This window comes from Elephantulus edwardii, unplaced genomic scaffold (assembly GCF_000299155.1).
Source record: "Elephantulus edwardii isolate Elephantulus edwardi_28Jun2011 unplaced genomic scaffold, EleEdw1.0 scaffold00026, whole genome shotgun sequence".
NCBI lineage: Eukaryota > Metazoa > Chordata > Mammalia > Macroscelidea > Macroscelididae > Elephantulus > Elephantulus edwardii.
The window spans coordinates 19,987,012-20,040,110 of record NW_006399776.1 but is presented as its reverse complement, the minus strand read 5'-3'; the positions used below and the strand labels follow the sequence as shown (position 1 = coordinate 20,040,110).

At 44.0% G+C, this 53,099-nt stretch overlaps 5 protein-coding genes and 1 pseudogene across 13 annotated transcripts; 3 read left to right on the top strand and 3 right to left on the bottom strand.

Annotated features, from left to right (window-relative positions):
• Window positions 1-1,421: 1,421 nt before the first annotated feature.
• RNASE13 (ribonuclease, RNase A family, 13 (non-active)) lies at window positions 1,422-1,883 on the top strand. Its single transcript, XM_006883286.1, has one exon. The coding sequence runs from the start codon at window positions 1,422-1,424 to the stop codon at window positions 1,881-1,883; it is 462 nt and encodes a 153-aa protein (XP_006883348.1).
• A 2,251-nt stretch (window positions 1,884-4,134) lies between these two features.
• On the bottom strand, window positions 4,135-5,733 carry TPPP2 (tubulin polymerization-promoting protein family member 2). Its single transcript, XM_006883285.1, is given in 3 exon segments — window positions 4,135-4,335; window positions 5,118-5,271; window positions 5,561-5,733. Coding segments are annotated over 3 exon segments (528 nt in total).
• A 10,384-nt stretch (window positions 5,734-16,117) lies between these two features.
• LOC102876274 (protein NDRG2-like) lies at window positions 16,118-25,453 on the top strand. 9 transcript variants are annotated; one of them, XM_006883103.1, is made up of 17 exons: window positions 16,118-16,203; window positions 18,325-18,328; window positions 18,451-18,531; window positions 18,858-18,899; window positions 19,252-19,357; window positions 19,564-19,684; window positions 19,859-19,921; window positions 21,185-21,245; window positions 21,463-21,549; window positions 21,777-21,833; window positions 21,992-22,095; window positions 22,570-22,614; window positions 23,359-23,377; window positions 23,662-23,709; window positions 23,962-23,997; window positions 24,131-24,182; window positions 24,447-25,453. In XM_006883103.1, exons 3-17 carry the CDS (start codon window positions 18,457-18,459, stop codon window positions 24,611-24,613), a joined length of 1,083 nt encoding a protein of 360 aa, XP_006883165.1. In that variant the 5' UTR covers window positions 16,118-16,203; window positions 18,325-18,328; window positions 18,451-18,456; the 3' UTR covers window positions 24,614-25,453. The 9 variants fall into 9 exon arrangements, with proteins under 9 accessions (XP_006883165.1, XP_006883163.1, XP_006883166.1 ...); XM_006883101.1 differs by having other exon boundaries at window positions 23,359-23,410; XM_006883104.1 differs by lacking the exon at window positions 18,858-18,899 and having other exon boundaries at window positions 23,359-23,410.
• A 7,299-nt stretch (window positions 25,454-32,752) lies between these two features.
• On the bottom strand, window positions 32,753-34,612 carry SLC39A2 (solute carrier family 39 (zinc transporter), member 2). The gene is made up of 4 exons (XM_006883100.1): window positions 34,498-34,612; window positions 34,206-34,336; window positions 33,808-33,858; window positions 32,753-33,385 (listed from the first exon to the last, which is right to left on the bottom strand). The coding sequence occupies exons 1-4, from the start codon at window positions 34,610-34,612 to the stop codon at window positions 32,753-32,755; spliced, it is 930 nt and encodes a 309-aa protein (XP_006883162.1).
• Window positions 34,613-35,561: 949 nt separating this feature from the next.
• LOC102872508 lies at window positions 35,562-36,434 on the top strand (annotated as a pseudogene).
• Window positions 36,435-36,954: 520 nt separating this feature from the next.
• Window positions 36,955-44,774, bottom strand: METTL17 (methyltransferase like 17). Its single transcript, XM_006883284.1, has 14 exons — window positions 44,694-44,774; window positions 44,413-44,566; window positions 44,193-44,327; window positions 41,952-42,033; window positions 41,626-41,707; window positions 41,236-41,309; window positions 40,783-40,877; window positions 40,244-40,314; window positions 39,955-40,062; window positions 38,907-38,975; window positions 38,175-38,225; window positions 37,489-37,581; window positions 37,135-37,319; window positions 36,955-37,060 (listed from the first exon to the last, which is right to left on the bottom strand). Exons 1-14 carry the CDS (start codon window positions 44,772-44,774, stop codon window positions 36,955-36,957), a joined length of 1,386 nt encoding a protein of 461 aa, XP_006883346.1.
• Between the last annotated feature and the right edge of the window lie 8,325 nt (window positions 44,775-53,099).

The window sequence follows — 53,099 nt, the reverse complement described above, 5'->3', positions numbered from 1 at the left end:
CTTTCCCATCACAATACGTTTTTTGATTTCCTAGCTACTGGTGCCAAGAGTGTTGACCGTGGAGCCGAGCAAACTGAAGCTGTGAACAATCTCAGTCTCTTCACCATCCATCCTGATGCTACCGATTGGTCCAGTAGTGAGAATTTTTGTCTTCTGGACATTGAGCCTCAATCAGTGGAAACTGGTGTGAGATTGATTTGGTTTTATTTTCTTTAGAAGAGGAAGCCTATCAGTTATCAGGACAATATTCTGTAGGGAGACAAGGTTGAGAGGCTTGTGGAAATAAGGGACAAGCCTCAGGGAGCTAGCTCTTTGGTTCTCTTAAAAAGGCAGCTGTGGATGAAGAAGAGTCTGACCAACCAACACCAAAATTCTTCCAAATTAAGTTCTGGTGGTCTGGATTCCCTCAAGTCTGGACTACGTTATCGCCTCCAATCTGTCAAGTATGAGACTACAAGGTCAACAAGTATACATTTCCAGGAATGCTCTTACAGGCCCTAAGGTTACATTGAGTGGGTTGAGTGGAGCCTTCCTTCTCCAGGGACTTCACGTGGAGATTTCTTTGATTCTCCACCCAGCAATCTGGTGGGAGGCCTTGATGTACATGACCTCCTGTGTGCCCATGAGTGGGATGAGAGAGTGATAGACCTTCTGTTCTCTGGGGAATCAGGAATAAACACTTTGTTCCTCAGACACATGGCAGTGTTTTTTCTCTCTCACCTTTCAGGGGGAGCAAGGCCTATGGACCAGAAAAGAAAACATCAAAGAAAGCCCAAGAACCTAGAAGTTTCTGGCAAAGAGTCTGGAACGAAGTGTTCTGAGAGCACCACCCATCCAACCCCCTCGACCCAGGGGCTCCTCCAGCTCAGGAGATGCTCATCACCCTAACTGTTCTCTATCCAGAAATCTTTTCATCATCTCCTCACCACGTCTGGGCTGTCTGTGACTGCTGGTAAAAAAAATCCTGCCTTCCTAGCGCCACTTAAAGTTGGCCTTTAAGCTCCTGTCCCTCCTCCCAAGTGGTCAGAGAACTGTAAGTTTGCCCCATTCCTCCTGTTTTATACTTTTTACTAGGAAGAATGGCCAAGGTGTGAGGGATAATTAGGAAGTGTCATCTGAGATCGGTGGGATCTGATATTGTGCAAGTGTCTCAACTCACGGACTGGTTAAGTATGACCTGAATTGGATCTAGGGAGGTAGGAGGGGAATGGCTGTAGGTATCTGACCATGTGGGTGGCTGTTGCCAAGTATCTCCTCTCTTGGAGCAATGATGATATGGAGTGGATGAACATCTCCCACTGGATGTATCTTCCAGCTTATAAGAGAGAGGGGAAGATATAAAGAAGGCTGGGGATTCTGGGGTCTCCAGGAAGGAAAAGAAGGCTCTCTTTCTAACCACTTTAACTCTGCCAGCAGGAAGAATGTCACCAGTTGTGATGTGGCTACTTTCCTTCCAGTTCCTTCTGGGACCAACCCTGATTTTGAATAACAACCTACAGACTGCCATCAAGAACTTTAAACACTTATTCATTGACTTCCCCCGCCTTGAATATGCAAGCAGTTTCAAGGGCTACTGTAATGGTATTATGAGCTATGTGCGGGGCAGAATGCAAAGATGGGATTGTCCAAATGTCCACTACTTGGTACATGTCTCCTACAAATCCATCCAGAAGTATTGCAAGCATAGTGACAACTTTTGTGAGAACTATAACCAATACTGTACAATAACAAATGACTCCTTCCCCCTCACGATCTGTCAGCTGATGACAAACTACTCACCCATCAGCTGCTACTACAGTACCAACCTAACTAACCAAAAACTCTACCTGCTCTGTTCTCGCAGGTATAATGCTGAACCAATAGATATCATTGGCCTTGTCTAAGAAAGAGAGCCCTTAATTCTAATCTCCTTTCTCATCTCTGTCATCACAAGCTAGTCTTTTTTCATTCCTGAAACACAGAGCCCTGGCTTAAGCCTTCCTTTCTAACTTCCAAGGATTTTCTTCCAAGAGAGCAGTTATGTCATATTTCCATAGTTGTCTCCAACATCTCATATACACCTTCTACTCTTTCTCCCAAGGACAGTTTTACCTACTCAGGAAGCTGACTGTGTTCAGTTGGCAGTTACTGTTCATCCACTGGGCCAGATCCTGAATCCTGGATGGAGTCCCAGAACCTCAGCTCATATCACAGCTGCAAGTACCTAGCTTCTGTATTTCATCTCTGCACACCCACTACCATTCAATTTGCGGTCTTCCTCTATTTACCTAAAAATTTTCTCCAATAACCCACATGGTAGGAATCTCCATGACAAATTGCAGCCTTTCCCCCCAGAACTCCCCTCAGTTCCCACTCTGCTGCTTTCTATGATGTCATCGTTTCTCCTTTTCTATGACCTGCCCTGGCCTCCCTCCTTCTACCACAAAGTTTAGCAGTGTTTTTCCTCAATATTTCCAATCTCCTTTAGTAGCTTTATCTTCCTTTTTCCAATATTTTTTCTTTCTACCCTCCTAACCTTGGCTCACTGGAATTTTAAGTGATCTTCTCTAGCCTTTTCCCCAAAAGAAGATTCCTACTTTTCTTTTCTTCCAACAGCTCCTCCTGACATCCTCTAAACTTGTGGTTATGCTACTGATGGCACCAGGGGAAAGTGAGTCTAGTAAAATGCTAAAACTATGTCTGAGTTATTTAATATAGAACTATTGGAGGGAATGAGATGACCTCTGCATTAGTTTTGCAACCCCAGTAAACTTATGAGCATTTAAAAATAAAAAAAGTTTTAAAAACTACACACTAACTCAGTTCTGATTGACTTTTTTCTCAAGTAATTGATTTCTGCTCTTGGAAGCCTCGGGGTCACCCATTTCTCGCCCGATTCTTGGGCTAGCAGTTAGTAGGATCTTCTCCCCGTGTGGACCATGAAGGATGTGAGATTTAACTCAGGTCTGAGTTGTGTGTTGAAAGCAGATGCTCCACCATTACCCCTCCACCCCTAGCCCAAGCATAAGCTCCTAACAGGAGCTGAACTGAGTAGACTCTCATTGACTTCTGTGTATTCCTCTTCAAGAAGACCTGAATTGAAACAGGTTAGGAAAACAGATGCACAGGCAAAGGTCCTGTAGGTGGTGGCATGGCAAGATTTTAGCTCTCTTACTTAGTGCATGTTATCAGACAAAACCGACTGCTAGAAAAGGACATTATGGTTAGAAAATGAGATGGCAGCAAAAGGTAGGGAAGTCCTCAATGAAATGGAGCAATACACTAGCTAACACAATGGATTCATACATGCAACAATTATGAAGATGGCATAGAGGGGACAACATTTTATTCTGTTATCTTTAAGGTCTGACTATGAATCAGAGCTAACTGAAGGACCCCTAACAGCATGTCAACTCAGGAATTACTATTTTCTTTTGGGAGGCAGGCTCTGGTGGTGTCGTCTATTGGGAGTTGTACTGCTAACACAAGAGCCGCACCTCTCTGAGGGTTTGAATCCACCAGCTGCTCTGAGGGAGAAAGTTAGGCAATCTTCCCCTCGATTTCCAGCCTCAGAAACTCAATGGAGGCTAGCTATGAGTTGGCTCCAATTGTACCACGATGAGATGATGAGGTTTGGGAGGTAGAAGGAGCCTGGAGGTATAGGATGTAACATATTGAACTGCTAACAGAAGAGTTTACAACCTGAATCTACCAGTGGCTCCAAGGGAAAAATATAGACACTCACAGCCTCATAAATTGAATGGAGGGTTGCTATATATAAGGATCAACTTGACAGAGAGCAGTTATTTGTTTGTATGGGAGGTAAAGGAGGTGGATACCAGCAATGTATCCACAAGCAACAAATTCATGTAAATACATGCAACAAATAGTTTTATCTCTTCTTTTGGTTCATCCCTTATCACTAAATATATCCTCCCCATGTCCATTGTTGAAAGCAATTGTAATTTGTGACTGGGAGATATGAGCAGGGAGGTGGCAGGGAACATTGAGGCTTCTTGTTTCTCCCTCTTTCTATTCTGGTTGGTGTATCTGTTCCTCACCCTAATGGAATACAGGGCTCATTGGCTGCTGCACACACAGATGTTTATTGTTTCCCAGGCTGGTGTTGAAGATGTAGGGTCAGGGGCTGGCAAGCTAATCTGAGGCTCCCTTCTACTTCTCCTTATCATAGGTGCCAGCGCCCTTGTAGCCACTCACGTAGCCTGAGTTGTCAGTCACGTCTTCCCTTCCAGCAAGGCCCTTGCCTTTGCCGCTCTCATCAAAGCGTTCCTTGTGGGAGCCGGTGTACTTGCTGGTGTCTGTCAGCCGTTCCACTCCACCCACCTTTGTTGCTTTCTGCAAGTAATAGGTTTGGTTTGTTCCCTCTTCCCTCCATTCCACTGTCATAACCCTTTTCTAAAGACAGGTTTAGATAGTAGATGCTTCTAGTGCTTTGAGCTTGGCTCCTGCCAAAGTGCTGCTTTCTAAATTCCCAGATACAACTGGAGTGAGAGCCATGCATTCATAAAGGAGGAGGAGGTGGGGTATATGGGAACGTGAAGAGTATGTGGGAGGAGGGAGAGTGGAATTTTGTTTCCAGAAGAGTTTATTCAGACCTGACTGAGGGCTTCAACCTCAGACCCAATATGTAAACTTCCTCCTACTGGAAAGACCCTATTTGAAACCGAGAGAGTAAAGACCTTTTAGTACAGAGGGAACAGAGAACAGAGGGTGAAAGACAGGAGGTCAAAGATTAGATCTTGTTCAAAGAACAGAAGAGGAAGTGGAGATTGGACATCAAGTGTTCTGCATTCTGTGACCTCACAAAGCCACCAAACCCTAGTTGTCTGGACTCAGATACTAGAGTCTTGCCAAAGAGTCTAAATTCTTTAGACTGGCTATAGATTTTGAGCAAGTCAATTCTCCTCTCTGATTCTCTATTTACTAACCCCGAAATACCTAGATTACCTCAAAAGTCTGTTTCTACATCAACAGGGCTGAAGGAGTTTCCTGCCCTGTCTTCCTAGAGTTACACTGCTGGCAAGGATTAGTGACATTTAAAGGTGTTAGGGAAGATTAGAGCTGCAGAGGACCAGAGAAGTAGGATCAAGAGTTAGGGAAGAGGAATGTTTACTCACAGTAGTACCAGTGGTGGCTGGATCCTTGCCCTCCATGAGTTTATAAATGTCCTCCAGGGCTTCATCTGGGCTCTTCCCCTTGAACCGTTTTGGGCCCAACTCCTTCATTGCCTCTTGAAACTGTGCAAATGTGATGGTTCTGGCATTCTTGGCCCTGGGAGGTCAGACAGAAATCCAGGAACACTAGCACATGAACTCACCCACCTTTGAAGGGCCAATCCTTCTATTAGTTTTAGAATTGACCTCTTCAGTTCTTACACTGGGTATCTTGAGGACAGGGAATAGCAGAATGCGAGGTACCCAGTGAGTGCTCGGTAGGCTCACTGTAAATGTTCAGAACGTGAACTTTAGCAAATTCTACTACTTTGTTCATTCTTTTCTGTTTCTTTCCCCCTCCCACTTCCTTGCTCCCCTTTTATGCTTATGCTTCATTATTCCCTTACTTGACTTTGCTGAATACAATGTCCACATCTGTAGAAGTCACCATCTTGCCATCCATGATGCCACAATCTTTGCATAGCTTGCTGAAGTTCTTATTGTTTATTTCAGTACCACTACTAGCTGTGTCTCCAAAGGCAGCAAAACGCTGGAATGTCTTCCCGGCTTCTGATGCCATGATCAATTGGAGGCAGAGGAGGACAGTAAGGAGGCAAACTGGGGGGTGATAGAGGAGGGAAAGAGAGGACTGAGGAGTAATGAAGGTGAGGGGTAAGAGAAAATCAGAATTAGAAAAAAAACACACCAAAACCACCAAACCAAAACCAACCCAGAAACACACACAAAAAAACCAAAAAACACACACACAAAAAACCCCCACTCCATCCTTTCTGATCTCCCCACCCTATTCTCCTTCCCTCTATATCCTGCCTACACCAGCTACAGGATCAGTTTCCCCTTCCAGCACAAGGGATATTAATGTAGATCTTAAAACATAAATTCTCCACCATTTTGCCTCTAACTCACTTATTTTGTATACCTAGGGGGACTCTGATGGTTGCTGATCCTTCTCAGCCTTTGTATAGGTGTGTGCAAAGATATATGGGAGCCTGATGACTGGGGAGACTGGCAAGGAGAAGACAGAAAGGGGACAGGCAAGCTTCTATGACGTTGGTAGTGTCTATGTGATATCACTTCCTGTCACAGTTACAGCTCTCATCTTTGGGGGAGGGGCTTTTGATTTCCTTACCTTACCTGCTACATTAAACAAGTTGTAAACCTTAGAAACTCTCCTGATGGTCAAACTTACTTCATATATCCATGCCAGATTATCAGTGCTCTGGGAATTTGTCAAATTATTTTATGATCTGGTCCATAATAAAACCTGAGGAGAGTCTAGGGAAGGGATTAATGAAAACAGATTGCTATGGAATGTAATAATACCTTCGTTCCTAGGCTCCAGGACAACACAAAGAAGGAAGAACAGTTGCAAACAGACATTAGTGACTGGAATGTGGAATGTAATAATAATCAATGTAGGAAATTGGACATTGTTAAGGGAGAAATATTGTTCTGTAATGTAGAGTCAGAACCGACCGATAGCTGACACTCTAGTGGGTTTTCAGAGGCAGTTAATTGCACAGGAAGAGATTGCGGAACAGCTGGCGGTCTCGAACTCATGTCTTTGAGATTGCAATGCAGCTTATTGCCACTAGGCCATCAGAGCTCCCTCTGGAGAAATGGAATGTGTGAATATTGACAGACTAGGCATTGGCAAGATGAGATGGATTGCATGGTACCTTTTGAATCAGACAATCATATGATATACTATGCTGGAGATGGAAAGGTGAGGAAAACCTGTGTTGCATTCAAAATACCACTTCCAGATCTATCTTGAAATACAGTGTTGTGAGAGACAGGATAATATAGTATCAGGAGAAGATATAAGGAGTACACAGAGTCACTGTATCAGAAGGAATTGGCTTGACAGAAGAATTTAATGAAATAACACATAAGCAAGAACCTATGGTGATGAAGGAGGAAGTTCAAATTGCTCTGAAGGAATTGGCAAAAAAGAAGGCTCCAGGAGTTGATGACATTCCAGTTGACATATTTCAACAGACACTGCCCTGGATGTACTCACTAAGTTGTGCCAAGAAATCTGGAGGACAGCCAGCTGGCCGATTGACTGGAAGAGATCGATATTTGTTCCCATTCCAAAGAGTGTGGGAATTATCGAACAATATCATCAATATCACATGCAAGCAAGATTCTGCTGAAAATTATCCAAAAATGTTTAGAGCAATATGTCAACAGAGAACTGCCAGATGTGCAGGCTGGATTTAGAAGAGGTCATGGTACTAGGGATAGTATAGCTAATGTCAGATGGATTTTGGCAGAAAGCAAAGAATACCAGAAGAATGTCTATCTTTGCTTCATTGACTATGCGAAGGCTTTTGACTGTGTGGATCACCTCTCAAGTGCAATGACATCAGGCTGGAGACTAAGATGCGCCTGATCCAGGCTATAGTCTTTGCAATTACGTGCTATGCATTGGAGAGTTGGACAGTGAATAGGGATGATAGAAAGAGAATTGATGCCTTTGAGCTGTGGTGCTGGAGAAGAGTGTCGAATATACCATGGACTGCTAGGAGAACAAGCAGGTTTGTCCTGGAGAGGGTGAAGCCAGAATGTTCCCTGGAGTCAAGGATTCTGAAGCTTCATTGAACATACTTTGGGCATGTTGCAAGGAGAGACAGGTCCTTGGAGAGTGAAATCATGTTTGGGAGAGTGGGGGGACAGCGTAGGAGAGGAAGACCCTCAATTAGATGGATCGACTCTGTGAGTGGAGTGGTGGGAATGAGTACATTTGAGATGCCTAGGTTGGCACAGAATAGAATGGCGTTTAGAGTTCTTGTACATAGGGTCGCTATGAGTTGCAAGTGACTCGATAGCACATAACAACAACAACAACAACAACATCAACATACAGGAAAACCTGTGCATGTGACTATCAATCAAATTTATGCACCAACAACCAGAACCAAAGAAAAGGATAGATGATTTTTACCAACCTTCGCAGTCGGAAATTGATTGAACATATAACAAAAATGCATTAATAATAATGGTGACTAAATGCAAAAGTTGGGAACAAAAAAGGACTGATAGTAGGAAAACAAGGACCTGGTGATAGAAATTAGGCTGGAGATAGAATTTTGTGTAATCAGTGATTTATTCATTGCAAATACATTTTATAAGAAACACAAACAGTGACTATACCCATGGGCCTCACCTGATGGTCTGCACAGGAATCATATTGATTACATTTGTGGAAAAATTTGTTGGAAAAGCTCAATATCAGCTGTGAAAACTAGGCCAGTTGCTGATTGTGGAACAAACCATCACTCATATGCAGATTCAAACTGAAACTAAAGAAAATTAAAGCAAATCCACAAAACCCGAAATTTGACCTTGAGTCTATCCCACCTGAATTTAAGACCTTGAACACTAATGAACAAAACCTATATGAGCTGAGGGATTATATCAAGTATACCATCTATAAAGAATGCAAAAGGTCATTACAAAGACAGAGGAGGAAGAAAAGAGCAAGATGCATGTCAGAAAAGATTCTGAATATTGCACTAGAGTGCCAAGAAGCCAAAACAATGGAAGGAAATCAGAAAGTTAAGGAGCTGAACAGAAGATTTCAAAGGGTAGCTCTGGAAGACAAAGCAAAGTAGTATAATGAAATGTACAATGAGATGGAGTTGGAAAATCAAACAATCGAACTTGCTCAGCATTTCTTAAGTGGAAGGAACTGAAGAACAAATTAAAGCTAAGAGTTACAATACTTAAGAATGCTTTATATAGAACATGAAATGATCCAGGAAGCACCAGAAAAAGATGGGAAGAGTACACAGAGTCATTCTACCAAAAAGAATTGGCTGACATAGAAGAATTTAATGAAGTGGAGCTCTGGTGGCCTAGTGGGAAGAAGCTGTACTACAATCCCAGAGGCACACGGTTCGAATCCACCAGATGCTCTACTGGGGAAGGAGGGACAATTTCCTCCTGTACCAGTCAGATCTGATTTGATGGTACGCACAAATAATAAAATAAAAAAAAGAAGAATTTAATGAAACAACATATGATCAAGAGGCAGTGGTGATCAAGGAAGAAATTCAAGCTGCTGTGAAAGAATTGGTGAAAAACTCAGCCCCAGGAATTGATGGAATACCATTTGAAATATTTCAACAAGCAAATGCAGCCCTGGACATTCTCATCTGGTTGTGCCACGAAACCTGGAGGACAGTTACTTGGCCAGCAGACTGGAAGAGATCCATATTTATTCTTGTCCCCCCCTCCAAAAAAAAGTAATCCATCCTTTGCAGCATTCAGGAACAACTTTTTCAAAAAATACTACATAATTTGGGAGAAACTGGAGAGCATTATGCTAAGCGAACTAATTCAGTCTTAGAAGAACAAATGTTGCAACTGAGTTGTAAAACAGGACTGACAGCAGGATTGGGGAGAGTCTAAGAAAAGAGGGGATTGTATAACAATGAATTTTGTTTTTCTTTTCAAAGAGAAAAGTGAACTGGTGTGGGGAGTGGGCAGGGAGGAAAATGAAACAGTGAATGAATGGGGGAAAATTAAATGGGAAGAATATGCTGTAAAAAATAAATATATATGTTGCATTAAAAACAGGACAAAAAATGAACAAATATTGCATAAGACCATTATTGCAAAAATAGGAGGATAACTAGTAAATGTATGTGGGGATCCAAGGAGGTAAGGGGTGGAAGTGGTGGGGTGAGGATGAGTAGGGGCAAAACCACAGGGTTGTAGAGTTTGGTGTGTGGAGTGAATGAGTGAAGGAAATGGGAAAGATCTGGTGGGAACCTGAAAAGACAGGGTTTAATTTCATAAAACAATGTTTGGGAATGAGTGTATGAAATACAACGTGAATGAAGAATAGTGTGAAATGATGTATGCAAACATTTTAAGCAAACCAATATAAAAGAAAAATAAAAGGTGATCTAACAGAGTGTGGAAATTATCAAACAAGATCACTAATATCATATGCAAGCAAAGTCATACTGAAGATTATTTTCTAAAAAAAATGACTGAAACAGTACATCGACAGAGAACTATCAGAAATACAAGCTGGGTTTAGAAGAGGCTGAGGCACTAGGGATATCATAGCCAATCTCAGATTGGTCTTGGGTGAAAGCAGAGTATCAGAGGAATGACTATCTGTATTTCAATGCAAAGATGGTGGTGGATCTCAGCAAACTGTGGCTAACCTTGAGAAGAATGGTAATCCCAGAACACTTGATTGTGCTCAAGGAAGTAGTCCTCAGAATAAAGCAAAGAAACACTGCATGGATCAAAACCAGGAAAGGAGTGAGTCAGGGATGCGTCCTGTCTTCATAACTTTTCAATCTATATGCAGAACAAATCATTTGTGAGTCTGGACTTTATCAGGGGTAATATGTCATCAGGATAGGAGGAAGACTCATCAACAACCTGTGATATGGAGATGACACAACCTTGCTTAATGAAACTGAAGAGGACCTGAAGCATTTTCTGTAGAAGGTCAAGGACTGTAGTGCTCATTATGGACTGAATTCAACATCAAGAAACAAAGATTCTCACCACTGAGCCAGTTGGAAGCACCATGGTAGATGCAGAAGAGACTGAGATTAACAATTTCAGCTTACTCGGATCCACACTCAAACCCTCTTAGCACGACAAGTCAGAAAATCAAAAGATGAATTGCATCAGGAGAAGCTGCTTTCAGGGACCTTTTCAGAGTGCTGAAGAGCAATAACATCATCCTATAGACTGAGGTGTGCCTGATCCAGGCCATGGTCTTGGTAATTACTTGCTATGCATCAGAGAGCTGGACAATGACTAAGGATAATAGAAGAAGAATAATTGATGCCTTTGGTTTGTTTTGGTGCTGGAGAAGAGTATTGAACATCCCATGAACTGCCAAGAGAACAAACAGGTCTGTCTTGGAGATCATGAAAACAAATTGTTCCTTGGAGGCAAGGATTTTGAAGCTCTGTCTCACATACTTTGGGCATGTTTCCAGGAGAGGCCAGTCCTTGGAGAAAGATACCATGCTTGGAAGAGTGGAGGGACAGAGCAGGAGAGGAAGACACTGAATGAGATGGGTTGACAGTAACTGGGATAATGGGGATAGGTGTGTTGGAGACAGTGAGGTTGGTTGACGGTAGGGCAGGGTTCTTAGCTATTATGTATAGGGTTGCTATGAGTCATGGGCCACTTGATGGCAGATAACAACAACAACAACAAGGATTCAAATGTCCACGCAGATTCGTACACTCCAAGAGCAATGAAAGCTTTCCCTACTACCTGGTAGAGCATGGACCTTGGGAAGTTAAGAGATCTGGGTATGTGAGGGTGAAAGAGAGGTCAGGATACGTCTCAGACCGAAATTCTTCCAGACAGGAGTATCTGCACTTCAAAGACTTTCCTTAGGTATTTCTTTCTTTACCTTTTCTCAGGCCAGAGATCCTATAGTTAGATGCACTTCAAGGGTACTAAACCAGTTCCTGGGGAAGGACATCACGCTTGTTAAAGCAAAGTGTGATCAAAAAAGAGGAATACCCTCCAGAAGGAGGACTGACACAGTGGATGCAACGCTGGGCTCAAATTTAGCAGTGATTACAAGAATGATGCAAGACTGTGCATGATTATGTTATACAGAAGGTTGCTATGCTGGTTGTTCTTAGGTGCCCTTCAGTTGACTATAACTCTTAACAACCCTATAAACAACAGATGTGAACCTTGCCCTATTCTACACCATTATCAACATCTGATGTGCTTGAAACTGTTGGGATAGTCGCTTCGTCAATCCCTCTTGTTGAGTTGTCCTCTCTTTTCACTGACTGACCCTTTACCTTTCTCAGTAGAATAGCTTTTTCTAAGGACTGGCCCCACCTAACAACATGCCAAAAGTACATGAGATCAAGTTTCACTATCTTTGCCTCTAAGGAGCACCCTGGCTGCAATTTCTCCATTACCAACTTATTCTTTTGGCGATACCTAGAATATTCAGTACATCAGAACTCAAAGGCATTGATTCTTCTTTGATCTTCTTTTTTTCCAACTTTCTATGACTCATAGAAACCCCATGAAAAATGGATTTGAACTTTGCCCTATCCTATGCCATCTTCATCATGCAAATGTATATTGCTATATTATACCTATTTCTCCACTGACTCACTTTCAAGTAGATTTATAGCAATTGTCTATCAGATTTCTGCACCTAAAAACTGGTGGAGAGTGCCTGTCTTTCTCTCACAGTGCCTGCTGAATTTGAACTGGTGGAGACTCAGTTTTTCAGTGAGCAGCATAACACCCTACCTACTACACCACTAGGGTTTATATATTGTTGTTGTGTACTGTAGAGTTGGAACCGGCCCATAACTGACCCTCTGGTGGGTTTTCATGGCCTGAAGCCCCTCTACAACTATCAACATTTATCAAAGTTCATAGAGTTTCCGGAAGCATGTTATTTAGGAAGCGGATGTCTGTCTGTCTATCTATCTATCTATCTATCTATCTATCTATCTATCTATCTATCTATCTATCTATCCATCCATCCATCCATCATCACCTATCTATCTTTGGTGGCTTTATAATAAGGAATTATGCTGCTAGCCCAAAGATAAGAGGTTCAATTTCAACAGAGAGAATGGTGGGTAATCTCTTCTCATGTGATGTCTACTGCCTGTGAAAACCAGCTGGAGGGTCAGCTATGAGTAGTCACTTCTTTTTTTTTTTTGGAGTCACTTCTTGATATCAAGTTGTAACTTGATAGCACACAATAACAACAAATATACATATATATATTTGTATATTAAATACTTACTGCACAAGATCAAATAATACAGCCCTCAATATGGATTGCATCTCAGTGTCAACAAAACAAAATTTCTCACTGATAGGCAACATCATGATAAATGGAGAAAAAATTAATCTTACTTGGATCCACTTGGTACCAATGGTCAGGAGATCAGGAGACATATTGTACTGGGAAAGTCTGATGTCAGGGACCTTTCCAAATTACTAAGGAGCAATGTACCATTTTGAGGAGTAAGGTGTGCCTGATTTAGGCCACGGTTTTTTCAACCACTTTCAATACAGTCTGAGAGCTGGGCAATGAATAAGGATAACAACAGAAGAATTACAACCTTTGAGCAGTGGTGTTGGAGAGAGTACTGAATACCTCCTGGACTGCCAAAAGAACAAACAAATATGCCTTGGAGAAAGTGCAGCCAGAGTATCTATTGAAGGGAAAGGTGATACAGCCTCATCTCACATACTTTGGGCAATGTTGCTGAGAAAAGCTATTCATTAGAGAGTGACATCAAGCTTGGAAAGGTATAGGATCAGTGAAAGAGAGGAAGACCCTCAACCACGTGGAATGACAGTGATGGCAGCAATAGGCTCGAGTCTGTCAGAGATTGTAAGAATATCACAGAATAGGTCAAGGTTTAGATCTGTTGTTCATGGGTCACCATGAGTCACATTTGACTCAATGACGCCTAACAACATACATACGTGTGTGTTATATATATTGTCCTTGTTACACACCATCAAGTCAGAACTGAGTTTTCAAAGACAGCGAAAAGCATGGGGGATCTTGCATCCTTCTTTTACGGAGCAGCTGGTGAATTTGAACAGTTTGCCTTTGGAATTACAGCACAGCTTCTTTCTCTGCACACGCACACACACACACACACACACACACACACTGTTGTTGTTGTTGCTATGTGCCGATGAGTCACCTATCACCTATAGGTACCTATAGGTACAGCAGCTCTGAAGCTAGCCCTGTTCTGAGCCAGTTTCATTGATTCCAATACACTAAGCCCCATAGCCCCAGTCACTATATTAATCCAATCCATCTCATCTGGTGTCTTTCTCTCCTGCTCTGTCACTCCACTTTTCTGAACATGATGCCTTACTCCAAAGACAGGTCCCACCTGACCATGGGCCCAAAGCTTGTGAAACAGCTTCAAAATCCTAGCCTCCAAGGAGAAACTTGGTTTCCCCCTATCTATTATATATTGTTGTTGTTGTTGTTGTTGTTGTTGTTGTTGTTGTTGTTGTTATGTGCCATCGAGTTGCTTGCGACTCATAGTGACCCTATGTACAAGAACCCTAAACGCTGTTCTAACCTGTGCCAACCATGCCATCTCCAACACACTCATTCCCACCACCCCAATCACAGAATCGATCCATCTCATCGAGAGTCTTCCTCTTCTGCATCGTCCCTCCACTTTCCCAATCATGATGTCCCTCTCCAAGGACCAGTCCCTCCTTGCAACATGCCCAAAGTATGTATTAGATAATACTATTACATAGTAATACATATATATGTAAATTGCATGGGAGAAGATTTCTCATCTTTTTTCAAAAGAGCAGCTGGTAAATTTGAACTGCCACAGGGCCCACCTCCCCATTTTCTGTTTTTACACTTTCTCTCAACAGAGAGGATATGATTAAGTTCATATCCTTCACACTTGTTCAAATTCTTCATATCACCTACACATCAACTTGAACAATAGCAAGTATGTAAAAATGCACTTAGTTGAACTTTGACTCTGCTTGTGACCCAAGGGAAATTGGATCACTTATGCTTGGGTTAGGAACTCTCCTGACAAGGATGAATCCTATCTTACAGCAGAACCAGCCTTGACTCCACGTGTAGTAGGCTGGGACCCCCTAGGTCTAGGACACAAAACTGATCCCGGTGGAAATTCCCCACCTCCTCCCTGCCCCAGGCCCCTGCGTAGGCCCCTTATCAGGTTCCCCCTGAGTCATCCTGACCCAGGGACTAATTTAGATGCTGGAACCTCTAGGTCTCCCTCCCCCCCTTCCTCCTCCATTCCAAGTAAGACTGCTTTGGACACGTCAGAGAAGGCTGCAGGCAAAAGTCTATGTTCTCTTTCTTTCCCAGTTCCTCTAAAGCTGTAAAATCTTCTTCTTTGTCTAGGCATCTTTTAGTCTGTTCCCAGTTCTAGTAGACTTTCCATTGTCCAGGAGAGTGTTAAGCTGGGATTCAGAAGAGAGAGGGAGGTAGGTAAGGGCATCTTGCCAAATTCTAGGGAAATACTTATGGAAAGAGTGGGGAGAAACTATAATAGAGGAATACTTGAGTGCTCCAAACACCGGGTGTAGGAGACCTTTTCGACTTGGAATAGTTTTAGGTAGAGTTTGATCTGACCAGTTCTACTCTGGGTTACCTCCTCCCATTTGGCCCCTCCTCCTTTCCAACAGACCCTGCCAAGTGGGGATGAAAGGGGCATTGATATTCCTTGGATGGGGGAGGGTTGCCGGTGGTGGTTCCCAGGCAGGGGGGAAAGGGCAATTTGGGGGTCTTGGGGGGGCAGTCTGTGCAGGCGTTGCAGTTGGCAGCTCTAGTTCCATTGGCCATTGTTTCCAACTGGCCAGGTGCCCAGCCCCCGAAATGGCAACTTAGGAACCAAGCTGAAGGGGAATTGGGGGCTGGGATCCTGTTTGTTGGGGCGGGGCGGCGCTAGACAGGGGTAAGTAGGGAGAAACTCAATCTGGCTTCCTTTTGCCCAAGACAATTTTGAAAACCCTTAGCCATATGAACCACCTCATTTCAGGGGCCTTCCTCTGAGGGGCACAGGGCAGGTGACGAGAATGGGATCGCAAACTACAGAAGCATAGTAGTCCCCGAGACTCCATTGCCTGGGCACTGCCATTCAGCCTGGCCAAGCAGGTCTCGCCCTCGTTCTCAGGGAAGGGTTAGAGCCAAAGCCGCAGGGTCTCTTGGGTTCGAGCCCGGGACACTGCGTCCTCCCCAATTACCCCCTTCCCTCTGGCTAACCCCGCCCCTGCTCCTGTTTATCCTGGAGTCTGTTTATCCTTGGGGGTCCTGGTCTCTTCTCCGCCCCCACTGGGAGCCTTGACCGGGAGTCCCCGTTGTCCACCCTCTTTCCCTCCTCCTTGCCTGTGATCTCCCTCTATTTATAGCGACCACCCCCACTCCCGCGTTCCCTGCCCCCCCTCCACCCCGCCTTGTTTTCCAACTTCGTCAGGAACAGCGGAAAAGCAGGCTTCGGAACTCAGCAGAGAGAAGGTACCAGGACCTTGGGCACCCCGAGGTGGAGTTCTCGCGTCTTTGGCGCCCCTGTATCTGCTGTTAGCACACTGGTCCCTCCCCATGGGCGAGACCCTCTTTCCTCAGCAGTGGCATGCGCCCACCTCCTCTTTTCTTAATCTATTTCTGTTTTCTGGACCAGCAGAGTCAAAATTAGTGGGATGTTAGCACATCCTGTGAGTGTCCCCACCTCTCCGCCCACTACCCTTGAGTCTGGTGATGGGGGGGCCTCGGTGAGAGGTGATAGTGCAACAGCTTGATACAGGTCATGGTTGGCAAGTTGTGTTGAGAGTCAGGGAAGTATCCCCAGGGCTGAGTGGTCCCCTCACATCCTGCCCCACCGAAGGGGATGTGAGGAACCCGAGTTGAGCCTGGTAGCATCCAGCAGCTTGCTTTGCTTGGAGTGCCTTCCCACCCCTCCTAGAGCAGCGGGCCTCCCGGGCCGGGTGGAGGGGGGCGTGTTTACAGGGGTCGGGGCGGGTCTGGCAGGAGCCAAGGACCCGTGGGTAGGCCAGGGCGGGGCGGGGGCGGGTCTGCGGGGAGCCCGAGCTGGGGCGGGCCACAGAGTCAAAGGCAAGTGAAGGTGGAAGCGGCCGCGGCGGCAGCAGGTAGGGGGAGGGGCAGAGGGCCTGGGGCCTGCGCGGCACCCACGTACCCAGAGCGTCCGGATCCTGTGGATCCTGGTCTCCCGGAGCGGCTCCGGGGCCAGCGGGGCGCGGGCGCTCGGCTGCCGCGCACAAAGGCGGAGGCTCGGCTACGGCGGAGCGTGTTTAGAGCGGGTGCGAGGTTGCTGGAGCGTCCGGGGTGCTTTGCGCTAGGCGCGCGGGGCTGTCGCTCTCTCCCGACGCGGACAGGCAGCGTGTCCAGACTCGCCGGGCCCGGCTGATTCCATCCATCCCACCCAACCCTTCCCTGTTGGCTCCCGGCCCCCCTCGAGCCGTCGGGGGAGGTTGGGAGGAACTGTTTTCCCTCTCCCCGCCCTTGTTTCTCCACTTGGCTGAGCCTACGGAGAGAGTAGACTGGGTGGAGAAGGGAAGCGAAGACACGAGACTTTGTTTTTGTTTTGTTACTAAATGGTGGTGGTGAAACGTCATGCCCTGCTTCCTAATCTCACTCAAGAACTGTCAAAAATCTTGATGATCCCGTCCCTCCCAGTTTGCAGAGAGGAAACTGAGGCAAGAGACATTACGGCCTGTGCCAAGGTCACACTGGTAGCAGCAGAAACTTGGACTAAAATCCAGGGCTTCTGACACTGGCCATGCTTTTTCCTCCACATCAGCACTTCCTTCTCTCCACCCCCAAGCTGGACTGATACCTGCTCTCAGCCTATCGGCCCCCTCTAGTCTGTATTGATTGTCATTAAAGCTTGGAGACTAGTCTTCTCTGGACTCCGAGACAGCCAAAGTTGCGGGGGTTAGTGACCTGGAGAGTGAGTCTGGACTGACTCTCTCTGTCCCTAAAAGGCTTGGGCTCTGGTTACCGTGTCATTCACCTCATTGCTGTGTTTTCACAGACCCTAGAGCCGAAAGGAGAACTCTGACCTCTAACCCTACTGCGCCTACCAACAGGAGTCTAGTAAGTGACCCCCACCCTCTGGGCCGCAGGTTCTTGCCTCTGTGGGTCTCCCCAAGTTCTCTGTCCCTTACCGGCCCACTAATGTGCGATATCTGTTAATTTATTCACAGTCAGAAAGAAGAACCTAGGGAGGAAGGGAGGCATTAGGTAGGTGGAACAGAGATGCCTACCACCCTTGGCCATGTTATTTTGGTCATTTTTGGCTCCTTCTCCTTTGAGCTGCTGACCTTGGGCGGTTAGCTGAAGGTGACAGTCAACTTTAAATGCTTTCTACCCTGCCTCTGGGGTATCTTTGGATCACTCAGTCCTGAGCCATGAATTTTACTGCCTATCTAACTAAGAATATGGGGTGGTCCCTAAATATAGCCTGGGAAACCTGAGTTGCATTGTGGTCCCATGCTGATATTTCCATCCAGGATGGGGGTGTTGAAGGGGCAGCATTGGGGTGGCTGTTCTGGAGAAAAGGAGTGACTCCTTTTCCACAATTGGCCCTTCCACTGGGCCTGGAAGTGGAGCCAGGAGAAGAGAGGTTGTGTGTGCTTGCCTTCTGGGTCTCTCTGCACCCTGCATTGTGCTGAAACAGAGCTAGGCGTTCTTAGGGTGGTGGGGGTGGAGACAGCTTCCCAAAGTCTTCTTTCCTCCACTTGCCAGGCCACCATGGCAGAGCTGCAGGAGGTGCAGATTACAGAGGAGAAGCCCTTGTTGCCAGGACAGACACCCGAGGCAGCCAAGGTTCGTGAAGACCCTTTGACCTCCCCTATTCATAATTCCAGACCACCAAGGATCTTTTTTACCTCCTGCCTTCCAGCATCCACTGACCTCATTCTAACCCACACTGGCACTCTCCACCTCTGCCATCAGCTCTCTCCCGGTCCTCTGTGATTGGGAATCCAGCCTTGTCTTGTCACTGCACTAACCTTCATCCTCTCCATGTCTCTTTTTGTCAATCTCTTTCTGTTTTTGGTCTCTGTTGGTCTCTCCTTATGTGTGTCTGTCTCTCCATCTGTTATTATCCGTTGTGTGTTTCTGTGTGTGTCTGTCTGTGTGTGTCTCTCCAGGAGGCTGAGTTAGCGGCTCGAATCCTCCTGGACCAGGGACAGGTAACTGTTCAGGGTCCTCCTGGGGCGGGAGGAGGGGCTTTCCTCACCTTTATTTGAGAGGGGCCCCTGCCTGACCCCTTTTCTTCATTTCCTTCTATTCCAGTTCTTTCCTTCTCCCACCCATCCCTTCTCATTCCTTTTCCTTTCTTAGAGCTCTTTAATGTCCTACACTTTTATTATAGTTAGTTCTTCACCCTGACACTCATATTTTCCATGGTCATATTCTTGATGATCTTGTTTTTAATTGTTTCCTTTTCTTCCTCCCTTCCAACTCTGAGTTTTGTGTAGTCCTTTCTCTATCTTCTCCCCTTTCATCTTAACTCCTACCTGATGGTAACCTGTTTTTCTACAGACTCACTCAGTGGAAACACCTTATGGCTCTGTCACTTTTACTGTTTATGGCACCCCCAAACCGAAACGTCCAGCGATACTCACCTACCACGATGTGGGACTCAACTGTAAGAATCTTCACTCCCCCTCGAATTCTTTTCTTGGAAGAGTCTTGGGGGAAGGGTAAAATCCACTTTGAGGGGGAGGGGGTCAGTGTGGGCAAGCTGGTAGCCATATAACTTAGCAAGACGAAGCTCTCTGCTAGTCTGATGGAACAAAGAAAGTGAGCACTAATCTGGAGAACACCGATTTGACTGTTGTGGGTTCTCTTTAGATAAGAGCTGCTTCCAGCCACTGTTTCAATTTGGGGATATGCAGGAGATCATCCAGAACTTCGTGCGGGTTCATGTAGATGCCCCTGGAATGGAAGAGGGAGCTCCAGTGTTCCCTTTAGGGTAGGAATTAAGTCCTTGGCTCTTGGGCACAGGGCTGCTGTGGACAAGGTTAAGCCAGGACAGGAGGTTAGCAGGGAGGGCAGTGGTAATTTGGGGACAGAATGAGTAGAGCTTTTAGAGGTGGGGGTAGTGGGGACAGGTTGACATCTTTCTTAACATTTTCATCTCCCCCAGATATCAGTACCCATCTCTGGACCAGCTTGCAGACATGATCCCTTGCATCTTGCAGTACTTAAAGTGAGAGGCCTGGGACCCCTTCAAACAGAGTTCCCTTTCCAACACAAGAAGATCCTTCAAACTTCTGTTGTGCCCACCATAGTTCCTGGGCTAGATTTTGGTCTCTCGTCTTCCTCCTTGATGCTCCCAACTTTGGTTTTTGATAGGAAGGGGAGTAGTTTGGGTTGAATTCGCAGAGTAGCCTTAATACTTGATCTTACTTCAGACTGAGGAGGGCTTCTTTGATCAGGAAGCTAGGGAGCAAGTGGAGGGAGTGGGTGACATAGTCCCTGAGAAACCAGATTGACTTGTCTCACCCACCCCTACCCTCATCCTCACTACACACACCTGGGGAACTGGAAGCCCTGTGTGAGTGAGAGAGTGGGAGAAGGAAGAGAAACTCACAGGAGGCTTCTTGATATGCTGAGTGCTAGTGAGTCCTGGGTTCTGCTCTTGGCCTGGTTTTTCTCAGGGACAGTAACCTAATGGAAGGAGTTGTGCTGCCATCCCAGAGGCATGCAGTTCAAATCCATCAGCCACTCCACAGGAGTAAGATGGCCAGTCTCCTGTGTGATTTGCTGCCTCTGAAAACCTGATGGAAAGTCAGCTATGAGTCAGTTCTGACTTAACACATAACAACAACATAGCCTAGTGCAGAGAGCTTTGCTGGCCTAATCTGTAAGGAGTTGCACTGCTAACCCAAAGGTGTGCCTCTGCTGGTTCAAATCTACCCGTGGCTCCACAAGAGAAAGATGAGGAATCTCCTTCTGTGCAATTTATAGCCTCAGAAAACCTACTGGAGGGTCAGCTGTGAGTTGGTTCCGACTTGCCAGCAAGGGAGATAGCTTGATGCAGCTCTTGATTCTTTCCCCAGTTTCCCCTGTTGTTCACTAAAACTGTGTGAATTCCTCTTTCCTCTCATTCCTCTAGAGGAACTAAGAACGAAAACAGAACAAGTTAAACTAGCTCTGGAAAATCAAGCATGGCAAAGGCCTATATTTGAAAATAGCATGCCTTGGCTGAGGGGATGTGTCTAGTCAGTACACTAGCTCTAAAAGAAGGAGCTGGGGATAGATGTGAGGGATCTGTACTGATTACCAATGCCTATCGGTGGCCCCTTTGTACCTTTCTTTTTTTAGCATGCCCCAAAGGAAGGTCACTTTCTATTTTTCTTTGTGTCCATGGCCTTGGGAAGGAGGGTGAGGAGTTTGGTGAGACTGTGGACTCTAGCAGGTCTTAGGCACCAGAGCTCATTAGACATATCTCTCTCTCTCTCTCTCACAGTTTTTCTACCATAATTGGAGTTGGTGTTGGAGCTGGAGCCTACATCTTATCTCGATATGCTGTAAGAAATGAAAATTCCTGGAAATGGGAAACAAGGGTTCAGGGCCCCTGATGGATTGATGGAAGAGAATGTTGTTTACTAGTGTGTGTTTCAGGAGGGGGAGTGAGAGAAATGGAAGGAGGGGCACATCTTAGTGTTGTCCAAGAGTGGGTAGAACTCAGTGAGGAAGGGAATCAGGGTATGTTCTGTCTCTGATTTTCCTTCCTTGTGCCCTCAGCTTACACACCCAGACACAGTTGAAGGTCTTGTCCTCATCAACATTGATCCCAATGCCAAGGGTTGGATGGACTGGGCAGCCCACAAGGTTTGGAGGGAGCTATGTGCTGAAATTGAGGGTGGGAATTTGCCTGCCTGAGTCCACTTAAGTTCCATTAGCATGACTAATTGCTGAGTGTTAAGGAGATGGGGGGTGGGGGCGGGAAGAAGATGAAGCTGTCTTAATGGACTCAACAAGATGGGGCTGGTGGCTCTGCCTGAATCGCCTTTCCCCATAATGCATTATGTCATGTCTTACCTGCCCTTTACTCATAGTTAACTGGCCTCACCTCTTCCATTCCGGAGATGATCCTTGGACATCTCTTTAGCCAGGTAAGTAGTTGTGAATGTTGGAGTTAGCAGAGGGGGACCAGCAGCGATTTGAATGCTTGAGGGGACTGCCCTAGATGGGACAGGATCTGAAGAAGAAAGAAGGCTGGATTCTTCTTATCTAGTATCTATAATCTTCTCACCCCTTTTCTCTGCTTTAGGAAGAGCTGTCTGGAAATTCTGAGTTGGTACAAAAGTATAGAAATATTGTTGTGCATGCACCCAACCTGGAGAACATTGAACTGTATTGGAATAGCTACAACAAGTGAGTGGGCAGAGTGTGTGTATGAGTGTGAGAACAAAGAAGAAGCAGTAACTGAGCACCAGAGCGAGGCCTAGGGGAGGAGGGCCTGCAAAGTAGGTCAAGTGCAAGGGAGGCAGGATTTGCTGTGCAACTTGGGTAGCTACAGGGTTAGACCCAATGGGAAGAGTGTGAGGAACAGTTCCCTTTCTCCTGTTTACTTCCTTTGGAATGTTGAATTCCCAGAAGTAAGATGACCTTCTGTCTTTGTGCTCTCCCATGCCCTTTGTTGCCCTCTGATCAGGATCTAGGCCATAAGAATTGACTTCAGGGGTCATGCTTAGTTAGGATCTGTCTGCCAGCTTCCCTTTAAGTCTCCACTTTTAATCACCAATATTGAACCACTGTTTTTGGAAAGAAGAGAGATTCTTAGAGGAGAATATCTTACATCTTGATGGCCTGCCTAAAATTCCTAATTTTATTTTAATGTCTTTCTAGCCGCCGAGACCTGAACTTTGAGCGTGGAGGTGATATAACCCTCAAGTAAGACTTTAAGAGATAAAACTATGCTGCAGTGGTTACCAAGAATGAGAAGAGAGGGAGAGGGGAGTAAATGAATAAATAAGATCATCAACTCAAAGAAAGTTTGAACTCATTGCCATTATGTTGGTTTTGAGTGACCCTCCATTGTTATCCGGAACTGTCAATCTCAACAGGTGTTGACTGCCCATCTTTCTCCTGTGGAGCCACTGGTGGGGTTGAACTCCTGGAGATGTGTGGCATTTTGGTTAGCCACTAAGGCTCTGAACAGATAATAGATTCAGATGGATGAGGGAAAGGTTGGATAAAGGATGGATAAGGGGTTGGTTGTTCAAGCACTTTAATTAATGTTTTGAAACAAAATGAGTATGAAAAATTGAATGAAACACTAGTGTGATGTTAAGCTTTTACTTGAATCAGTTTAAAAACACACACCATTCTGTAAAAATACCTCCAAACAAACAAAACCTCCTGTATCTCATACCCTGGGTATCCCTAGGTGTTTATACTTTAGAAAAAGGACAGTCTTTTGACAGGAAATTTCCTTGTCATCTCCCATCTCACCCTCTTTAGTATATCACCATTCCTACCTAGGTCTCCCTGTTTTAAACTTTGTTTATGGGGTCAGGAGGGTTCAGAAGATGATTTCTTATTTGGACCTAAACATTTTTCCAGTTGTTTTTCTGAGAAGAGGTAGGTAGAGAAAGCCAGGTGCTCACCACTTCCTCCCTGACACTGTTTCCCCAGGTGCCCAGTGATGCTGGTGGTAGGAGACCAAGCACCTCATGAAGATGCAGTGGTCAGTAGGAAAGTGTGGGGTTGGTGAAGGAGGGTTGGCATTGTGGCTAGAGGAGTATCTCGCCAAGGAGTGAATGCTATTTGGGACAGGAAGAATAACTGGGGAATTAAGAGTTTGATGCCTGGTAGTTGTGGTGAGGGACCAGGGACTGGGTAGGATGCTGATAGGAGAGGGACTGGAATCTGGGTCTCTGGGTTCAGAGGAGGCACTGGGAACTTGACCTCATTCATGCGGTTTCCTACTTGCCCTAGGTGGAATGTAACTCAAAGCTGGACCCCACTCAGACCTCTTTCCTCAAGGTCAGTAATCTTACTTTGTGCCTACCTTGACTCCTACTCTGGGACTTTAGCATTATAGCTTTTCTAGATTTATTTTAGTCTTTAGGCTTCCAGGGCCCAGTGTGGGAGCAAGAGGGGTGAACGAAGGGAAAGCCCAAGCAAAACCTGTGGGCGGGGGTGAGGAAACTAGGCAAGAAAGACCCTTCGACTCCTGTGCATGACTCATAAGTCTGTCTGTGTGCCATTCTTTCTGGGTACCTCTCTTGGAAACAGATGGCTGACTCCGGAGGTCAGCCCCAGTTGACTCAGGTGAGTATCCGTGGAAGAGGGAGGTAGGATAGAGTATCTGCCCTTTGTCCCTTTGTGTCACACCCAGTGCCCTTGGGCTCCAGCTCTGCTTCTAATTTCATCCCACTGACTCCTTCTCATCGTATTTCCACAGCCAGGGAAGCTGACTGAGGCCTTCAAATACTTCCTCCAAGGCATGGGCTACAGTGAGTATGGGGGCCAGAGGTCATCCTGAGAACAGAGGATTGCTGTAGAGGAGCTGCAGAAAGGGAGGGCTGGGAACAGTGGGGTTGGACCATTTTAGACTTGGCCCAATTCTGTAGTTCCCACCAGGTCTCCCCATCATTTGCCAAGCCATTGCCTCCCTTGGCCCTAATTGCCATTTTCATTGTCACCTAAGCACCTTACTCTGAGTGGCCAGCTTTTTCCCCCACCTCTTCTCTGACTGCCTGATTATCCTTTCTCTACAGTGGCCTCTTCCTGCATGACACGTCTTTCCCGGTCTCGCACTGCCTCCCTGACCAGCGCCGCATCCATTGATGGCAATCGCTCTCGTTCTCGCACCCTGTCCCAGAGCAGCGAGTCTGGAACGCTCCCATCAGGGCCCCCGGGGCACACCATGGAGGTTTCCTGTTGAATGACCCTTGCTGCCCCAGTGTGAGACCCAGCCCTCATCTCCCTCAGAACTAACCTTGGAGGTGCATAAGGGCACTGGGCTGGAGTGAGCAAGGGAAGATGGGCAGATCATGTGGGGAAACAACCTTGATTTTTGATTGCTACCCTAACCTTGACCTCTAACCTGTGATTTTCCCCCCCCAGCTCCTGGGAGAGATGCACTAATATCTCATATGGACCCAGGCACCTAAATTACCCTCCCCCTGAGTCTGCTGTAAGATGGAGAGGGTGTGCATCCCCTATCCCTGTTATAGGTGTCCTAAGATGAGGGGAAGAGGCTGTGGTATTTGTCCATTGTGCCTCCATTAGACACTCTCTACTTTTCCTGAACTTGCAGGGAGTTGGGGAGTTGGGTCTGGGGCTCTAGTCACCAAAGCTGATATGGCTTCTCATTAACCCTTTAGCCTTCTGAAAGGTTTGGGCCTGAATGAATGTTTGTCATGGAGAAGTTCGCTGGTGGGTTAGTGGCCCTCAGGATGTGATAGGAACATCCAGTGTATGAAAAGTAAGTTGGAAAATGAGGTTGTGGGTAAAGAAGGAGAATGGGGAAAGACTGGAGGTAGGGTAATTGGAAGGAGCCTGGGGCCATTTGGCTGCACTAACTTTAGTAGCTGCCAGTGTGTATCTATCTAGTGTGGGATGTGGGAGGGAGCTAGAGTGGGTCAGGCTTTTTTTGAGCTTGGCATAGGGGTGGGAGTGGCTGCCAAGGGCTCTGGCCACACTGATTTGTGTGGAGGATGCCCTCCTGTCTCCCACAACTCCTGCTGTAACAATAAACTGTAGAGGAATTTGAGCACCATTATTACTCTGTCTGGGTCTGCCTGCATCATGCCCCATTTCCCTGTCTGCTCTGCTCAGTTTTCCCATTCTATTCTCAAAGTGTCATAAGCCATAAGAGAGGCTGATGTAGCATAGACACTTCATAAAATGTGGCCACCTATCACTGTCCCTGTTCCAATAGAACGTATTGTTTGTGGGCCTCATAGACAATGCTTTCAAGTTTGGGAGAGAGGGACCACTTAGATAACTTCTTTATTAGTTATAGATCATTAAGAAATGCCACAGGATTTAACATCATGATCTTAGAAAAGGAAATATGGGAAATTGACTAGGGTGCCCCTTTTCTTGCAGTATCCTTCCTAGGGGTCATTGACAATCCTTTTAGATGGTTCAGCATAACTCACAGACCAGGGCTCATGTAGGATTGGAGAGTTCATCCATTCTGAGGATGCAGGAGGGTCACGGCAAAATGGATTTCCTCTTGGGAATTCCTGCTCCCCCATGAGTTTCAAGACTGGTAGCTAATTAGACTATGTGGTTTTCTGAGAAACTTTTCAACAGATCTGAACAATTATCATCAAGATTTCAGGAATTTTGCAGCTGTTACAGGCTGAGTCTAGGACTCCCGAGGTACAAAAGTAAAACTGAGAAGGCACTTTATAGAATCATTGGCAGGGGTATCGTGGGTCGAATATTTCTTAGGTCATTACTGAAACCCCACAGACAATTATACCCTTTCGCCAGTCAAATTGAGCTGAGGACTAATGCAGCTTGATGTCTGGCGCTGACACACTGATTGGCACAGAAGTGGGGCATGAAGTACATCCTTGAGTCTTGCGTAGTTCACCACGTTCTCCCATAGGGCCAAGTCTATTTTAAATGTAGTAGGCTAGGGTTATAAGGGAGGGAGATGGGGATGATGGGTGACTAACAACTACTGGCAGTTACCGAAACCAGAGTGGCCACTCACAAGACAGGCAGCTAAGAAAGCAAGGTCTAATTGCAATCACTGGGGTCATTTACCTCCTAGAAACAAACAAGCAAACAAAAAACATGAGGAAAAAGCAAAGAATGACAATCTTTACAGGCAGTGGTTTCCACTGTACATTATGGAGGGAAGATAGGTCTTTTCTGTACATGTGTCTACATGGATAGTAATAACTGTGTGATCTTCAGAAATGGGAGCAAAATGCACATGTGTGTATACCCATGAATGTTATGTACCTTTGCCATGTGGGTGTGTGTAAGACGGATGGTGAGTGGACTGTGTGTCTCTCCTGAAAATGTCTGAGGAAGAAATCCAGGTGTCAGAGAGTGCAGGGTGAAGGGGCTTGCTGTCCCTGACTGTCCTCCCTGCTTTGTTGATCCTGCGTACTCTAGTGTAGCCCACGAGGACACAGTGCCTCCCTGTGGTTGACATGGAGGAACTTAGGTCCTAGTTCCCTTCTTGGGTTTCCCCACTCATTATTTCTTATGGTTCTTCTGTACAGTAATCCTATGGGGAGATCACAATGTCCTAGTCACCTGCCCCTGCCCATTTTCAGGATCAGAGCACCTGTTTGTGGTTGACTTTATAGAAGCTGAACCCAAAACTCCCATCTTTTTTAATTTTTATTTTATATTGCTTAAGCCTTTGGATTCCCGTTTCTCTCTTTACCTTGTTCTCAAGGAGTGTAGGTGCTTCTCAGACTTTAGGGACATAAATCCTAAAGAGGGCTTAGATCGAAAGAGAATAAAAATAGAAGAATGCAGTGAGAAGAACCAGGTTTCACTGAAAATGTTGGGATTACATGAAGAGATTTTAAGGAGTGCTTTTGTAACCACAAAGCTGAAATGGCAGTTAGAGGGATTGATGTTAAATATTAGAGAGAACTCTTAACAATTAGGAATACATGGGTGCCACAAATAGTTAACATGCTTGACTACTAACTTAAAGGTTGGTGGTTTGAGTCTAGAGGCTTCACAGAAGAGTCTGTTGATCCTACTTCCTAAGCTCCAGCCATTGAAAACCCAATGGAGCACAGTTCTCTGGTGCATATGGGGTTGCCAGGAATTAAAACTGACTTTAGGGCACTTGGTTGGTTGGTAATGGCTAGGGGGGTGGGGGACACAGGAGTGGTAGACACCACCTTTCAAGAGAAATTTTAACTGGAAAATGAGAGTCAATTCTGATAAGACATCAGGGGAGACTGAAGGTAAATAGTATCCAGAATAATAGAGTTTGTTTGGAGCCTCTGTTCAGTAACATCAGAATTTCTCCCATATTGGATATATAGTAAAAAATAGAGTGCATCCTGTATTTGACATCTAATGAATCTAAGCTGGTGATTGAGATAAAAATGAAAATAAAAAATTCACACCTGGGTCTCCGACGGGCCGGAGTCTAGGAACACAACTAATTTGCACTCCTTTTGTTTCAGCTTTGCTAGTGGTGATGGTCTCCTGTCCTGGATATTGAGGGTGGGGAGTGAGCACCTGACTGGCTGGTTGCTATATCCACATATACCTGCCCACTCAAATTCTGACAGCCATGCCTTGTACTCTTGTCAGACCTGAACCTTGAGCAAGAGATTGCTTTCTATGGTGAGAGAGGCAAGGCCCTCTAAAACTGTCCTTCAGGAGAAGGACAAACTGACACGAACTCTCTCACAAGAGAGTTTGGAGCTCTCTGGTTTTTCTTCCTGCTTCTCTGCTGTCCTCAGGTGTTGATCTCTGGCTGACCTCCCACCATGTTTGGCATGATTTTTGACACGATTTCTCAATCTCTGGTTTGCCTTTGATACTATCTGCCGTAACTCCACCCCTTTTCTTCACAGATTGTCATCCTACAACTTCAGTCTCCAAAGCAAACCTGCAGTTTATAAGCAAAGAAAAGGTGGAGGGATCCTGAAGGTTAACTTGAGAGAACATTTTCTTGGTGGTACAAAGGGAAAGCTAGTGCTGGGGTGGCAGACAACTGAAAGTTGCAGTCTTCCTTTCCCCCTTAAGTAAATAAGAAATGCTTATGTGGGAGAGGAGAATGAGGCGGGAGGAAGTGGGCTTGGAATTGAGGAGGCTTGAATATTGTTCCACATAAATACTCTTGTGATTTTACCACACTTTCCTTCCTAGCCCTTTCCTCATTTGGCACAACCTCTGGCCTAGTTTTCTTTTTCAACTTTCCTCATTCAAGCTGCTATTTTTACGACCTATGGTGCTCTGGTGGCATACTCTCCAAGCAGCAAGTTGCACTGCTGACCCAAAGGCTGTGCTGCTTTGGCAGTTCAAATCCACCAGCAGCTCTGCAGCAGAAAGATGGCAGTCTCCTTGTGTGAGACTTACAGCCTCAGAAAACTAATGGAGTGTCAACTGTAAGTTAGAACCAACTTGACAGTGTTTTTCCCCAGTGAGTTCATTTACTGCCTCTATCTTTCCCAAGTCCAGGCTCATTCCTGAGTTGGCTTCTAATCATCATCACATTGAGCTATCTCAACTCGCTTGGCTGATGATTTTTGTGCCTGTTCTTACTCAAGCCTTGTTTCAGTCCCATTCATTTTCTGCTCCTTACAGTCTTCTCTGAGTCCCTGCTCTTTTATCTCTTCTGAAAATGACCAGATGATTATGTCATTTTCCTGATCCCCAGTTTCTCTCCATCTTTATTATCTTCATGGAGAATTCTCTAGCCTGTTCTAACCTTTTATACAATATGGTCCAAACTAGAGCTTGTTGGTCTGAATCTTAGGCATGCCCAAGGAAATGATACTGAAAAGGAAAGTATTTATGGCTAAAAGCAGGCCCCTGAGAATTTAAGGGCTCCTACTACTCCTTGAAGGCAAAGATTCTGGGGCTTCGTCTGAAATACTTTGGACATGTTGCAAGGAGAGACAGGTCTTTGGAGAGGGACATCATGCTGGGTAGAGTAGAGGGACAGCGCAGGAGGGGAAGACCCTCTATGAGGTGGATTGATTCAGTGACTGTGGTAATCGGGATGGGTGTGTCAGAGGCAATGAGATTGGCACAGGATAGAGCATGGTTTAGGGCTGTTGTACATAGGGTGGCTTTGAGTCGCAAACGACTCGACGGCACATAACAACAACAACAGGAAGACTGGAGGACAGGTCGTTGGAGAGGGACATCATGCTTGGTAGGGTGGAGGGACAGTGCAGGAGGGGAAGGCCCCCCTATGAGGTGGATTGATTCAGTGACTGGGGTAATTCGGGATGGGTGTGTTGGAGACGGTGTGATTGGCGTAGGACAGAGCAGTTTCGGGATGTTGTACATAGGGTCGCTATGAGTCACAAGTGACTCGATGGCACATAACAACAACAACAAGAAGATTGGAGGGGAAAAAAAAAAGCATGACTTAGCCATGCTTGAAATATCCCAACTTCCATCCACATCATTAATTGTAATGCTCACAGGATCAGTGAGCCACAGCCATGTGAAGAGCCCTGACAGCTTCATATACTTCTCAAGTTTCCTTCTCACAGTCACACAGTTCTTTGTACTAAGCTCTTCAGCTCCCATAGAATTATATCTTTTCCAATTCACCCCTCCCAAAGTCCCCGCAGGAAGAGCTCTTAAACAGAAAGGAGAAGAGTATTGACCATGGCTTCTATTCATCTCTCTTGAACTCTTTTGCTCTGTGCCCTAGAACACCTCTGTTATCTGGCTTCTTCTTGTATTTGCTCAATAAGAGATGTTGCAGTAGACGCATGAGTAGGAGAGTAAAGTTATTCTCTTGAGTTCTTGTCAGACCCTTACAGATTGGTTACATCCCTCTACCAAAGGCCACAACTCTTACTGGATGGTTCTATCTAGAACCAGGAGAATAGATTTGTTAATATCCAGTCTTGGAGCATTATACAAATATTTGTTGCTTTCTTCAAGTCCTGCTTAAACATTCTTAAACTTGCTTTAATTATCTGCTATAGAATGGGAAGATAGGATGGTAAAGTACAGGTAAATAATATATAGATAGATAGGATAGGATAGTTTGGCTTGTTTTTAGGTGCTGTCGGGATGACTACAGCAGAACTATGAACGATAGATTTGAACCTTGTCCAATCCTGCACCATCCTCATGATCTCTGTCACGTGTAAGCCCATTGATACAGTCACTGTGTCAATCCATAACCTTGAAGGTCTTCCTCTCCTTCAGGGATCTTTTCCAGCATGAGGTTGTTATGTGAGATGCTGTTTCACCATCTTTGCCTCTAAGGAACACTCATATTGTAACTCCTTCAAGACCAGATTTGTTCTTTCAGCAGTCTGGGATATTCAGTACTCTTCACCAGTATCAATAATCCAAAGGCATCAATTCTGTGGTCTTCTTTATTCATTATTCAACTTTCAGATGCATATGAAAAAATTGAAAAGACTATTCCTTGTATCAGGTGTACTTTAAACTGACATCCTTCTTTGGCATTTGAGAGGTTCTTGACAGATATTCCTAAGACAACACATTTTTTAAATTTTTTGACTGCTTGTACCATGCGTGTTGATTGTGAATCCAAGTAAAAGGAAATAGTTTACAACTTCAAGATTTTCTCCATGTATCATGATGTTGCTTGTTGGTCCAGTTGTGAGGATTTTTGTTTTCTTAATATTGAGATGTAACCCAAATTGAATGTTGTCAACTAATTTGTGTTAGAAAGCAGAGAAATGTGGATTTGAAGCCAAGCCAGCTATATAGTAAAATTATTCAACTTTGCAGAATGTCAAGTTCCCTGGACTTAGTGTGGGAAGAATACCTACCTGGCAGAGTTGGGAAAAAGAGATAATGTATGTGAAAGCAATTGCACAGTGTCTGACACACAGCAGCTATGGAATTATTATTACTACATACTAGGTTCAGTTCTGAGCATATTACGTGTTACCATGTCACAAGGGAAAATAGAATAAATTGTGCTCAGGGGAATTATTTCCCATTTTTCTGTTTAGACAAAATTTTTTGGTCTGAAAAATCACCTCACTGATCCCTGTGGATCAAAAGCTGGGCTTTTGGGGAGATCTTTATTTCTTATGTGGGGAAAGGAGAACAGAATGGACAGAAGAGGTAGACGGGGACAAGAATCAAACTCAGGAGACCTTGTTCATACTAAGGAATGTTGAGTTTTCACACTCAAAATATTAGCGCATGCAAACAGGTGAGAGTGCGTAAGATTATAGGCTACACTTTCTCTTTCCCCAGTTTCTCAATCAAGTTTGAGATATTCTTCCACCTTAGGGATGGGCTTCAGTCATCTTCTGCCTTCTACTAGGATTCTAACATATGAAATTCCTGTTTTTTTTATTTGTCCTTACTAGTTTTTAAGATAAGCAAATTGGAAAGGTTACGTACATTGAAAGACAAGTGGTGCAGTGGCCAGAGACATCACGGCAGGGTTGGAGGTGGGGCAAACAGAAAGTCGTGGCAGAACTGACTAATCACCCTAGACATTTATCTGGCATCTTTCTCCTTCTCCAAACACACTGTTTCTTAATCCCCAGCACAAGGCAGCCGGAAGGAGACAGAGGCTCAGAGACCAATAATGTCCCTAAAGGCACAAAGGACTCAGTGTGGAAAAATGGGAGCCAGATGGAAATAAGCCTGATCTCAAGATTCTCTTCAGCATGTGGTGGGAGGTTAACAATAGGTACTGAGAGTAGGATAGAAATGGTGAGAGTAGAAAAAAAAATAGAAACTCTCATGGTTCTTCTTTTTTTAAAGTTACTTTTACTTCTTTTTTTAAAGTTACTTTTACTCTAAGTGCTGGGAAATCTAAGCTTAATTTCTCCACATCTGTGGATAAAGTGGGAGGGGGTGTAATTTCAGCAGTGCACCAATAATTAGAGAGAATGACCTGTAACTAAAAGTAGAATGGCTGTGAATCCTGATTCCAGAAGAAAATACTATATCCCAAAACTGGCTGTTACTGCTCCCCACCCAACCTACATAGTCTGGACCAGGCAGCTGGTGAGGTGTCTGGGAGCTTTGGAATACTGTATGGCTGAAGGGACAGGATAAGATGTAATTACAATATCACAATAGCATAAACAGGACAGGAGTCAACAAATCCAGAGTGACAGACTTTATAACAAATCCTCTGAAATACAGTCTTTTCGATGTAAACATCCTTTTCTCAGTTCTGGGTAAGAAATGAGACTTCAAGTGTATGAAAAAGCAAGAATCTAGGTGGAGCAGACTTGATAACACTTAACAATCTGCCCATGGGTCTAATGCCCAATGAATTCCACTTAATCACACTGAAGAATTAGCTGGAGGTTAACACCATTGGGAGACATCTCCTGGAAGTAGGCAGGCCCTCCCAGATAGGTCCATCAGAACAGTCAAGAATTTCTCATGCCCACAGAGCAATAAAGGCCATGAAGGCAAAACCAGTGGCTAAACAACCCCACTTTGCCAGAGGGGCTTCAGGAGCAGCTAATTCTCGGGGCAGAATTTCTAGGAAGGTGACATATAAGAAAGTACCAGCTGCCACTCCCTCTAACACTGCCTGGGTTAAGCCCTGCCCTCCTTCAGGGTCCCCTCCAGCCACAGCAAGCCCTAGGGCTACGCCCAGGGGAGACATGAGAGCAAAACCTAGAATGGACAAAATGGCCCATCGTGGTCCAGTGCCTCTCTGTACCAGCCGCAGTCCAACACCAAACACTACGAGCCCCTTGTGAGCCAATACAGCAAGACAGAGCTGCAGGGTAGCTGCCACTGTGGGCTGCAGCCCCACAGCTAGACCTTCAAACACTGAGTGGAAGGAAAGAGAGAGCAAGAGGATAAGGGCTCGAAGGGGCCCCTGTGAGGGTGAGGGCAGAGGTCCGTGGCTGTGGAGTTCAAATGCATGAGCTCCCTGCCATTCCTCCTTCTCCACTGTTGATGCTCCAGTAGCCCCAGGACAGCACTGCAGAACCAGCGACTCCAAAAAGAAGACCAAGAAGAAGCCCAGGGAGATGATGAGCTCTCCATAGGGATACTCCATCTAGGGACCAAGAGAGGGTTTGAGATGGGAAAGGAAGGGAAGACAATGCATTGAATGGACATGGTTTTGGGAAATTGCAGAGAATGGCAAACTATGGTAACAAGACATTAAAAAAGGTGGGAAAATGAATCCAGGGGTAGATAAGGACATTCAACAAAAAGAAGGGACACAGTACCAACAGGGTAAGAAATACAGGAAACAATGGGAAGCCTGTCAAAGAAACTCAGCAAAGAATAAAGCAAAATGGTTTATAACACTAAAACAGCTGGAGTGGTTCCTCTCTTCTATTACGTCTGAGCCAGGAAACAAAAGAGGTTTCTGGTATTCCTCACAAACTCCCCTCAAAAGGGTTTGGGCTGGGCATGATGGGAGTCTAGTGCATGTCACTCTTCAGGTAGGGATGGTTGTTGAGAAGTACTCACCTGAGCTTGATCAGAAGTATTTGAAAAATTCCCCTTATTTTCTGACCTGTTCTAGAGAAATAAAGTAGAAATTAGATGGATTTGGAGCCTCCTGGCCTGTCACTTCAGGCCCATTGTTTTCTTTAAAAGCTCAATCAGATCTTCATTTTTCTTTCAGAGAAATGACCCATCTTACTTTCTGGGATCTTTCTTTTCTAATAAAATTGTCTCTAGTTTCACTTTAAAAAAAAAAAGCAAGCAGCCCAATCAGACTTTTTCATCAGAATGTTTCATCATTCCACACATGAGCTGTCATGTGTCCTCTAGTTCATCCCATGTCCCTGGCTCCATCACTTCCTCCCCTTTTTCTCTTGGTTTTATTAATCGTAGCTCTGGAATGGAGCATCTCTGCAGCTCACCTGTATCATGAACCTCTGGATCTCAGAGTCAATTTCTTCCAGGGCTTCAGCAGTCATGTGCATTAACCCTGCTCCCAAAAACACGCCTGCAGAAGTGCAGCCCAGGAGACTGAGGACGCGGCGGTGATGACCTAGTATAAAGAAGTTACAGCTTACTTGGCAATAAGGAGACAAAGGTGGTTGAGGAGAAACAGGCAATATTCAAGTCCAAGCTTGGGGATGGTTTGAAAATCTGGGGAGGGTTCAAGTCAGACTTAGGTTAAGGGGACAAAGATAGGGTAGGGAGATATACCTGTGGCTGCATGAATCTGGAACCATTTGAAACGGATGGGAATAAGGCCACAGACCAAGGTGATAGCCAGCAGGGCTAACAGACAGCCAATTTTTACTCCTAATAGTGGCTCCATCCCTGGGATATAAGATATACTGAGATCCCAAGATGACAAATTAGAGTTACAATCTTTGGAGCAGGAATGGTATCTTAGGTGATCAAAGATGGAGCATTCACTCAGCTGTTTCAGGAGAGACTCTTAATATCCTTTCTGTCCGGTGTGGCCTCTGCTTGCGCAGCGTTGCATAGCTGACTAGGGCTCTGCCCTGATTTTCCGCCCTTCCTTACGTGGAGGAGGCCCCTCCCCTGCCTCACACCTTCCAGAACTTCGAAACCAGAAACTCCAGACTCCCTGCCAGGCACAACCCTGTGCAGTAAACCTTCTCCTCCCCTTCAGTGCTATGACTAATCCAAGGGCTGCAGGTAGTTCATGTCCGGGGCTTCTCCAACTCAAAACGGGAGCCTCAGAATGACGATGGCTCCTTTTCTGCTGTTTTGTCTTTTGGAAAAACTGGCCCTGCTTTATTCAAGACATTTGATCTAAGCCTTCCATACTTTCTCCACCCCATCCCATACTTTATAGGTTGCTGTGCTGACACTTGAACCTCAGTCTTTCAGAGAGGATTTGGGGCCACCTGGGGGTAATAAGGAGGTGGAGCTGAGGTGGTACTGCCACTGCTCTGGGAACTAGGTGAAAGAATTTCTTTTTCCTTTAACCCCAAGAAAGTTACTCCAGGCATGGCAATGTTTAGTGGGAAGTGAGAATTTTTAGCATTTACAACATTGATACTATCACAACTTTTGACAGATAGGAACTGAAAGGTACTGAGTTTTGACAGGGAAAGTTGTTCTTTAGGAGAAACAAAAATTAACTTAGTAAAATCGAAAGAACTTGCCTGGATAGAAAAGGGTGGAGTTTAAAGATTCAGTCCTGACTGGGATCCACTTGAGGGAAACATAATTGGTAAACTCCAGCATAGCTGAGGGGAAAGATGGACGGGAATTAGATCAAGGGCGTAGGGGGAATGAAGGTCTATGCAGAAGGCAGCTCTCCTATTCAATCTGGAGACCTGCTTAGCCAGTTCTCAGAGAGTGTGGGGTGGCCATCCCCACTATCCCCGACTGACTTTCTTGACAAGTTCTGATCACTGATAGAAGCGTTAGTATTCTTACAGAAGTGGATGAGCTTGAGATTTGTGTGGGGACTTAACACTAAAAAATCTTAGAATTTTCACTGAAGGATGGACAAGGATAATATACCACCCCATACCCCTCAAAGAGAGCTGACTGCATAGAGCTGTGCTGCCAACTCAAAGAAACACAGTTTGAATCCACCAGCTGTTTTGCAGAAAGATGGACAATCTCCTTCCACGTGACTCACTGCCTCTTAAAAACCCAGTGGGGAGTAGCCACGTATGCCATTTCCACAGGAACTGAGGATGGCTCTGTGAGGTTAAGATCCCCGAGGTAAATGTTTGTCGTCCACGACCTGGAAACCCTGTTCTTTCTGAACAAGTAGTAGTATGCTACCTATGACCTGTTGGAGCTCTTATTCCTGAATAAAGGTATCCTGCTGCAATATCCAACAGCCAACCAAGTACTGGATGTGGTGATGCTCCTCCTTTATCTTGGGGAGATGACTATTTTTTTTGGTTCAAATGGAACCTATGCCAGTGTAAGATGCTACTTGCCATTAGCGTGGCCTTGACCTTCCGGTCTCCCATGATGGCCTCCTATTAGCTGCTGCTGCGTAACTCTCTGCTCTGCCTGGAAGCCATGATGGGTTGCTATTCTGTGGCTCAGAACAGCTGCTCAAGGCGCTCACCCTGTCTTCTTTCTCCACCTGCTTGCTCACTGTCCATGCCACGATCGCCTGTTCTTTAAGAGCTCCCAGGTGAAGCAAAGGCCTTTTACGCTGATCCTCAGAGATCAAGCTTCTCAACCCTTCAAGGAATTGAAGTGCTATTGTTCTACTCTGATCATGAAACAGACATTATTTTATAATAAACATGTATTTTCTGTTAAAAAAATAAAAAAGTCCACTGGAGGGTCTGCTATGAGTTGGTTCTGACTCAACAGCATTCCTCTCTATGGGAGCCCTGGTGGCCTAATAGGTAGGGGCCCCAAGGTTGGTGGTTCAAAACCATTAGCTACTTCTAGGGAGTCAAATAGGCAGTCCTCTTCCCATGTGATTTTTATAGCCTCTGGAAAGTAGATCTAAGATCTGCTGTGAGTTGGCTCCAATTCCATGGCAATTTATTTATATTTCTCAAAGATCACAGACTACATTTTTAAAAAAAATTTTTATTATTATTATTAAAACCTCAAACAAGAAAAGTCATATGTGAGCATCAGCACTACCATCCTGGATACCAGGAAGCGTCACCCTTGGCAGGCCAAGAGAGAACAAAATCCTTGTCAGCCATCAGAAGGATTCTGAGCAGAGGATGGAGGAAGTTCCGAGGGAGTGACTACTGGCAGAAGATCTCCCCAGGAGCTGACTCGGGCACAGCGATATAAATCCCTATGGGAAAGAAATGTCAATGTGAGCTTTATGTTATTGCAGCCTCCCACTCATTTTAATCACATTCCTCATACCTGCCATGCCGGCTGGCGGTGACGACAGCATGTTGCATGTGCCCATCTGGACAGCACAGGTGACAATGCACATGACGTGGCCGTTTAAGGACAGGCTGAGTGATCCGGGGCCAGCGATGAGCCTCCTCAGGAAAGCCCCGGGCAAGGATCACCATAGAGAACTTTTCTTCTTTTGGCTTCTTGTTCTATAACAAGAATACAGAGATTAAAGGAATATGAATAAAAAATTCTTGAGCCCTATTCCTGTAGGTTTCCCCCTTTAGTTTATGCCCTGACTCCTCCCAGTTGCTGCTTCTTCCTGCTTTCCCAGCCTCTGTATGTTTCTCCCTCCCCCAATATACCCAGCATACATACCCAGCTGAAGGGGATGGGATGGTAAGCTTGGGAGAAGCTGCAGGCCAGGAGCTTGGAGCCTGACAACTGGGGACAAGGAAGTTCATGGGGACACTAAAAACACAGAAAGACAGCAGGTAAAACAAGAGCCATGGAACATAAAACTGAAACACCAAGAAAGATAGAGCCCAGAGAGAAGGGAATGAAAAGGAGAGGGTGGAAGACTAAGCAGGAGCACTGAGAAGAAACTGGACAGGTCACTAAGTAGTGGACAGTGGCTTAGTGGTGTTGCCCCTCAAAATGTGTATTAAAAAAAGAAAAAAGAATGGTTTTCATTCAAACATTCATATTTTGTTTTTTAATATGAATGAATTACAACTGATCAATGCCATTTATCATATTTCATTAAATCCTTACTATACCTTGCCTTTCGCTTCACCTTACCCATCCATTTGCTAATCTCTGCTCCCTCCCCCCACACCCTACACCCCATCCTGGGCAATCCTCCAGGATTATTTCTAACTGCATATAAACCTTTCCTTAGCTTTTCTGTTTTCCCTCAAATAAATCATAGTACCCTGTTCCTTGTTAACTACCATACACACAAGGTCTGATCATCTATTCATTTTACATTAACCTTTAGCGTGGCTTAGTTTTATTTTCCCTGAGTTCAGAATTTTGTATGCTGAGACAGGTAAAATACTCACTGGTGCAAAGACAAACCCCGGCCGGGGGTCCAGAGGTGATTTCTCTTTTCCCTAAAATCAAAGGAACAAACAAAGCTGGGCCACCGGGGCCTATTATGATAATTTAATTTCTGCACTCAATTAAATGAGGACTTCTTTAGCATTCAATTTGAGTAACTATCAACTACAGGGTAAGCTGGCTGCTTTTCTAATTCTCTAGACAAAGGACTTTCTCTTTCCCTGGGAGAAAGGCAGGGACTTGGCACACAGTATGGTGCTCTCTCTTGTCAACAACCTCCTCCTCCAATCAATCCCTCTTAGACACATCTGAATTTATGATTATGCACTGGCCATACGCTTCCACAGAAACAGGTTCTTGGCCTAACCATGCTGTAGATAAGTAGCTGGTAATCCTTCCTCTCCCTGCCCCAAAGAGACAGACAGTATTTTCAGCTTTATGGACTAAACAGTAAAATATACCTCTGTCCCAATCACTCAACTCTGCTGTTTATTCTGTAAAAGTAGCTATAGATAATAGCATGAGCATGGCTCATATAAAAACAGGTGGCAGGCCAGATTTAACATTCAGGCCCTTAGTCATCAACCCCTGCCTACATTAAAATGATGTCACATTTCCTAAGTCAGTCTTACCAACACATGACAAAGGTTCTTCAGTTTTCAAGGGAGTGCCAATAAACAGCACCTGACTTTTTGAGGATTTGAAGTTTAAGGATAAAGGAGAAGGAATCTTACCTTAAGGACCAAGTCTCTTGCATCCATTAGAAGGCGGTGTCCAGCTTTTGTTCCATTCTCAATCAGTATCTGTTCACAAAAGGGGAAAAGTAAGTAGAGGCCCTAAATTTCATTCATGCCAGCAGCTTATATCACAGACGTAACATGTGCCCTAAAAGGGACTGTTGTTGCTGTGTGCCATTCAGTTGGAACTGACTTACAGCTGACCCTCCATTAGGTTTTCAGAGGCAGTTAACTACATGGGAGGAAACTGGCCATCCTCCCACAGAGAAGCTGGTAGATTTTGGGACTTCGGTGCAGTTTACCACTAGCATGCAAGACCTCCTGAAAGAGACTCTTGTTGTTGTCACTGAATGCTGTCGAGTCAAGCATAACTCACAGTGACCCTATGAACAAAAGGCCTGAAGCCTTTCTATAACTATCATCATTTCTCCAGGTTCACTGAGTTTCCAGAAGCATGTAGTTTAGGAAGTAGATGCCACTCCTGTTTCCAAACTTAAATCAATCTGGGAGCTCCATCATACACTGCCCACGATGGGTAGCCATTCTGGTGTTTTGACACCCTATGGCACAGATGTTCATCATCACAGCAACTCCAAGTTACTTCAGTACAGCAAATAGACCACTGCTATACCACTTAAAAGAATGCTTGACTCAAAATCAATTAACTTTTGGCCCGAGGGCAGCAGACTGGTGGGCCCTACCACATTTGTAAATTCAGGCATACCCAAATGCTGGTGGACCTCCAGTCAGAGATCTCCAGTCCATTTGGCAAGTCTAATCTGCTGACACCCACTTGTACATGAAAATAAAGCAAAAAACCCCCACAACCCCCCCAAAACAAAAACCCAAACAAAACATTCTATACATGACCCTCATCAAGACACTAGAAGCCATCATCCAGCATAAAACCAATTTATAGGATAAGGCACTATATATAAAATGTAGCTGAAGTCCCAAGAAAGAGTCAAGAATGGAGATAAACTCCCTGGGAAAAACAAAAAGCATGAAACTTATGGAGCTGCTTTAGCAAAAAGGATTAACTTACCAGAAAATTACTTGTCTTGCGCCACAAAGTTTGAATCACTTCACTGCGGTCAGCCTTGCTGGGGAGCTCACTTAGTGAAAAGGCTGACACCACCAGATCAAACTGTACCTGAAGAACAAGCCAAGAAACGTGACAGACCCAGGCATCTCCCCATTCCATGAGCACAAAGTCTTATCGCGCAAACCTCTATTTTATTTTTATAACACTCAATGCTAAGTTGGAAAGCTAAGGCCCTAGTTCTCCATCTGTCACAGTCTGGATGTAGGATACTCCAAACCCTAACACTTACCTTGGGGGAGACAGGCAGAAATTGTCTGAAAAAGACACCTGGAACATAAAGCTCCCCAGATTCAGAACCACCTGTGAGGGAAAGGATATGACAGATGTAAGTGTAGAGAAGTTACTAACCATGGTTGTCACTGGTTCGACTGATTCACAGTGACCTTATGAACAACAGATTGGGACCTGGGGCTTTTGAGTATCCAATTAAGAAACCACCATCCTGAGCAGAAAGAAAACTTTTTTTGAGAGTGAGATACAATAAACTATAAGTGGTGAGACTCAGAAGGACAGGGAAAGCCCATGAATGACTGTATGAAAAAGCAATTTGATTTGCAAACCCAAACAAACATAGATAAAAATAACAACTCAAAACCAAAGTAATTTTTTTTTAAAGGGAAGGGTGTATCATGGGTTTCCTATACTGTTGATTTTACCCAACCAATCCACATACACAAAAACCTCCACCAACCTGGAGGGAGAGCAGATTCAATTTTGTCCTCTCCTCTATTCTGCAAGAAAATATCCTTTCTTGTACTTTTTCCTTACCTTTCAGTAGCTTTTCTGCCAAATTCAACATGGCAGCTGAGCTGTCCACACACACATATTCACGCAGACTCTGGCCCCAAGTATTATGAGCAGCCCTAAGATAGCAAGATACAAACCACCAATTCTTATGTTAAAGAGTCATCCTTACAAGAGATTAGTTGGAAAAACAACCTGCTTTGTAGGCACAGGTTTTTTTCATTGATATGTAAAACCTATACATCACTTTCCTTTTTCTTAAAAAAAATTTCAAAACATGGACCTTTTCCACTTGTTTTTAAATTCTAGCTACTACACTCATGTATCTTCTTTGGCAATACTTAACCTAAAAGAAGAAACTTTCTAATGACCAACTTTCCTACTTTTTTTCTTTCAGGTTTCCAGTCTCTTGATTTTGGGGTGGTGTAAATCTTGTTCTCCAGACCTAAAACCAATAAAGAGCTGAAGGCTACTCACCAGGTGACAGAGCCAGTACCCGAGCCAAAGTCCAACAAGGTTTGTGGCTGAAACTCTGGAATGCGAGCCCGGATCTGAAAAAATATGCAACACCCCACAAAGGTAAGGGTAGAATTACTAATGGCCTTGGGAGATATAAATCAGAGAGGGTTATGAGAGAAGAGGTAAGAGAGTCAACAGAAATTTATTGTAGATCAAGAAGCTACTAAAAATAGTGGCTCTGAACCTTTCACGAATAACAGAAAGGCTCTTGAAACTTTCAAAGGATAGAGGGATCTTCTTTTTCCTTTTTAAAAAAGCATATGCAAAGTCTCAAGAATTTTTATTTCAGAATTCTATTCTATGAATAAACTAACAGTGAAAAGGTTCCAGTTGAAGTAGAACTTTTACCTCATGGAATGCTCTGGAGACTGCTGCAAAGCCACCATCCAGTCTTGCTGCCATATACAGCAAACTCAGGCCCTCATTGTAGCTGCCAGAAAAAAAAAATAGTAATTTCTAATCTATAGCTACTCTCTTGATATTTAGAAGATGAAATCTATGGAAGGTCGCTTTCAATTCAGGCCATTTACTCCCAGACACAAATGGGTCTTGGTGAACCTTACAATCAATCCAGGCAACTTTTTTCAAACACTCAATTTTGTAATCATGTTTCTCTACATCTTCTTCTAAAGTCAAGCTTTTCTTTCTTCTGGAGCCATTCTAGCGCCCCTTACCTCAGTTCTTGCCAGTGGTAAGTAACTCTGCGCAAGATACTCAGCACTGTTCCACGAAGTTTCTCCTCTGTCTGCGTTGAATCTGGGGTGAGAACAAAGACTGGAGGTGAGGACCTAGGGAGAACAAGGCTCCAATATTTGAATCCAATATTTTAATATACTGCCTGCCCACAGCTACCTCCATCCATCCCAAAGGATCAAGAGAAGCCAAATCTAAAGAAAATATTTAGGTAATAACTGTTATCACTTTTCTAACACACTGTGTTGTCGTTAAGTGCTGACAAGTCACCTGCAACTCACAGTGATCCTATATACAACCGCTCTGTATCCTGCTCTATCTTGTGTTAACCTTACTGTTTCTAACAGACCTATCTCTACTACCCTAGTCACTGAGTCAATCCATCTTATCTAGGGTCTTCCTCTCTTGCACTGTCCCTCCACCCTTCCAAGCATGATGTTTCTCTCCAAGGACTGGTCCCTCCTTGCAACATGCCCAAATTATGACAGATGGAGCTTCAGAATCCCTGCCTCCAAAGAGCAGCCTGATTTCATTCTCTCTAGGGTGAACCTGTTTGTTCTCCTAGAACATGATATAGTAAATATTCATCTCTAGCACCACAGCTCAAAGGCATCAATTTTGCTTCTATCAACCCTAGTCACTGTCCAGCTTTCTGACGAACAGCAAGTTATCATGAAGACTATGGTGTAGATCAGGTGCACCTTAGTTTCTAGACTGACATCATTGCTCTTCAGTATTCTGGAGATGTCCTTGATGTTGTCTTTCTCATTGCAATTTTCTTTTGATTTCCTGGCTTCTGGTACCAACAGTGTTATTGTGAAGCCAAAGCAAAATTAAGCTGTTAACAATCTCAATTGTTGAGAATCATTGTTTTCTTGATGTTGAGCTTCAATCCATATTGAAGGCTGCTGTCTTTTACCCTCTGCAGCAAATGTCTCAGGTCCACCTCAGTTTCAGCAAGCAAGGTTGCGTCTTCTACATAAAGCAAGCTGTTGATGAGTCTTCTTCTAATCCTGATGCTACATTCCTCCTCATAGAGCTCAGACTCCCAGATGATCTGTTCCACACATGGATTGAAAAGGTATGGAGATACGATGCATTCCTAGCACACACTCTTCCTGATTTTGAACCATGCAGTGTGTCCTTGCTCTTTTCTGATGACTGTCTCCTGGTCCAAGTATAGGTTTTGCATAAGCACAATTAAGTATTCTGGTATTCCCATTCTTCTAAGAGTTAGCCATGGTTTGTTGTGATCCACACAGTTAAATGCCTTTGCATAGTCAATGAAATACAGACAGACTTTCCTCTGGTACTCGCTGCTTTCAGCCAAGATCCATCTAACATTAGCTATAATATCCCTAATGTCACAGCCTCTTCTAAACCCAGTCTGCACATCTGGCAGATCTCTGTTGATGTGCTGTTCCAGTTATTTTTTGATAACTTGTTTTTAGAAGTTTTTTTATTATTTTTTTACAGTTTAGCAATTAATTAACCTCATCTCACAGGTTCTGTTCTATACTGAGGGCAAGTGGATAAAGATTTAAGAAATAGGATACATGTAGTGATTTGTAAATGTCTTTGCTTCCCTGAAATTGAGGCTTTTTAAATCCTGAATGTCCCTATGTGGAGCAAAGGAGCTATAAGTTGGCCTAGTTATCTTCTATTCCATGAAGATATCATCTACTGACAAAGTGGACTGGAGTGGGGGGAGTTATATAACAACGAAAGAGTTTTTCTTTTTTTTTTTTCAAAGAGAAAAGCAAACTGGGGGGGAGCGGTGAGCAGGGAGGAAAATGTGCAACAATGAATGAATGGAAATCCATGTTCTCTATAAACTTTATTTAAAATCACAATTAAAAAAAGAAAACAAATCATCTACTGAGTGCTTATTCTAAGTAAGGTAGTGTGGGACCTGAAGGGAATAAAAGGCAGAACTGTAATGCAAAGGAACTCATAATTTTGGAAAGAACTTGAATTACAGTTTTTCTCTTATTACTGGAATGTGCTTCAAGACTCGATCACAGGGCCACAAAATTGTTTATTTCATTTGAATAAAAACTTTAATCTAGTGGATATACCAGAAAGATTTTGACTGGTACAGATATTATCCAAAATGGTCAGGAATCAAATAAGAAGCTGCATTATCTATTTGAGATAATAAATTATTTTTTGCTCTTCACTTCCAAATACTGTTTCTACTCTAACCATTCTTTAAGCCCTACCTGCGTTTTCCAGAATTTTTTCCTCAAGATGCACAGCTCGTCTTTGCAAATCCTCTGGTTCTACAGGTAAGTGTCGGCTCCACAGGTAATTGGTCAGTGCTTGCACCTGCTTCTCCACATAGGGCACTGAATTCTCTGTTGGTCACAGAAGAAAAAAAGTGGAATCACTTGCTTTAGGTCTTGCTCGGTTTTCCTTGGAACTCCGTTTCCCGTTACTTACCCTGCAGCAGAAACTGCGCTGTATTAGCCAGTGCCTGGGGCAGTCGCACGTGCGGTAGGTGCAGAATGCCAGGGTGCTGGCGATGAGGTTTCTTCCCCAGAAAATCAGATTTGTTATCTACCTGGGTCACGCCGGGCACAAGAGCAGCAAGTGTCTGCAGGTCGAGAAAGCAAGCGGAAGGTTGAGAAGGGAAGGAGCGTACTTCTAATGAGGGAATGCTCCTCCTCGGGGCAGATCTGGGGCCCAGGCACTCAACCAGAGCAGGGGATGCGAGTACTCACCCGGGACTGGGTGAGTCCACGCCGTCTGAGACGCCACTTGCCTAAATTCAGCAGAATCCTAAGCAACGCTGGAGACTCCATGGCTTTGCAGCCGAACAGGAAACGGAAATGCAAGTAGCTGTGAACTTTGGTGTCAACCAATGAGAAGAGCTAATGCTTGCTGGTAGCAAATAACAATCTATATGTAAATAACCTTGCGTGGATAGGATTTAGGGGCGAGTTAGCCCAGAGAGCAGAAAACTTTTGGGTCCTTTATGAGTTGGAGTTAGCTATAGGGTAGTGGGCTTGGTTATTTTCGTACCAACAACAACAACAACAATGTCCTTCAGTGTGAATTTCAGTCTCCGAAAATCTAGAGGTGGGTCAGCTACTGTCGTTTCCAACTCGACGGCAATGAGATAATAAAGCATATTGTTGGTACATGTCCAAAGTAGATCAGACGAAGCTTCAGAATCCTTGCCTCCAATGACCAGCCTGGCTTCCATGAAGAAATCATCTACTGATCACCCTTTCCAGGATGAACTTGTTTGTTCTCCTAGAAGTATATTCAATACTCTTCTCCAGCACCAAAGCTCAAAGGCATCAACTCTCCTATCACCCCTAGTCGTTGTCCAGCTCTCTGAAGCATAGCAAGTAATGGCAAAAACCATGGCCCGTATTAGGCGCACCTTAGTCTCCAGACTGACATCATTGCTCCTCAAGTACGTTAGAGAGGTCTCTTGACAGCAGACTTTCCCAGTGCAATTCGTCTTTTAATTTCCTGGCTGTTGGTACCAAGAGTGTTGCTTGTAGAGGCCAAGAAAACGGAAGCTGTCAACAATCTCACATGATGCTGCCAATCAGCCCAGTGGTGAGAATCTTTGTTTTAGAAAATCCTAAAATATGTAATAGTTCGTATGTTAATAATTGTGGTACAAATATATGAGAGAATATCCTAATAGAGCCCACCTCTGGTGCCCTAGGCCCTAGAGAGTTGTGCTGCGAGCTAAAAGGCCACAACTCTGGCAAAACCTACAGTGGTTCTGCGGCTCTGCAGGAGAAAGATGGGCAATCTCCTCCCTTGCAATTTACAGCTTCCCAAAATCTGCTGAAGGGTCAAGTCAGCTATTGTTGTTGTTATGTGCCCTCTCGTTGTCCAACCCTATTAACTACAGCTCTGAACCCTGCTCTATCTAGAACCAATTTCATTGGGTTAGCCACACTTGGTTGTGATCCACATAGTCAAATGCCTTTGTATAGTCAATGAAACACAGATAGACATTCCTCTGGTATGGTGTACTTTCAGCCAATATCCATCAAATGTTGATTATGATGTCCCTCATGCCATGATCCCTTCTAAACCCAACCTGTACATCTAGCAAATCTCTGTTGATGTGGTGTTCCAATTTTTTTTGGATTACTTTCAGGATCTTGCTTGCATGCAATTTTAATGATATTGTTCGATAATTTCTACACTTTGTTGGGTCACCTTTTTTTTTTTTTTTTCTGGGGGAATGGGAATAAATACGGATCTCTTCCAGTCAGTTACCCAGGTGATTGTCCTCCAGATTTCTTGGCACAGCCTGGTGAGCATGTCCAGGGCAAGCATCTGTTTGTTGAAATATATCACTTGGTATGCTGTGAATACCTGGGACCTTATTTTTTGCCAATTCCTTCATAGTAGCTTGAAATTCCTCCATCATCACCATAGACTCTTGCTCATATGTTGTTTCATGAAATTCTTCTGTGTAGGCCAGTTTTTTTTTTTTAATAGTGACTCTGTACTCCTTCCATTCCTCCCCAGTATTTTTTAATTGATTTGCTTACAAAATTTATATACATTTTATTTCACACTATTCTTCATTTACATTGTGTTTCATATAACAATTCTCACACATTGTTGTTATGTGCCATCGAGTCTCTTGCGATTCATAGTGACTCCATGTACAAGAGCCCTAAATGCCGTTCTATCCTGTGCCAACCTTGCCATCTCAGACACACACATTCCCACCACTCCAATCAGAAGCGATCCATCTCATAGAGGGTCTTCCTCTCCTGCACCATCTCTTCACTCTCCCAAACATGATGTCCCTCTCCAAGGACCAGTCCCTCCTTGCAACATGCCCAAAATATGTCAGACGAAGCTTCAGAATCCTTGACTCCAAGGAGCATTCCGACTTAACCCTCTCCAGGACAACCCTGTTGGTTCTCCTAGCAGTCCATGGTATATTCAACACTTTTTTCCAGCACCACAGCTCAAAGGCATCAATTCTCTTTCTATCATCCCTAGTCACTGTCCAACTCTCTGAGGCATAGCACATAATTGTGAAGACCATAGCCTGGATCAGGTACACCTTAGTGTCCAGCCTGATGTCATTGCTCTTCAGTACTCTTGAGAGGTCCCTGACAGCTGACTTTCCCAATGCAATTCATCTCTTGATTTCCTGGGTGCTGTTACCAAGATTGTTGACTGTGGAACCAAGTGAACTAAAACTGTTAACTATCTCAATCTCTTGGCCCAGTGGTGAGAATCTTTGTTTTCTTGATGTTGAACTTTAATCCACACTGAAGACTGCAGTCCTTGAACTTCTGCAGCAAACATCTCATGTCCTCCTCAGTTTCAGCAAGCAGGGTTGTGTCATCCACATAATGCAGACTGTTGATGATTCTTCCACCAATCCTGATGCCACATTCCTCCTTGTACAGCCCAGTGTCTCGGAGATCTTTTCTGCATATAGATTGAAAAGGTATGGAGACAAAATACATCCCTGACCGACCCGCTTCTTGATTTTGAAACATGTAATGTCTCCCTGCTCTGTTCTGATGACTGCCTCTTGGTCCAAGAATAGGTTTCACATTAGCGCAATAAAATGTTCTGGGATTCCCATTCTTTTCAGAGTCAGCCATAGCTTGTTGTGATCCACAAAGTTAAAAGCTTTTGCATAGTCAGTGAAGCACAGATACACATTCTTCTGGTATTCTCTGCTTTCTGACAAGTTCCATCTAACATTAGCTTTAATATCCCTAGTACCATGACCCCTTCTAAATCCAGCCTGCATATCTGGCAGTTCTCTGTTGACATACTGTTCCAGACGTTTTTGGATAATTTACAGCAGAATCTTGCTTGCATATAATATTAATGATATTGTTCGACAATTTCCGCACTCTGTTGGGTCACCTTTCTTTGGAATGGGAACAAATATCGATCCTTTCCAATCAGTTGGCCAGCTGGCTGTCCTCCAGATTTCTTGGCACAACTTAGTGAGCACATCCAGGGCAGAGTCTATTTGTTGAAATAAATCAATTGGTATGCTGTTAACTCCTGGAGCCTTGTTTTTTGCCAATTCCTTCAGAGCAACTTGAACTTTCTCATATATTATTATTATTATTATTGCTCATATATTATTTCATGACATACTTCTGTGTCAGCCAATTCCTTTTGATACAGTGACTCTGTGTACTCCTTCCATCTTCTTTTGACACTTTCTGGATTATTTAACATTCTACCCAACACATCCTTAAGTATTTGCCACCTTTGGTTTGAATTTGTTTTACAACTCCTTCAGCTTAAGAAACGCTGAGCGAGTTCGGCCCTTTTGATTTTCTGACTCCAGCTCTCGGCACTTTTCATTATAGTATCTTACTTTGTCATCCAGAGCTGCTCTTTGAAATTTTCTGTTCAGCTCTTTGATTTCTTGGTTTCTTCCTTTAGCTTTGGCTTCTCAGCACCCTAATGCAATACTCAGAGTCTCATCTGACATCCACCTTTGTCTTTTCTTCTTCTTCAGGCTTTGTAATGATCTCACACATTATATTTTATAAAATCAATCATCATTGGACCTTGCCCATTATTACCCTTTCTTATTGCCTAGATACTTCCCATTTGCTTCCCTTCCCCCCTCCACCCACCAAACTGTGCAGCCCTGTGGTTTCACCCCTACCTAGTCTCACCTCTTGATGCCTCCTTCCACCCCTCTTGAGTTCCTGTACATATTTTACTAGTTATCCTTCTATATTTACAGTAATGATCTCATGCAGTTTTTGTCCTTAGGAGACTGTGTTAGTTTATTCAGCATAATGCTGTTCTCTAGCCTCTTTCAAGTTATGTAGTATTTTTCCAAATAATTTCTCCTGCGTGCTGCATACTATTCCATTGTGTGAATGTAGCACAATTTCTCAATTCATTCAGTGGCTGGGCATTTGGGCTGTTTCCATATTCTAGCGATGGTGAATAATGCAGCTATGAACATTGGTATACCAATCTCCATTTGTGTCTCAGTTTTCATTTCTTTGGAGTATATTCCTGTTAGTGGAATAGCTGGGTTATATAGAGTTTCTATGTTCAACTTTTTTGAGGAAATGCCGAACTGTCTTCCAGAGAGGTTGCACCATTTTACAATCCCACCAGCAGTGTATGAGAGTTTTCACTTCCACATATCCTCTCCAATATTTATTGCTTGTTGCCATACTAAACTTTGCTGCTGCTGCTGGAGTGAGATGGTATCTCATTGTGGTTTTGGTTTGCATCTCTCTTATTGCCAGCCCTTCCATCTTCTTTTTCTCCCCCTTCCATCTTCTTTTGAGGTCATGCAATATTATGTCCACAGCATCTTTAAGTAATACAACTCAAGGCTTGAATTTGTTCAATTCCTTTAGCTTAGTACTTCATTATAATAGTTTGCTTTGTCTTCCCATGTTGCCCTTTGAAATCTTGTGTTCAGGTCCTTAACATCTTGATTTCTTCCAAAAGTGTTTGAGCTCTGCTTCTGAAAGGCCATACCCTTGAAGATTCTGTGGACCAGGTCTCTGTTTACATGGTTTGCCATGAGTCATAATTAACTTGAGGACAATTGATAATAGCACAACTATGTATATAATTTATTGTTGTTGTTGTCTACCATTGATTTGGAACTGACCCATAGCTGACCCTCTGACTGGTTTTCAGAGGCAGTTAATCACATGGGAGGAGATTGCCCTTCCTTCTCCTGCAGAGCAACTGGTGGCCTCAAACTCTTTCCAGAAACTCTATGAACTTGGAGAAATGATGGAAGTTATACAAGTGTTCAGGTCTTTTGTTCATAGGGTCGCTATGAGTCATCTGTGATTCGGTGGCACTTAACAACAATAACAACAAAAATTAACAACATAAAGAGAACTATGTTGGCCTACTGGATAGAAAATTATGCTACCAAGCCAAAGGTGGATGATTTTAATCTGCATCCCTCAGGTCTGGTTTTCATTGGTTTTGGCCAAACATTCTGCTAAGTAGTAGATCACTGGTCTGTCCATTTGCTGTACAGAGGTAATTCGTGGTTCCTGTGATGTTAAACACTGACACTGATGTGTTAAATATGATAATGGTTACCCATGGTGGTCAGTATTTGTTAGATTAAAACAGGCTTGGAAGCAGAAGTGGCATCCACTTCCAAAATAGCTTGCTCTGGAAACTCTGTGAACTTGGACGAACGATGAAGGTTTTACCAGTGTTCAGGTCTTTGGTTCATAGGGTCGCTATGAGTCATCTACAACTTGACAACACTTAACAACAACAACAATGTATATAATCCTATTTGGAAGAAGAATTTTCTTTGTTATGTTAATGAAATAATCTATTTCTTTTATAAGCGATGTTGTTGTTGATGTCATCCAATTGGCTCAGACTCACTGAGTCTATATGTACAACAGAAAGAAACTCTGCCCCATGAGGTGCTTAAACCCATTGTTACAGTCACTGGATCAGTCCATCTCATTGAGAATCTTTTCTCTTTTGTTGACCCTCTACTTTTTCCAAGTATGATGTCCTTTTCCAGAGACAGGCCTCTCCTCACAATATTTTTTTTTTAATTTCCTAATAATATTCTTAAAGTATGTGAGATGAAGTCTTACCCTATTTACTTCTAAGGATCATTCTGGCTGCACTTATTCCAAGACGGATTTGTTTATTTATTTTATTTTTTTCAGTTGTAGAATATTAAGTATTATTTATCAACATCACAATTCAAAGCATCAGTTCTTCAGTGTTCCTTATTCATTGTTAAACTTTCACATACACATGAAGCAGTTGAAAATACCATAGTTTGGGTCAAATGCACCTTAGTCTTTAAATGGATATCCTTGCTCTTTATCACTGTAAAGAAGCTTTTATGAGGAGTTTTTCCAATTGCAGTATGTCATTAGATTTCTTGTGCTGTTTCTTCTGCTTGATTTCTTAATTGTTGTTTTCATAGATGTAGATTGTGCAGCCTTCAGTATGGACTGAGGCTCAATGTCAAGAAGACAAAGATTCTCACCACTGGACCAATTGGTAGCATCAGGATGGATGGCGAAGAGATTGAGGTTGTTCGCAGCTTCAGTTTGCTCGGCTCCACAGTCAACACTCTTGGCACCAGCAGCCAGGAAATCAAAAAACGTATTGCGATGGGAAAGCTGCTGTTAGGGACCTCTCTAAAGTACTCAAGAGCAACGGTGTCTCTTTGGAGACAAAGGTGCACCTGATACAGGCCATGGTCTTTGCAATCACTTGTTATGCATCAGAGAGTTGCACAATGACTAGGAAGGATAGAAGGAGAATTGATGCCTTTGAGCTGTGGTGCTGGTGAAGAGTATTCAATGTACCATAGACTGCCAAGAAAACAAACAGATTCATCCTAGAGAGGGTTAAACCAGGCTGCTCCTTGGAGGCAAGGATTCTGGGGCTTCGTCTGACATACTTTGGACATGTTGCAAGGAGGGACAGGTCCTTGGAGAGGGACATCATGCTTGGGAGGGTGGAGGGACAGCGCAGGAGGGGAAGACCCTCTATGAGGTGGATTGATTCGGTGACTGGGGTAACGGGATGGGTGTGTCAGAGGTAATGCAATTGGCACAGGATAGAGCAGAGTTTAGGGCTATTGTACATAGGGTCGCTATGGGTCTTAAACTACTTGACGGCACATAACAACAACAACAGATTGTGAATACAATAAAATGAAATCCTTGATAACTGCAATCTTTTCTCCATTGTAGAGTGAGGAATGTGAGTTTACAAAAATTGAAAGAAACAAGAAGAGCTGAGAGAGAGAGAGAGCGAGCAAGCTTTCCCTTCTAGTTGATACCCTGAATTTGACCCTCTTACCACCTGAACTGTGAGTAAATATGTTTCTATTTTTTTTCAAGTTGTTTACTTGCAGTATTTCTATTATAGAAGTACAAAGAAACTAAGGCAGATGGAAATTATGGGACCCAGGGAAGAGGTTCCTCTTGTCTGGGTGTAAAGGTAAACCCACTGGTATCAGTACAGTCCAACTCATAACTACCCTCTCTCAGGTTTCCTAAATATTTCCAGGAGGAGAGGGAGCTCATTTTTTTCCCTGTTGAGTTGCTAGTGGATTCAAACTACCATCTTCCAGGTCTCAGCCTGACACATTATACCATGGCACCAGGGCTTCTTGACTCTAAGGAAAGTTTTGGCTAGATCCTCATTGCTTATACACAGTGTAGAATATTGTCATATCTTTTTTTTTCTTTTGCCTTGCTGTTCAGTCTAAAGCAACTCAGAACTGACCCTCCATTGGGTTTGGGTTTTGGGTTTGGGTTTTTTTTTTTTTGTGACTGTATATCTCACTGCAAGAGATTATCTATCTTTCTCCTGTGGAGCTGCTGGTGTATTAGAACTTCCAGAGAAGCGTCACCTTTGGATTAGCAGCACAACTCCCTAATAACTAGGCCACCAGAACTGCCTATGTTCATAACAGATTCCTAATAATGATCTGATTAGATATTTTTTGAGTGAGTAAGATGAGTGCCTGGAAGAGATTGGTCAGTGGCCTGTTGTTTGTGGATTATGAGGTTGTGGGACAAGTTTTATTTGGAGTCCAGCAAAGGGAGTAAAAACTTTCAGAGAAGTACCAAGTTTGATGTACAGAGACTAGTTTAGAAATGTTCTCTGAACAAAATTGAAATAAATCTTGGCTTAGTTTTGGATATAAGAAAGACAATTTGTACTTATACTGTAAGGCTGGGCCCGAAATTCAGACTGAAAGTACTCTGCTTCTTCAAAGATCAAGGGATAAATAGCTCTGACTTGAAGAGGAGACTAGTGATACACGTGAATTTTAAAAAGCACGTGAACAGGCTTCAAAGCCCAATTTAAGGGTGAGACAGTGCCAAGTCAAACTGTGTGACAAGCTATAAATCTTCTCTAATTCTCTAATGCTGTCTAGTTTGTACTATGAAAAGGCATGGCCACTGTGATAAGCTAACAACAATTTGGAAAGGTCTCTAACTGTAGATTTTCCCAGTGAAATGCATCTCCTTATTTCCTGACTGCCCTTCCCAAGGGTGTTAATTGTTGATCCAAACAAGATGAAGTTGTTGACAGTTTCAATCTCTTCTCCGTCCATCATGATACTACCTATTGGTCCAGTGGTAAGAGTCTTTGTTTTCTTT

Excerpts from the sequence above, each read along its gene's own strand:
- RNASE13 (XM_006883286.1), top strand. The coding sequence starts at position 1,422 with ATGTCACCAGTTGTGATGTGGCTACTTTCCTTCCAGTTCCTTCTGGGA.
- LOC102876274 (XM_006883101.1), top strand. The coding sequence starts at position 18,457 with ATGGCAGAGCTGCAGGAGGTGCAGATTACAGAGGAGAAGCCCTTGTTG. Across the intron at positions 22,615-23,358 it reads GGAGGTGATATAACCCTCAA|GTGCCCAGTGATGCTGGTGG; the intron begins GTAAGACTTTAA and ends CTGTTTCCCCAG. Across the intron at positions 23,998-24,130 it reads GTCAGCCCCAGTTGACTCAG|CCAGGGAAGCTGACTGAGGC; the intron begins GTGAGTATCCGT and ends GTATTTCCACAG.
- SLC39A2 (XM_006883100.1), bottom strand. The coding sequence starts at position 34,612 with ATGGAGCCACTATTAGGAGTAAAAATTGGCTGTCTGTTAGCCCTGCTG. Across the intron at positions 34,337-34,497 it reads CCAGATTCATGCAGCCACAG|GTCATCACCGCCGCGTCCTC; the intron begins GTATATCTCCCT and ends TCTTTATACTAG. Across the intron at positions 33,386-33,807 it reads ATACTTCTGATCAAGCTCAG|ATGGAGTATCCCTATGGAGA; the intron begins GTGAGTACTTCT and ends CTTGGTCCCTAG.
- METTL17 (XM_006883284.1), bottom strand. The coding sequence starts at position 44,774 with ATGGAGTCTCCAGCGTTGCTTAGGATTCTGCTGAATTTAGGCAAGTGG. Across the intron at positions 40,063-40,243 it reads TTCTGCCTGTCTCCCCCAAG|GTACAGTTTGATCTGGTGGT; the intron begins GTAAGTGTTAGG and ends CTTGTTCTTCAG. Across the intron at positions 37,320-37,488 it reads ATCCCATCCCCTTCAGCTGG|AACAAGAAGCCAAAAGAAGA; the intron begins GTATGTATGCTG and ends TTCTTGTTATAG.